The sequence below is a fragment of the Orcinus orca genome, chromosome 5 (genome assembly GCF_937001465.1).
Source record: "Orcinus orca chromosome 5, mOrcOrc1.1, whole genome shotgun sequence".
NCBI classification, from domain to species: domain Eukaryota; kingdom Metazoa; phylum Chordata; class Mammalia; order Artiodactyla; family Delphinidae; genus Orcinus; species Orcinus orca.
This window is the reverse complement of record NC_064563.1, coordinates 114107215-114179303: the sequence shown is the minus strand read 5'-3', so window position 1 is coordinate 114179303 and position 72089 is coordinate 114107215.

Genomic DNA, 72089 nt, shown 5'->3' with positions numbered 1-72089 from the left:
TAGAGTAGTTGGAGGAAGAAATCTACATACGTGGAATGGAAATTTTACAAAGATATCTCTAAAATATTTGGGTGAAATAGGATTATTTTTATAGGGCTGAGATAGTATAGCTTCTCAGGAGAATATTAAATTACTTCCACCTTTAACATGATAAAGATTCTCTCATTAACCAAAGTCTCCTCAGGCTCCTCTGAGCTCTTTTTCTACTAGGCCTGAACACTCCCATGTTTGTCTCTGCATTGTCCAATTTCAGTAAGAACCCTGCTAAGTTGGTTTCACCAGAATCCCCTATCCTCCATATCTGATCACGCTCCGTATCTAATCAGGTTCCTTATCCTCCACCATCTGCCAGGTGATGTCTTTTCTTAGGTTGGTTTAGCCAGAATCCCCCTTCTGCTGATGTTTCCTCTTAGTACTTTTTCACCCACTGATTTGCATCCTGCTTCTTGGTTATAAATTTCCATTTGCCCATGCTGTATTTGAAGTTGAGTCCAATCTCTCACTGTAGGATTCCACTGTTGGAGAGCGGGAGTCCTTACACCTTTCTCCATGGCTCCTCGAATACAGCCTTCCTTACTGTGCTTTAAGAAGTGTCATTGAATAATTTTTTCTTTAAACTTTTTGTTGTTATTGCTGGTGTGTTTCTCTCTTTCATGTCTCTTCATGAATAACAACAGTGTGGTGCTATTACATCAGTGAGTGAGAAAATTACAGAGCTGAAGAGACAGAAGTAATTCTAAAACCATAAGTACTTTCTAAAAATTACTAATGATTAATTAGCATATTTTGGGGACTTCACTACTTTACAGTGTAAAGTAGTTTTGTAATTACTTCATGCAAACTCAATGGAAGGTAGTAAAAGCAAATGTCCAGTCCATACTATTGTTTGTATAAAATGAATCCTTTAAACCAAAAGTTAATACTTTTACTTAAGAGGCCAATTTAATTTCTCAATATCATATTATCTGGTAAAATTTACAGGGATAGGCAAATGTTAATAGTGGATAATCCCTAATATCTATTAAGCATTGCAAAAGTGGTTTTTATAAAGGCAGATCAGGCATCAGTGTGAATATGGGAGATACTTTACAGAATTTTTTTAACTCTCTATCCTCATAGAGGATAAAGTATATCTTCTATGTTTTGTTTTGTTTTGTTTTGTTTTGTTTGTTTGTTTTTTTAAGAATGAAAGAATCAGAGGCCCCATACAGTATTATCAAGATGACTGTGGGCTTTTTTTTTTTTTTAAGAAGATGTTAGGGGTAGGAGTTTATTAATTGATTAATTTATTTTTGCTGTGTTGGGTCTTCGTTTCTGTGCGAGGGCTTTCTCTAGTTGCGGCAAGCGGGGGCCACTCTTCATTGTGGTGCGCGGGCCTCTCACTATCGCGGCCTCTCTTGTTGCAGAGCACAGACTCCAGACGTGCAGGCTCAGTAGTTGTGGCTCACGGGCCTAGTTGCTCCATGGCATGTGGGATCTTCCCAGACCAGGGCTCAAACCCGTGTCCCCTGCATTAGCAGGCAGATTCTCAACCACTGCGCCACCAGGGAAGCCCAATCCTCTATGTTTTGATTTAGCATTTTGAGATAATTTATTTTTCCTGCTTGAACAGAACTGGTCATGTTTTAATTCCATACATGCTCATAAGAAATAATAAAAAATAGTTAAAAAAAACCAATAATGACTCCCCTTCCCCATCTTCACCCTCATCTCTTTCCATCTCTGACTGGGTCTTAGATAGAAATATATAATAAGATGTCAGAAAGAACTTCTGTTCAACAACCTTGGGAGCTGTGGACTAGTAGCTTGCTCTGCTCCAAATGGACAGGCATCTCTTCTTTCATTATCTAATAAAATGCTTGGAGTTGCTGAGGGAACAATTTGACTGGGTCAGATGGGTGGCTGGGGGATGATTTTTAATAAACATTTCTCCTGCCCTAATCCAAGAAGCTTTCAAGAATCAGTGCATTATGTGCACAAGGCTCTGGACTACCAGTTTTATATAAATATTTTATCTAATTCCCATAATAATTCTATGAGAAAGGTACATATAACTCATTTTACAAACGTGGAAATTAAGGTTTATAACTAAGCAGCTTATCAAGGACACAGAGTAAGTGGTGGAAGAGAGATTTAAATCCAGATCTTACTTTTTAATTCCAAATCCAATGGTCCTAACTATTATATTAAAGTAGGCATATTTTTATTGTTTATATCCTGGCAACATTATTTGTGTTCAGGGGAAAACATCATTAAAGATAGATCCCAGGAGTTGGATGAGTTTTTAATTCACGTATGTAATTCTACGTAAGTCTAAACTACTGCCACAGACAATGAACTCATTGCTGGCATTCTCATTAATGTGGTTCGATTCTTATACGTCTACATTTCTTAACTGGGTTTCAGCAAAATCTGTATTTAGTTGAGCCTGAAAGAAATCTAATACTTTGCCTGTGACTTCCAGGGAAGGATGTGTGCACGCAGTGTAAAAAACCTCCTAAATTAAATTTGCAAAATAAACTCATCATTTCTAGTTGTCTCTGTTGTGCATAAAGCACAAGGAGTGCTTATGCTATTGCTCGCAGAGGCCTTTTTATACACTGTGACAGGTTGAAGAACTGCTGTAGGAAAGAGTCTGGAACAGCAGAGGCTGGCCATACAAGTCACCTCTTGTCTTGCCTTGTTAATATCAGTAGAGTTTAAGAAGGTCCGACACCTGTATGTGATTCAGGGAATTAGGATCAAAGAGATTCTTCCATGATCAGACTTTGGTTTGCACTCCCAAGTGTGCCTTGCTTTTGCAAATCTATTTTTCATTTTCATCATCTGAAAAAAGAAGTTTTTCTGCTTTAGCTAGAGGCAATAAAACATGGATATAGAATCGATGAGTCATAAATTAGCTATTCAAAGATTCATTAAGTATAAGCTAGATAGCATACCTATTTAGGGCATGGTGTTATTAGAAGTGGTCCATGGTTGTGTTCATAGATATAGGTGTCTCCACTATTATGTTATGAGAAATAAACATGTCTGTTAAGAGAGTTACACTGGGAAGCCTTGCAAAACCACTTCATTTAACACAGAGATGACAATTCTCTTTAAGATACAGAACTTAAGTAAAATTACTACTCTTTGTTACAGGTAGTTTATGGCTGCCTGCCAAATGGTTCTAACTCACTGAATGACATCTAAGGGAGACTAGGAAGAGCTAAATACACTAGTGATACAGGAAAGAAATCGAATGACTGAGGTGGAATTCTACGAGAGGAAAGCCATTAACAGAAATATTATTGGGCTTCCCTGGTGGCGCAGTGGTTGAGAATCTGCCTGCCAATGCAGGGGACGTGGGTTCGAGCCCTGGTCTGGGAAGATCCCACATGCGGCGGAGCAACTAGGCCCGTGAGCCACAACTACTGACCCTGTGCGCCTGGAGCCTGTGCTCCACAACAAGGGAGGCCGTGATAGTGAGAGGCCCGTGCACCGCGATGGAGTGGCCCCCGCTTGCCGCAACTAGAGAAAGCCCTCACACAGAAACGAAGACCCAACACAGCCAAAAATAAATAAATTAAAAACAAACAAAAACAAACACACAAAAAAAGAAATATTATTAAGCATTTAGAGAACACTTTCCTTATAAATGCTTTATAATAATTTTTATTGATTTAGAGGCTTTCAATAGAAGCAGTGTCAATTCTGTGATACTGTTCTCTCAGTATCAGCCTAAATGTCTGAATATTTTTGGTTTAATATATTGGAGGATCTTGCTGACACCAACCTACCTTTAAGACAGAGGCATCAACATACTCAGACAAGCCACACTAAAAAATTTAGCTTGAGAGACCCAAACCAATTTTTTTTAGATTTTTTTCCCTCAGTCACTGAAAGTTGTTGTGCTGGTATATTCTTCCCATTTTACAGATTAGTGAAATGAAGCTGATATCTTTCTCATTTTACAGATTAATACAATTAATAACTTGATAAAATTAATACGCCAGTTGTAAACAGAGACAAGGATTTAGCTTCAAATTAGTTTTGTTTGTGAACTTGCTTTCCAGTTGTTAATAGTAAATTTCCATGCCTAGTTGTATTCACGTGTTTTTGGATCATATGGACAATGTGAAACAAGATTTCCTTATTTTATATTTTAAATACTACATAATTTAAATATTATTGAATATATGAAAATTTGGCCAATTACTTTCTTTAAATGAGTCAGAAATAACTCATAGATTTTCAGAAACTCTATAAATGTGCATTTTGAATGATATGTTCAACAAAATTCCCTTGAGTTTATGTTTTGTGGACCATTCTGTAGTTCAGCCTGCATGTGGAATTTTAAATTGTCTATGTCAAGGGTGAACCGTAGCCCATGGGTTAAATCCTGCCTACCACCTTTTGTAAATAAAGTTTTAGTAGAACAGAGCCATTCTTTATGTATTGTTTGTATTTATGTATTGATTTTGTGCTATAATAGCAGAGTTTATTAGTTGTGACATAGACTGTATGGCCTGTAAACCTAGAATATTTATTATCTGGACTTTAAAAAGAAAAAAGTGCTGACCTCTATTCTACACAATACAAGCAGAAGACTTAGTCCTCATTTATTATAATAAAATATATAAGGGTTCACATACACAAATATACATGAGGTCATGAGAGTAACATTTATTGAACTTATATTAGGTACCAGCCAGAGTGTTTAAAATGTCTGTAATAAAGAGATTAAACTTCAAGATTAAGGAAATATCCTATCAAAAGTTTCTCATCTCCCAACTTTTTACTGATATGTTTTCAGCAACCTAGAAAGTTGCCAACAAGCCAACACAGGAAGTAGAGAAATATTAACTCACAAGACATGGATTCAATTCCATTTCATCCCATTTCACTTACACATAGTCAGCTAACCATTGCATTTGCACTTAAGCCAACATAAGATATTTAAAATGAGACATATATATTATGCTTCTTAGAATTCATTTATCAACCTACTTACAGCAATCAAAGGGGATTAAGGGAGGGAAATTCTCTTACTGTATACAATGTTATACAATGTACCAAATCAAGGGAAAGGAGAGCAATATTATAGTTCCATGGTTCTAAAATTCCACATATCCCAAATAGTTTTTCAAAGAATTGTCATGGACATAATGCTATGTATTTCACAAGTAGTACACTGAGGGTGCCTCTGAACTGCTAAGGAAAATTTAGAAGTTTCAGAGTTCAAAAAGCCAGGAAAACCATTGTAATAGCATGATTATGACCCAAGCTTTTCAATGTAGTTATCCTAATTTGGTAGAAACACAAAGATCAAGTAATTACCTGTACTTTAGTTTTGTTTTTGTTTTAACAATCCTTTTTAGCCAGAAAACTGGACCACTGATCAGGACCATTTTTAAATAAAAAACTTGCAAGAACAACTTAAGACCATAATTCATTAAAGGGTTATTACTGTAATATATGTGCTTATTTTCCCAGCTTGCACATTCAACCATTTTGAATGCTCAATAGATTAATTCATAGCCAAGGGAAAGTTTTTCTAGACTCTAAGACTATTTATTAAGCACTATGGCAAACACAAAATGTAATAAATAAATTTATCTTATATTCAACTCAATGAGCATAACATACCAAATTTTTTAAATGGCAAAACTATTACATGAACTACATAAGCTATGATATAGATTGCATTACAGGAACATTTGTTTTAACAATCTCCTGTAAAATTCTGCCAACCTTTTACTGGCTTTAGCCACAGTTGTTATTATATTAAAAAAGCGAACCTAGATAAACCAAATATAAGGGCATAAATTTATTTTATGTTTTATCAGCATTTGTCTTCTGACTCTATTTTCTCTTAGATTTAGTCTTACAGTCCTAGGAAGAATAGTCTTATGCAATCAGAGTTGAGATGTGAGTGAATTAGGAAGTGGTCATTTTTCTCTATATAACATCAACCGTGGATATACAGTGGTAAGAGTATGTTCAAACAGGTATGACAATGATATCCCTTCCCTCCCCTCCCCTCCCCTTCGCTCCGCTTCCCTTCCTTCCCTTCCCCTCCTCCCCTTCCCCTCCTCTCCCGTCTCCTCTCCTCTTTTCTGTAAAGCTCTTATCATCTTCTGTCGCTCTGTATAATTCACTAATTTGTTAAGTTTACTGTTCATTGTCTGCCTCTCCTGGTACATTACAAAGCTTATGAGGGCAGGAATTTTGTTTGTTTTGTTCCTGCTGTATCTTACCTGCCTGTAACTTACTTGACATACAGGAGAAATTTAGTATATATATGTGGAAGAAAGGCAGGAAGGCCAAAAGGAGGGAAGGAAAGAATGGCTACCATTTGAAAGAATTATTAAGGTGAATCAATAAGAAACATATGATAGCAACACAATGAGGTACATCAACAAAATTAGTAAAATCCTTGAGTAAATTTTTTCTTTCTTCTCTTCCACTGGGGTTACATTTCCTCTAAACAATGAGACCTGGCTGAGAGTACCTGGGAGATGAAATCCAATCCATGCCTCCACTTACCAAATCCTGAACCCTGATGTGACTTGTTCTTACCCAGAGGGAGAGCCTTTTCCTAATGAACACAGAGCCCAGTGTGGGCCAGTATGGCCTTTGTAGCTACTCCTAATTTGCTATAATCTTTATTCTTGACCTGATGTTCTGACAATGCAACACAGATTGCTCTTATTCATACTGATGATTTGCCCTCCATTTAGTATATTTTTTTCTTATTAAAACAACTTTCTGATTCTTTTTTGCTTAGTCTTATTTCTGTCTTCAAGAGAGACACATTCCACCGATAACCTTCATTGTAGAATTCTATCAGATTAAATACTCAATGAATGAGGATTCCCCTTGCATACAGAACACAAGGTTTTTTTGTTTTTTTTTTTCTGAAATAGAGATCAAACTTGCTATGGAATGAAAGATTAGTCACCATTTTTCACCCCTCCTGGCACCCACATTTTCACCTTGGTTTTAACATGGTTAGAGTATTTCCCTGACCTTTGACTTAGGGCTCAGAGTTGTGATGTACTTTGGCCAGTGGTACATTGATCAGAGTGATGCTGTGTTCTAAAAGGCCTCATGCATTTCCACTTGCCCATTTGTACCTCTGCCATTGCCGCAAATAAAACAAGGCTCAGAGAGCCTGCTGGTAAAGAGAGGGTGGAAGACATGCAGAAGAGAGCCATTCTAGCTGACCCAAAGAACTGCCCTCTGAAGCAGATGAGCTCCAGCAGCCACAGGGAGAAGAAGATCCACCAGGAAGCCTACACTCAACCAACCTGTAGATTCATATGAATCATCAGTTTTGTTTCAAGCCCCTGAGTTTTGTGTTGGTTTGTTAGGCAGTATTTTTAGACAATGGCTAACTGAAACAAAAGCTAACTCTATTTCTTTTGTGAACACTCCAAAGCAACATTTATACACAATTCATAAAACATATACAGTGTGTGACACCCAATACCAAGGCAAGATATTTGCCTGAAAGCAATTATCTAGAGATAATTGAGACTTTGGGAAATGATGAAACTTTTGAATGAACTAAACTCTGGATACTCCGTCTTACTCGCTACCTTCTTAAGACAAATAGCTGAGTTTATTGCATTTTATAGGTAAACCTAGACTGAGAAAACCTTTGATTATTATGGTGTTCTTTCAGATGCATAAATATGTAAGAAGGACATCAAAAATATTCTCTTTTCATTATACTACAAACCCAAATTATAGCACTGTTAGCCTCTTCTAATAAATTCTTTTGATATACTCTGGCCCTCAAATTCAAGGTTATAAGTTTGTAGTTATTAACTATTATATTTCAGTTCTGTGATGCTGGGTGCTCTGCAAACTACATTTTTCCTTTACCAGCTACTTTCCTATTAGTTCTGCCAATGGAGGGCACTAAAGTTGCTGAATAGCAGTGAAGAGAGAAGGTACTTACTTCTTCCAGGGGTCTACTTCTGTCAACCTCATCTCAATAATAGCATCTAAACTCTGAAGTAGCTGTTGGTTCCAGTTTCTTGCTTTCTTCCTTGTTTTTAGGACCAACCTCATGGCATTTGTTTGGAGAAACTAGCAACAATCTGGTAACACCCTCTTATCCAGGATAGCAGGACACCTTCTTTGACCTCTTAAGATACCAGTCATAGTCAGAGTTTCTCACTTCTGAGAGCTCTATCTCACAGCTTCTCAAAGCATCTTCTCTAGTGTCCTGAAAACATCAATCTCTTCCTCTGTTCCTCGAATTCTAAGGGTGATAGATGCTTCCTTTTCTTACTATCTCTATGTTAATCCAGTGTGCCCTTTTTGACTGTTCATTCTTCCAATAACTCTAAACAATTCCTATATTAGATTCTTTCTGTTGAACTAACTAGTGTGTTTTCCATTTGCAATTCCTATATTAGATTCTTTCTGTTGAATTAACTAGTGTGTTTTCCGTTTGCTGGCTGTAGTCTGATGATATGGTACCCAATTTAAATGTCAAACTCCTTAAAGACTAGGCCTTTTGACTTGCTTTTTTGCCTTCTCTGCCCAGCTCATAGCTTGCTATAGAAGTGCTTGTTCTATGTCTAGTCACGGAAGATTTCCCAGGCCCCATATTCTGATCACTAGGCATCTGTTTTACATCGTTTGTACCTAATACATTTTGATGTCTATTGGCTTAGTCATGTTAAGTGGTTCATTTGCACTATTCCCCTCATCAGACACTGAGATCTAATTGTCATGCTTTCTGCATCCTTCCAATTGTTTCTCTCTGACATGTTGTCATTATTTGGCTCATTTCTATCCTCAGGGAACAATGTAGCATCCTCATCCTCATCAGCCACTTGATGAGACTGAACAGTGTCAATGACAGCCTGCCTCTCACTTGAGTTTTCATTATCTGCCTCCAATTTGGCAAAACTTCCCTTCGCAAGTGTTGATGTGGGGCTTTCACATTAGGCCTATTAATTTTAAGTAAGGGGTGGCCGTGACCAGTTCTAGTCTAGTTCCCTTGTGCCTCCTTTCCTCATAGCGTTCCACTGGTCATTATTAACTTATAACACACTACTGTGTAATAACATCTGTAATTAGTACTGAGAAAACAGCTAAGAAGCAATGTCTGAGACTTCCTTCAGCATTCACTGCACTGTTTTACAAAATCTCAAAATTTTTTCCCTAGGTCAAGCCAGCCCTGAGGTTAATTGGCTCTTCTTTTCCATTATTTCTTCACACATATATTGTTGGTTCTGCATATTGTCACTGAAGCAGAGTCCTCCACATGCCATAGTAGAATTTGGTATTGACTACGAGGTTCAGAGATGAAGTTTTTTCACTTTTTGTTTTTTTTACTAACAAGATGATTGGTGATTTGTGTATCTCAAGAAAATTTCTCCTAAAACATCAGCTTGAAATGTTATCCATGTCAAATGTCTATGCACTTTTGCCATTTATTTTCCAAGTATAAAACACTTGGTAGCAGCCTCTGAAGAGAACTATTTGTTATTGCATCCTATGTCTAATGCTTACCTATGAGTTCTTTGGAAGACAGGAAAGCAAACAACCAAAGTGAATTGGAATTGAACTGAGTGCAACACTCAGGACATTTTCAAAGTGGATTTCTAAATACAAAAAATATATCAATACCCACAGTTTTTTTCCTTCCTTCTTTCTTTCCTTCCTTCCTTCCTTTCTTCCTTTCTTTCTTCCTTCCTTCCTTCCTTCCTTCCTTCCTTCCTTTCTTTCTTTCTTTCTTTCTTTCTTTCTTTCTTTCTTTCTTTCTCTCTCTCTCTCTCTTTCTTTCCTTCATCAGCTACATTCCATGGAATCTGACTTTTATACCTGCCATCATGTATGGCAACCAAATGGAAGAAAACATTGAAAAGGGGGTGGGGAGTCTTATTTTAGTAACAGAAAACGTAAATTCAGAATTTTGATGTATTTATTTTAGTTGTTTCACCTACGGAAGATGCCTCTCCCTTCCCTTTCTCCAAGGAAATTTAATGGCTACTGGCTGGTAATCAGACATAAGTTTATAAAATACTAGATATTGTTTTAGGGAAAAGTTTGGAAGGGTAGTGATTTAGGGAAGAAAACAGGTAGAAGGTGAAATTCTGAAGACCAGAAGTTTCACTGAATAAAATTTGTAATGAAGAAGACTGGTTGAAAAGCAAGAACTATTTCCCATGGATTTTTTCAAACTGCTAAGAAAGTATGCTATCACCATTTTCCCTGCCATGTCGTTTTTGTTTCCTACTTAGAGGCAGGATGTTAAGGAGTGCAGGATCAATGCAATAATGATGTAAATAACATATAGTATCTTCTTCTGGCTCAAAGAGTGGTGGCATTTCTGGAAGGAAGAAAACTGGGTCACACAGACAGTGCATGAATTTGAGATGACCCACAAAGGACAGTGCTGCACGTTTCCATATCTAGTGGCTTTTTCTGGGTCAAAAGAATGCACTTTGCCTTTGCTTCAGGCAACTTGAGCCAGCTGGACTCCATCCAGGAAGATAATGCTGACAAATCCCAGGGAAGCAGGAAGCAGCAGCTCCTCTCTCACTGTATGCTATGTGATATCGCCATCTCTTGTAAAAGTCTCTCCACTTGACATGTAGTAATAACTAAAACATACATATCTGTGTTTGTCAGAGGCCAAATAGTAGCCTTGAGTATTGAGTCAGAAGTTTCTGCACCTACAGGTGACACAGCATACTCTAAAAGCACTTCTATTTATGAAGGATTAAAATCATCTCTAATTCTTAATGGAGAGTGAAAAAGGATTTATGGAACGCCTACTATGAACTAGCCCTTGTTCTATGTACTTATATATATGCTCACTTAATGCTAAGAATGACAATTATTTGTTTTGTAGATCAACAAACTGAATATTGGAATCATTAAGAAGAACTCTGGAATGAAGCTCTTGTTATCCTTAGTTGAGAGAAGAAGAAAGTGAACTTAATTTGTGTCCTAGGAACTATGAGCATGAATATAGATGATAGTATTATTTTTAATAGAGAAAAACAGCCCTGTAAACTACTCAAGTGGAAGAAGTTTAAGTAAGTTGGTTTTGGTATATATATATCACCAATGGAATACTGTAAAGCAATGGATATAAATAAAATACATCTATACCTATCAATGTGGATAACCCTGAAAAACATGATGTTGAATGAAAATTTCTAAAAACAGAAAAATATGATTCTATTAATATGGAAAATACATAAAATGAAAAAAATATATTATTTAGGAACACAAAGATATGCTGTAAAACTGCAAAGGAAAACAAAAAAATAACAGATAAAAAAATTCCTCTGGAGTAGGGAGAGGGATTTGGGAAAAGATATTCAGGAAGCTGGATAAAATTCTGTTTCTTTAACTGTATTGTGGATACCTAGGAGTAAAATTTTATTATTGTTTTAAACTGTACACATTCATTATAGACGCTCTTTATGCATGAGGCAAAAAAAGGACAAGAAAATAAAGACAAAGTAATCAACTTATAATATGATAAATTCAGAGCCCTGTCCACCATGCTATAACAGCCATGAATGATGTCCAAAATTCTGTTTACTTCCACAAATAAGCAGAAATCTTTGTTAAGACACTAAAGAAGAGATATGGAGGACTGAATATAAGAAACAGTGTGTATAAATGCATACAGGAAAGTTTATCCAAGATATATAAAGAAATCATAAAACTCAGTAGAATAAAGCCAAACAATCCTATTAAAAATTGGGCAGAGGATCCCACTACTGGGCATATATCCTGAGAAAACCATAATTCAAAAAGAGTCATGTACCACAATATTCACTGCAACTCTATTTACAATAGCCAGGACATGGAAGCAACCTAAGTGTCCATCAACAGATGAATGGATAAAGAAGATGTGGCACATATATACAATGGAATATTACTCAGCCATAAAAAGGAACAAAATTGAGTTATTTGTAATGAGGTGGATGGATCTAGAATCTGTCATACATAGTGAAGTAAATCAGAAAGAGAAAAACAAATACCATATGCTAATGCATATATATGGAATCTAAAAAAATGGTACTGATGGACCTAGTGGCAGGGCAGGAATAAAGACACAGACGTAGAGAACAGACTTGAGGACACAGTGGGGGCGGGGAAGCTGGGACGAAGTGAGAGATTAGCACTGACATGTATACACTACCAAATGTAAAATGGATGGCTAGTGGGAAACTGCTGCATAGCACAGGGAGATCAGCTCAATGCTTTGCGAGAGGTGGGATAGACAGGGTGGGAGGGAGGCTCAAGAGGGAGGGGATATGGGGATATATGTATACATATAGCTGATTCACTTTGTTGTACAGCCAAAACTAACACAACATTGTAAAGCAATTATGCTTCAATAAAGATATAAAGAAAATTGGGAAGAGGAACTGAATAGACATTTTTCCAAAGAAGACATACAGATAGCCAACAGGTATATGAAAAGAAGCGCAGCATCACTAATCATCAGGGAAATGCAAATCAAAACCACCCTGAGATATCATCTCACATCTGTTAGAATGGCTGTCATCAAACAGACAAGAGATAACAAGTATTGGCGAGGATGCAGAGAAAAGAGAACCTTTGTGCACTGTTGGTAGGAATGTAAATTCGTGCAGCTACTATGGAAAAGAGTATGAGAGTTTCTCAAAAAATTAAAAATAGAACTACCATATGACCCAGCAATTCTACTTCTGGGTATTTATTCAAAGGAAACAAAAACATTAACTTGAAAAGATATCTGCACTTCCATGTTCATTGTGGCATTATTTACATAGTTGAGATATGGAAACAACCTAAGTGTTCATTGATGGATGAGTGAATAAGTGGAATATTATCCAGCCATAAAAAAGAATAAAGTCTTGTCATTTGAGAAAACATGGATGGACCTTGAGGGCACTATGCTAAGTGAAATAAGTGAGGCAGAGAAAGATAAATATCCTATGATCTCATTTATATATGGAATCTAAAAAAGAAGCCAAAAACCAAAAATTGAACTTATAGACACAGAGAACAGACTGGTGGTTGCCAGAGGTGGGGTGGGTGGATGAAATGGGTGAAGGGGGCCAAAAGCTATAAACTTCCAGTTATAAAATAAATAAGTTGTGGGGCATTTAATGTACAGCATGGTGACTATAGTTAATAATGCTGTAGTGTATATTTGAAAAGTTGCTAAGAAAGTGGATCTTAAAAGTTCTCATCATGAGAAAAAATATTGCAACTGTGTAGCAATGGGTGTTAAGTAGACTTATTTTGTAATCATTTCACAATATATACATATATTGAATTATTATGTTGTACACCTGAAACTAATATAATGTTGTATGTCAATTAAATCTCAATTAAAAAGGAGAAAGTATAGACTTTATTTTCAACCCTGACCCTAGCTTGTTCATTCACTTGACTTCTCATTTAGCCCCTTTGTTAGTTCACATTCTATAGATGCTGTGTATTAGTGTCCTTCAAACACTTATAATCCAAATGAGAATTTAAAAGATTTACCGAGATGTATTGAATAACCCTTGCCCCAAATCTCTAGATATAGGTAAATAAATTATAATAAGGGTTTAAAGACTGGAAATAAATTGGTGGTGAATGAAATTATAGGGTTAAATTTCTGGAGCACATTGCAGTACTATAAGCATAATTATAATCTCTCGTTTTAGATAATAATTCAGAAGGCAGAGACAAAGTCTGTTATAATTCTTTTTGAATTGTTCCCAGTAGTTATAACATTTTGAATGCTAAAATGGAAAGATTGTCTTTATGGCAATCTCTATTTTTCAATGTTTATTTAGGAAAAGCACTTGAGATTATTTTAATGGGAGAGAAAATTAAAGATTATTTTGACAGTTTTGGTACACCTACAAACAAAGCAAGGGTGATAAAATGGGAATTATTTGTCTTGAACCAGCGGTTATAGAAGAGCTTTGGGCTAAGAATCAGCAGATCTATTATTTAGTCCCTGCTTTGTCACAAATTCCCTGTCTGGATCATCACTATGAAAGTTTTGGGGAGAAAATTGCCTCCAAAGTCGTGTTCACTCTTGTTGATCTTTTCTCCAAAGCATGCCATGCTTACCAGATGATTTTTCCTCTCTTTAACCCCAGAATGTGATCTTTTCTGCTTGGTGCTCTGTCCTGGAGGCCGGCTCTGCACTTTCCATTACGGGCACAGGCAGGTGCCCCCAGCCCTCTCCTATCGTGATTGGCTGGGAGCCTGGAACCATAAAATGGCGCCCGTACCTCTGTTTCTACAAAGCTGCTGGGCTGTTTCCGCTTTGCAGCTGCCTGTCTTGAATGCCAAGTTCTAGTTGCGAGTGCTGACTGGCCACCTGGCCAGGGCCATGCAGCCAGCTGCCACTTACAGCTTGAGGCTAATATATAAGTATTCTGATGCCTAACCTAAGCCTCCTCTGAGCTCACTTCTGCTCCCAGTTCTTTTTCTCAGTGAGAGTTAAATCAGGATTGATTCCCTTCTTCTTCCCTCATGTGCTTCCTTCTTCCTTTCCTTTCTGTGTAAAACAAATATTTGCAAATTGCCTATTAAGTGCTCTGCATTGTGTGAGGATAGAGTCTTTTATTTATATCTATGCAAATATGTGAGAATTGAGGTTTCACATGCAGGGAAAAGTGAAGTAAAGTCGCTCAAACATAAAAAAAGAAAAAGAGTTACCAAATTTCATTCCCGTAGCCAACAAAATTTCATTTCCCCATCGTTCTTGGAAGTCACCTGCTCCCAAATGTTGCTTGGTGCATTTAAATGCTATTCAACAATCCCAGCTGACAGTTGTTGGCTGACTGTTTCTGACATAGCTCATATCTCTCTCACGATGTTTTTGTTTTGGTATACAGGCAGAGCCGTGTATCGGACAGTTAACCTAATATATTTGTTATTCTCTTGGGTGCCTTTTTGCAGCTAAAAATGATTCCATGTTGTTTCCTAATGGGAATTTTGGTCCAACACTGAGTGGTAGTAGCTGGTCAATCCTTAGGTTTAATCCCCCAGCATCTCCTCTTTGCTTTTAAGAGCTCATTGGACAAAAACCAAGGTAGCAGTTAGAATCCAGAGGAACCCAGGGGGAGATGTTTATGAATGCATGGTGAGAGCATATCTGATAATTCCTATTTTGGTGTTTCAAATTCTCCCCTGGTGTTTGTGAGTATCTTGACAATTAGAAGAAAATATTACCTCCTAAAAATTGCATCTTCATTTCAAACTAAAGAACTAAAACAATACTTAACTTTATGGAAGTTGGATGAACTTTTATCTTTCTTTTCTTTCTTTCTTTCTTTCTTTCTTTCTTTCTTTCTTTCTTTCTTTCTTTCTTTCTTTCTTTCTTTATCTTTCTGTAATAAAGCTTATTGGTATAAATATAAATAATTAGCTCTGGAATGTTTTGCCATCTGACCTATTTTCTTCATAATCAGATGACACACCTTTCCTATTAGTGTCAAATCCTCTGCCCTGGGCTGATCTTGGCTTTGAGATCTTAAATCATAGACTCATCAAGTGTACATTGGGACTGAAACCAAGACCTTTATAAAATGTGAAATAAATGCAATAGTTTACAGATAAAAGTGCATCCTCAAATGCTTCTCACTACATATCTCTGATCAGAACAAACAAATTTACAAATACATGTAGCAATATTTGTTGCAATATATGTCCTTTAATGAAGTCATACTTTCAGATGAATTTTTTCATACTTTAAATCCTCACAGGGACATTGACCTGAATGTGTGGGCCCATTGGAGAAGAACAAAGGGTTTATACAGTCTCTGCCAACACTGTTTCTTCCTAAAGTGATGCTGGAGAAAGATGCAAACGGATATATTTAGACCCCACAGTCTCATTTCTCTTTATAAAAGAGCATTACCAAAGCCAACCACACTGCTTTGTGACATAATGGGTAGGGGGCTGACATGCTCACACAAACAGGGGCATCAAGGGGCTGCTTCAGGGGTTGATTTCTTGCCAAATAGTGAATAATCGTATAATCAAATGTGCAGCAATAAGAGACCCAGCCGGGAGGATTAAGGACTAAGTATCTATTGGACTGCCTGATCTCTTTGTTCTTCAGGTTTAGAGTAGGATAAATGAAAAGGGGGAGGCCAAGAGGGAGTGGTTTAATATAAAATAAATTGTCTAAAAGGGATCAGTGAAAGCAGGATTTTCGATGGGTCAAAGACTGAGCTAGCTGATTTTTTATTTTAAAACTAAGACAGGATAGAGTATGGGGATAAAGTAGGAAATCAGATAAGAAAAACAAAGGATGCAGGCATATTGGCCTTAAATAGTCTTTTTCTGTTTCTGAGATTTCTTATGTTCTTGTGCTCTGAGCCAAGATCAATTGAGATTAATCAGTTGTATAGAAAGCATTGTGATAGCATTGAAGGTTTTTAAAGTTTAAATTTGTTTATTGAACACAATTTGGTTAGCATCAGGTGCTGAAGTTATAGACACCAACACTAGCATAGAAATTACTTTATTTAGCTCCCAGTTGTAAGTTTCTATAGCAACTGGGTCCTATACCAGAAAGCCGAGATTCTAGAGCTCAAGTGATTCAGTCAGAGATGGCAATATCATATTTGGGGGCACTTACTCCCTCTTTCCATTTTCTACCTCTGTTTTGTGAGAAGTTTCTTCAGTGTGGCTGTCTGCTTAGTCATACTTTTAATTACACCTTTTGCTCTGAACCTTCTCTTGGCAGCAGTAGAAAGTGTCTATTTCGGTTGTATTTTGATTTCCATTGACCAGTTAGTATGTTGAGCAGAGGAGATGGATGTGATCTGCTTTAAATATAGTTGAAAATTCTGAATAGTGAGGAAAGTGTCCATAGTGCCAAGTTTAGTTAGCCACTCCAGGCAGAAATTAAGATGTTAATTCTAAAAGGAAACCTAATCAAATTTCTACATTATGCTTTCATTCTATTCATAAATGCAGTGTAATGATCCTTTTAAATATATAGAATGTCCCTTATGAAGTTTTTTTTTAAATTTTAAATAAACATATACTTGGAAGAAAATTTATTTTATTTTTGTGTTTTACAAATGAACATTTTTATTGTAACAAATAGGCATTTTCTGGAGAGGCTTGTTATGGTTGAAGTAATATTTTATGATGGTAGTTTAGCCAATACTGCAGAAATGCTTAGGGAATAATAATTACATCTGGGTTCCAATTGTGAGAATAATCACTACATTAAAAAAAATAAACATAGTAGCATTCCCTCTGTCCATGTTTTTGAATGGTTCTGATCCAAACATATATAGATAAATAGATAGGTAGATAAAACTTAGATAAAATAAACCCAAACATGAAATGCATATTTTAAATAATGTCATTTTTTGATGAGACTCCCTGTTTTAGAAGAACTGGCTTTTGATATTTGAAATAATCACTAACTGACTGGTTTAAAGACTAGTTAGCAGAAGAGTGCTTGCCATGTAACACATGACATAGAATTTGTTTGGAGAATGACAAGAATACACCATAAAAACAAGAATTCTACATGTGCTCCAATAAAACAAAACAAAACAAAAGATTTCCACTAAATGTTCACATTTATTGCTAACTTGGGCCTATTAACATTTAGAAAATACAGTTTCTAAGAGGCAGCTGCTAGAGATTGGCCAATTATAATTCACAATTCAAAGAGAAAATCTTATTTGACTCTAAAATTCTGTGCTTGTTTTCTCCTTTCATGAATTATCACATAGCCAAAGCACAGTGTGTGTGAGAGGAAGGATAAAACAGACTTGCTTCCTGTCTGTAAAAATGCATCACCTTAGATGACCTTAGTTCTTTTTGCGCTAAATAAGGAGTTTACTTCTAATTTTACAACCGATTTAATTATAATAAAAACAATTGTGTGAATAAAATAGATTGTGATTATCTATCTCTGCTTTCAGTTTCTGTGAGGAATCTTGAAATGTCACCAGCTCTGTAGGAGGGTGTTTGAGTCATTTATCACAGTGTGCCTCCTATATTGTGATATATCCAAAAGTCATATCAGACCAATGCTTAGTCTCTCAGACAAGCAGTCTTCAGAGCTGTGTTAAAATTCTGAGTGATAATTGTTCTTTTTTTCCCCTAAATTTATTTATTTATTTGTGGCTGTGTTGGGTGTTTGTTGCTGCGTGGGCTCTCTCTAGTTGTGGTGAGTGGGGGCTACTCTTCGTTGCGGTGCGGTGTGCGGGCATATTACGGTGGCTTCTCCTGCAGAGCACAGGCTCTAGGTGCGTGGGCTTCAGTAGCTGCGGCACGTGAGCTCAGTAGTTGTGGCGTATGGGCTTACTTGCTCCGCGGCATGTGGGATCTTCCCGGACCGGCCTTGAACCCGTGTCCCCTGCATTGGCAGGTGGATTCTTTGTGTGTGTGATGTAAATTAATATTTAAATAGGACAGTCCTTCCGGATTTTGCTTACATTTGGTTAATTACCTTGTTTCTTTTTTCACACCTGACTGGTCCTAGGATCTTTCCCAAGATACGTGCACAACTTTTTTTTTTTTAATTAATTTTTTAAATATATAAATATGTTTTATGTTTTGAATTTTATTTTATTTTTTTTATACAGCAGGTTCTTATTAGTTATTTATTTTATACATATTAGTGTATATATGTCAACCCCAATCTCCAAATTCATCCCACCACCACCACCACCCCCTGCCCCACTTTCCCCACTTTGGGTCCATATGTTTGTTATCTACATCTGTGTTTCTATTTCTGCCTTGCACACCAGTTTATCTGTACCATTTTTCTAGATTCCACATATATGCGTTAATATATGATATTTGTTTTTCTCTTTCTGACTTACTTCACTCTGTATGATGGTCTCTAGGTCGATCCACGTCTTTACAATGACCCAATTTCATTCTTTTCTATGACTGAGTAATATTCCATTGTATATATGTACCAATTCTTCTTTATCCATTCATCTGTTGATGGGCATTTAGGTTGCTTCCATGGCACAGCTATTGTAATAGTGCTGCAATGAACATTGGAGTGCATATGTCTCTTTTTTTTAACATCTTTATTGGAGTATAATTGCTTTACGATGTTGTGTTAGTTTCTTCTGTATAACAAAGTGAATCAGCTATATGTATACATATATCTCCATATCCCCTCCCTCTTGCATCTCCCTCCCACCCTACCTATCCCACCCCTCTAGGTGGATGAAAAGCACCAAGCTGATCTCCCTGTGTGATACAGCTGCTTCCCACTAGCTATCTATTTTACACTTGGTAGTGTATATATGTCAATGCTACTCCCTCACTTCGTCCCAGCTTACCCTTCCCTCTCCCTGTATCCTCAAGTCCATTCTCTACATCTGCATCTTTATGCCTGTCCTGCCCCTAGGTTCATCAGAACCATTTTTAATATTTTTTAGATTACATATATATGTGTTAGCATATGGTATTTGTTTTTCTCTTTCTGACTTACTTCACTCTGTATGACAGACTCTAGGTCCATCCACCTCACTACTAATAACTCAATTTCGTTTCTTTTTATGACTGAGTAATAGTCCATTGTATATATGTGCCACATCTTCTTTATCCATTCATCTGTCATTGGGCACTTAGGTTGCTTCCATGTCCTGGCTATTGTAAATAGTGCTGCAATGAACATTTTGGTACATGACTATTTTTGAATTATGGTTTTCTCAGGGTATATGCCCAGGAGTGGGATTGCTGGGTCATATGGTAGTTCTAATTTTAGGTTTTTAAGGAACCTCCATACTGGTCTCCATAGTGGCTATATCAATTTACATTCACACCAACAGTGCAAGAGGGTTCCCTTTTCTCCATACCCTCTCCAGCACTTAATGTTTCTAGATTTTTTGAGGATGACCATTCTCACTGGTGTGAGGTGATACCTCATTGTAGTTTTGATTTTTATTTCTCTAATGATTAGTGATGTTGAGCCTCTTTTCTTGTGTTTTTTGGCAATCTGTATATGTTCTTTGGAGAAATGTCTATTTAGGTCTTCTGCCCATTTTTGGATTGGGTTGTTTGTTTTTTTGATATTGAGCTGCATGAGCTTCTTGTATATTTTGTAGTTCATCCTTTGTCAGTTGCTTTGTTTGCAAATATTTTCTCCCATTCTGAGAGTTGTCTTTTGGTCTTGTATATGGTTTCGTTTGCTGTGCAAAAGCTTTAAAGTTTCATTAGGTCCCATTTGTTTATTTTTGTTTTTATTTCCATTTCTCTAGGAAGTGGGTCAAAAAGGATCTTGCTGTGATTTATGACATAGAGTATTCTGCCTATGTTTTCCTCTAAGAGTTTGATAGTGTCTCACCATATATTTAGGTCTTTAATCCATTTTGAGTTTATTTCTCTGCATGGTGTTAGGGAGTGTTCTAATTTCATTCTTTTACCTGTAGCTGTCCAGTTTCCCAGGACTACTTATTGAAGGGGCTGTCTTTTCTCCATTGGATATTCTTGTCTCCTTTATCAAAGATAAGATGACCATATGTGTGTGGGTTTATCTCTGGGCTTTCGATCCTGTTCCACTGATATATATTTCTGTTTTTGTGCCAGGAGCATACTGTCTTGATTACTGTAGCTTTGTAATATAGTCTGAGGTCAGGGAGTCTGATTCCTCCAGTTCCGTTTTTCTTTCTCAGGATTGCTTTGGCTATTCGGGGTCTTTTGTGTTTTCATTCAAATTGTGAAATTTTTTGTTCTAGTTCTGTGAAAAATACCATTGGTAGTTTGATAGGGATTGCATTGAATCTGTAGATTGCTTTGGGTAATAGAGTCATTTTCAGAATGTTGATTCTTCCAATGCAAGAACATGGTATATCTCTCCATCTGTTTGTATCATCTTTAATTTCTTTCATCAGTGTCTTACAGTTTTCTGCATACAGGTCTTTTGCCTCCTTAGGTAGGTTTATTCCTAGGTATTTTATTCTTTTTGTTGCAGTGGTAAATGGGAGTGTTTCCTTAATTTCTCTTTCAGATGTTTCTTCATTAGTGTATAGGAATGCAAGAGATTTCTGTGCATTAATTTTGTATCCTGCTACTTTACCAAATTCATTGAGTAGCTCTAGTAGTTTTCTGGTAACATCTTTAGGATTCTCTTAGTATCATGTCATCTGCAGACAGTGACAGTTTTACTTCTTCTTTTCCAGTTTGTATTCCTTTTCTTTTTCTTTTTCTTCCCTGATTGTTGTGGCTAGGACTTCCAAAACTATGTTGAATAACAGTGGTGAGAGTGGACATCCTTGTCTTGTTCCTGATCTTGGAGGAAATGCTTTCAGTTTTTCACCATTGAGAATGATGTTTTCTGTGGGTTTGTCATATATGGCCTTTATTAAACTGATTTAGGTTCCCTCTATGCCCACTTTCTGGAGAGTTTTTATCATAAATCAGTGTTGAATTTTGTCAAAAGCTTTTTCTGCATCTATTGAGATGATCATATGGTTTTTATTCTTCAGTTTGTTAATATGGTGTATCACATTGATTGTTTTTCATATATTGAAGAATCCTTGCATCCCTGGGTTAAATCCCACTTGATCATGGTGTATGATCCTTTTGATGTGTTGTTGGATTCTGTTTGCTAGTATTTTATTGAGGATTTTTACATCTATGTTCATCAGTAATATTGGTCTGTAATTTTCTTTTTTTGTAGTACCTTTGTCTGGTTTTGTTGTTAGGGTGATGGTGGCCTTGTTTGGGAGTTTGGGAGTGTTCCTTCCTCTGAAATTTTTTGGAAGAGTTTGAGAGGGATGGGTGTTAACTCTTCTTTAAATGTTTGATAGAATTCACCTGTAAAGCCATCTGGTCCTGGACTTTTGTTTGTTGGAAGATTTTTAATCACAATTTCAATGTCATTACCTGTGATTGGTCTGTTCATATTTTCTCTTTCTTCCTGGTGCAGTCTTGGAAGGTTATACCTTTCCAATAATTTGTATGTTTCCTCCAGGTTTTCCATTTTATTGGCGTAGAGAGCCTGTAGTAGTCTCTTATGATGTTTTGTATTTTTGCGGTGTCTGTTGTACTTCTCCTTTTTCATTTCTAATTTTATTGATTTGAATTATGTCCCTCTTTTTCTTGATGAGTCTAGCTAAAGGTTTATCAATTGTGTTGAGCTTCTCAAAGAACCAGCTTGCAACTTGTTTTATCTGTGCTATTGTTTTCTTTGTTTCTATTTCATTTATTTCTGCTCTGATCTTTATGATTTCTTTCCTTCTAATTACTTTGGGTTTTGTTTTTCTTTCTTTCTCTAGTTCCTTTAGGTGCAAGGTTAGATTGTTAATTTGAGATTTTTCTTGTTTCTTGAGGTAGGATTGTATTGATATAAACTTCCCTCTTAGAACTGGTTTTGCTGCATCCCAGAGGCTTTGGAACATCATGTTTTCATTGTCATTTGTCTCTAGGTGTTTTGTGATTTCTTCAGTGATCTCTTGGTTAGTTAGCAGCATACTGTGTAGCCTCCATGTGTTTGTGTTTTTTATGTGTTTTTCCCTGTAATTTATTTCTAATCTCATAGTTTTGTGGTTGGAAAAGATGCTTGATATGATTTCAGTTTTCTTAAATTTACCAAGGCTTGTTTTGTGACCCAAGATGTGATCTATCCTGGAGAATGTTCTGTGTGCACTTGAGAAGAAAGTGTAATCTGCTGTTTCAGATGGAATGTCCTATAAATATCAATTAAATCTATCTGGTCTATTGTGTCACTTAAATGTTGTGTTTCCTTATTAATTTTCTGTCTGGATGATCTGTCCATTGGTGTACGTGAGGTGTTATTATTTTGTTACTGTCAATTTCCCCTTTTATATTATATCTGTTAGCATTTGCCTTATGTATTGAGGTGCTTCTATGTTGGGTGCATATATATTTATAATTGCTATATATTTTCTTGGATTGATCCCTTGATCATTATGTAGTGTCCTTCCTTATCTCTTGTAACATTCTTTATTTTAAAGCCTATTTTATCTGATATGAGTATTGCTACTCCTGCTTTCTTTTGATTTCTATTTACATGGAATATCTTTTTCCATCCCCTCACTTTCAGTCTGTATGTGTCCCTAGGTCTGAAGTGGGTCTCTTGTAGAAAGCATATATGTTGGTCTTGTTTTTTTATCCATTCAGCAAACCTGTGTCTTTTGGTTGGAGCATTTAATCCATTCACATTTAAGGTAATTATCTGTATTTATGTTCCTATTACCATTTTCTTTATTATTTTGGGTTTGTTTTTGTAGATCCTTTTCTTCTCTTGTGTTTCCCACTTATCGAAGTTCCTTTAGCATTTGTTGTAGAGCTGGTGTGGTGGTGATGAATTCTCTTAGCTTTTTCTTGTCTGTAAAGCTTTTGATTTCTCCATCAAATCTGAATGAGATCCTTACCAGGTAGAGTAATCTTGGTTGTAGATTCTTCCCTTTCAACACTTTAAATATATTGTGCCAGTCCTTTCTGGCTCATAGAGTTTCTGCTGGGAAATCAGCTGTTAACCTTATGAGAGTTCCCTTGTATGTTATTTGTCATTTTTCCCTCATTGTTTTCAATAATTTTTCTTTTTCTTTAATTTTTGTCAGTTTGATTACTATGTGTCTTGGCATGTTTCTCCTTGGCTTTATCCTGTGTAGGACTCTCTGCACTTCCTGGACTTGGGTGGCTGTCTCCTTTCCCATGTTAGGGAAGTTTTCAGCTATAATCTCTTCAAATATTTTCTCGGGTCCTTTCTCTATTCTCCTTCTGGGACCCCTATAATGTGAATGTTGTTGTGTTTAATGTTTTCCCAGAGGTCTCTTAGGCTGTATTCATTTCTTTTCATTCTTTTTTCTTTATTCTGTTCCGTGGCAGTGAATTCCACCATTCTGTTCTCTAGGCCACTTATCCATTCTTCTGCCCCAGTTATTCTGCTATTGATTCCTTCCAGTGTATTTTTCATTTCAGTTATTGTATTGTTAATCTCTGTTTGTTTGTTCTTTAATTCTTCTAGGTCTTTGTTAAACATTTCTTGCATCTTCTTGATCTTTGACTCCATTCTTTTTCCGAGGTCCTGGGTCTTGTTCACTATCCTTATTCTGAATTCTTTTTCTGGAAAGTTGCCTATCTTCACTTCATTTAATTGTTTTTCTGGGGTTTTATCCTGTTCCTTCATCAGGGACATAGCCCTCTGCCTTTTAATTTTGTCTATCTTTCTATGAATATGGTTTTCATTCCACAGCCTGCAGGATTGTAGCTCTTCTTGCCTCTGCTGTCTGCCCTCTGGAGGATGGGGCTATCTAAGAGGCCTGTGCAAGCTTCCTGATGGGATGGACTGGTGGTGGGTAGAGCTGGGTGTTGCTCTGGTGGGCAGAGCTCAGTAAAACTTTAATCCGCTTGTCTGCTGATCAGTGTGGCCTAGTTTCCCCCCTGTTCATTGTTTGCCCTGAGGCGATCCAAGACTGGAGCCTACCTGGGCTCTTTGGTGGGGCTAATGGCGGACTCTGGGAGGGCTTACGCCAAGGAGTAATTCCCAGAACTTCTGCTGCCAGTGTCCTTGTCCTCATGGTCAGCCACAGCCACACCCCACCTCTACAGGTGACCCTCCAACACTAGCAGGTAGGTCTGGTTCAGTCTCCTATGGGGTCACTGCTCCTTCCCCCTGGGTCCTGATGCACACAGTAATTTTTTGTGCCCTCCAAGAGTGGAGTGTCTGTTTTCCCCCATCCTGTCTAAGTCCTGCAATCAAATCCTGCTAGCCTTCAAAGTCTGATTCTCAGGGAATTTCTCCTTCCATTCCCTGATCCCCAGGTTGGGAAGCCTGATGTGGGGCTCAGAACCTTCACTCCAGTGGGTGACTTCTGTGGTATAATCGTTCTCTAGTTTGTGAGTCACCCACCCGTGGTTATGGGATTTGATTTTGTTGTGATTGCACCCCTCCTACTGTTTCATTGCAGCTTCATCTTTGTCTTTGGATGTGTGGTATCTCTTTTGGTGGGTTTCAGTGTCTTCCTATCAATGATCATTTAACAGTTAGTTGTGATTCTGGTGTTCTTGCAAGAGGGGTGACAGGCAGGTTCTTAACCACTGCGCCAGTAGGGAAGTCCGATCATTGTTCTTTTAACAAACTATGCATAGAGAAAATATTTGATGAGTAAAGAGCGGTTATCAGCTTATCCTCACATTTGTGAATATCAGGGTTTAGAACTTTTACAATATGGATTCTTTCATAAATTGTTGAATTTCCTTTTCCTTTTCAAATTCATCCATGATATAATTCTTCTTCAGGTAACTAATCATAGTATTAATTTAAAACTTATTGGGTCACCTATGTAGTAACTTGATTAAATAGTTAAATGGCTACTTAGAATAACATTGCATAGAATATAGAACTTGGAAACAGCAAACTGGATTTCTCAGTATTTTACTGCAGAAAGAAAAACAGCAATAAGTGAAAAATAAATGATTCATACAAGTTGGTTTTGTTAGCTAAATCAAAACAGGTTTATTTAAAAATATATATTTTAGTCATAACCAGTTTTTATAATCACTACCCAATCATAATTGATTCTCATTATTTTTTGTAGAAACAACAAAAATGAATCAAAATCCAAAGATTAGAGTATCAGAAGATTTTTGTGTGTTACCTGCAAAAAAGAACAGATCTGGGCTACTCTCTTTACAAGGCTTGTTAGCAAGTTTGGCTGGTTTCTGAGAACTTGGCTTCTGAAACATTGCCTAACTGATATGGTAATTTTGCTGGGGCTAGACTCTTTGTGCAAACAATATAATTTATAGCGACATCTGCTTTCCTTCTGTGAGGCGGTATTTTGATAGTTGTTAGGCAGAGAATGCCTATGTGATCAGTCCCCAATAAAAACCCTAAACTCTGAGTTTAAAATGAGCCTCCTATTGTGGAAATATTACTTACACACATGGTGTTGCCCTTTTTTTTTTTTTTTTTTGGATAAAGGGAGAGTGTACTTTGTGTGACCTCTCACATGAGGGAGAAGATAGAGGGATTCCCATGGATTCCTCCTAGCTTTACCTGATGTCATTTTCTCTTTCTGTGTCTGATCTGACTATGATCTTTACTGTCTTTATAGTAAATATTAGCCATTAGTACATCTATATGCCTGAGTCCTGTGAGTCTTTCTAGCAAATCACCAAATATGTGGGTATTGGGGACCCCTGAAACAGATAACTACTCGGGCTGATTTCTTCATTGTAGAAGTTTAAAAGAAAGCCCAAACTGAGCTGTGACATGGATTAAATATATGGGAATATGTATCTTCAGAGAAAATCAACTTCAACATATGTGCCATGACAAATATGCTGTCTACCACCTTCTCATTAAGATACTCATAAAGACTCATAGTAATACAAAAGCTGATGTCAGCTTTGTAAACAAAATGAAAAAAGGAGATGCGGCAAGTTTTGGCATAATTTACATCAACTACACTATTGCTGGTTTTTGCTGTAACTATATCTATCAACTCCTGGTGGAATTTGAGCTTCTGTTTGGTAGCTACCTAGCCAAAGCAGGAGATGATACTGGAGACCCTAGAATAAAAGTGAGCTAGTAATAAACCTGATATGCATAAATGCTCAAAGAAAATTGGCTTTCTTAACCTCGGTGCTGGATGGCAGAAAAACTAAAATCATCCTTGAATGCTTATAAACACAAGCTCACTCTTATGGTAGAGTGAGGACTAAATTCCCCAAACTGGTGTGATCTGAAATGCTTTAGCAAATAATTTAAAGTGATTCTGGATTAGTAGTGGCCATTGGTGATTGGCAGCAACAAACACAATTTCTTCTGGAAAATTGTATTTCCAAACCAGACCAATAAGATGTCCTATTGCTTGAGTTCCAAAGAACATGAGATCATAATAAAAAAATCACAAAACACACATAAACCAAGAAACCATGAGCAAGGACCAGCAGAAGAAACAAGCATACAATATAAACAGTAAAAACCAGTCAGATGAACCTGACCTGCAATAATTACCCACAAAAATTTCTCTGGACAACAGGGGTTTAATGGGCAAACTCCTTCAAATGATTAAAGGAACAGGCAATTCTCAAACCTCAAACCACATGACCTTATCTAGATCTTGGAGGGAAAAAAAGGGCTTTCCAATTCATTATGTACATATATATAATTATATACACACACACACACTATATATATATATATATGTTATCCAACAATATTGTGAAATGAGTAGTAATATTATCCCCAGTCTGGCAATAAAGTAACTAAGCCACATGAAATTTAAGTACCTTGGCAATTTCACATGGCAATTAAAACATGGAATCAGGATTGGAATGAGGCAGTGATGTTTCAGAGTCTATGCTCATAACTGTATGCTACCTTCTTCAGGAGATCAGATTCAGGATGTTAAATTTGAGTTGACTATTACACATGGAGGTGGTGGTATGCAATTGGATGTATGAGTCCAGAGTTAAGGGAGAAAGCATGAGCTAGAGATGAAATTTGGGAATTATTAGAATATTGATAGAAGTTAAAAACATGAAATATGATGATATCACCAAAAAAGTGAAGAAATCTCTGGAGTTCATTATTCAGATGTGAAGGAGATAAGAAAAAAACAGAAAGTGAGACTGAGAAGAAATTGCTTGAAAGGTAGCAGGAAAATGATCATCATAGAAACCAAGCAAATAAAGTATTTCAAGGAAAAGTAAGAAATCTACTGTAGACAGAAATCTACTGAAGAAATCCAATTTTGCTAATAGGTCAAATCAATGTAGCCTGAGAATCAACTCATGGATTTAGCAACTTGAAGTTCACTGAGGTCTTGAAAAGAACAACTGTATTGAAATAGTGGGGCAAAATCTTAAATGCAGTAGGTTTAAGAGAGAATCAATGGTAGAGAAAGTGTTGGAAGTAATGCATTTTATTGAGTTGTTTTGTTGTAAAGAGGAGGGAAATGAAGCAGTTTCAGGGAGTAAACATGATTAGAATAATTACTGTTTTGTTTTTAAGATGAGATAAAAGCAATATGCATTTTGGCTGATGGGATGATCTAGTGGAGAGGGAAACATTCATGATACAGGAGAAAAGTAGCGTCTGTGGAACAATGTCTTTGGGTTGGCAAGAAGATGCAATCTAGTGCACCAGTGGAGGGGCTGGCCTTAAACAGTGACATTTACTTACTATAATATGAGGGAAGGCAGAGCATATGAATAGGTGAATTGATTTTTTGTCTTATAGAAATTGTCTTCTGCTCACTTAAGTTTTCTCAGTAGGTAGTACTGAAAACAAAGATGGAAAAGAAGATTCTTAGAAGAGTCAAGAATATCTAGCAGAATCAAAAATGAATGAATTACAAATATGTGTTATAATTACAAAGAAGCCATAGGAGACCTCGATACTTCTAGGCATGAATTTAAAGTAAGACCAGCTGGTCTGGTATGGTTGTACATTTTTCTTGACCCACAGTCAGGTCCAAAATGTGGTGCAGAGTGTTGGGGCCTTACCAAATAAATACTACACATTAAGAGAAGAGAGAGGGAAAGATCTGAAGGTATAAGAAAAGAATTGTTTATAATCCCCATTGTTTATTAGGCTTGGCAGTGGAATTATTTGGGTAAAGTGGGAATAAAGGGCTTGGGGTGAATGAAAGACAGTGAAAATGAGATAGGATTAGTAAACTGTAGGTCCTCACAGGATTTAAGTATTGCAGGTATTGGAATACTGGAGATAATGAGTTGGAAATTTAGGGGGTAATATTCAAAGAATGGAATTTTTGAAACAGACGATAGGTTTGCACTGATTGGTAATGACAAAGGCAAAAGAATAATCAGGGGAACTAATGATTAATGTGAGTGGAGATCATTCAAAAGAAGCCAGGAGCCTAGGGTGTTGGAGGCATTACCTACATGGATATTAAAATCATCAAAAATGAAGACAGTAACACAGTTAGAGAAAGTTAACATTGTCCATAAATAAGGGGAGGCAGTAGATAACTCCAACAAGGAGGTAAAACTTCTTATAGCCTAATGATACAATATTTAAAGCTGGGAATATTTAAGGCAAGAGGACAAGGAGTCTGAAAATGACAGTGAGAGTAAGGAAGAAACCTCCTCACCTTCAGGCCCAGTGATAGGAAGGCTGTGGGTGATAAAACGACTATCACTAGAGAGGGCTGCAGAGGAAGCCATCCATTCAGTGGAGCTCCTGGTCCTTGTGGGAGGAAGTAATTAGAGAAATTGAGATTATAGAAGATTTTGCTGCTGATGGATGGTGGGCTCCAGAAGGTACAGTGGGAAGGTTTTATAAATGGGGGAGTGGTAGGAACTGGGAATAGAATAGAGGATGTGCAGAGCTATATGGAGAATAGGAGGAGGTGGCTGGGGGACAGGTATCCTTTGGTAGCAAATAGAAAAAGGGAAAAGGGGCATAATGAGACTCGTGCTGGTGGTCTCAAGGCAAACAATGATGGTAAGGCCTTGAGGGAGGAAGGAGCAGTAGAGGAGGATAATCAAGAACCCTTTTTTACTTCTGTAGAAGGTAGAATGGAAGCCGGGCTAGAGATGTTCTTATTCTGAAGACCTAGAACTCTCTGTGGAACTGGCAGATGGAGGCTGGGAGGTCTGAAGAGGGTGGCAGGTCTTTGAGTGTTTAAAGGTTAAGGACTAACTCTTGACACCTGCTGGAGGTTGGTCATGCTCTTACTTCAAGCATGAGAGGCTTGAAGACTCCTTTATTCCTCTGTAGTCTTAGGATATGATACTGACAAAAGAACAGAATGTAAAACATTAAATTTTTTTTTATTGGAGTATAATTTCTTTACAATGTTGTGTTAGTTTCTGCTTACAATGAAATGAATCAGCTATATGTATACATATATGCCCTCCCTCTTGGACCTCCCTCCCACTGCCCCCCACCCCCATCCCACCATCTAGGTCATCACAGAGCACTGAGCTGAGCTTCCTGTGCATTATAGCATGTTCCCACTAGCTAGCTATTTTATGCATGGTAGTGTATATATGTCAATACTAATTTGTCCCACTCTCCCCTTCCCCCGCCATGTCCAAATGTCCATTCTTTACATCTGCGTCTCTATTCCTGCCCTGGAAATAGGTTCATCTGTACCATTTTTTCTAGATTCCACATATATGCATTAATGTATGATATTTGTTTTTCTCTTTCTGGCTTACTTCACTCTGTATGACAGACTGTAGGCCCATCACACCCATTTTTCTTTCTAAGATTGAAGACATATGCATATAAATGCCTGTGTATATAAAAATGGAATGGAAACATAGACATCAAAATATTAAAACTTATATCACTGGTATGAGATTATAGTGATGTTTACACCCTTATTTACTCTCTTAAATTTCTAAAAGTAAGCATTCACAATCAGAAGAAAGCCTTTTATATCAGAAAAAAAGTTATTTAAAAAGAATACATTTCTGGGGACTTTCCTGGTGGAGCAGTAGTTAAGAGTCCGCTTGCCAATGCAGGGGACACGGGTTCGAGCCCTGGTCCAGGAAGATCCCACATGAAGCAGAGCAACTAAGCCTGTGCGCCACAACTACTGATCCTGTGTTCTAGAGCCTGTGAGCCACAACTACTGAGCCCTTGTGCCATAATTACTGAAGCCCACGCACCCAGAGCCCGTGCTCCACAACAAGAGAAGCCACCGCAGTGAGAAGCCCGCACACCGCAATGAAGAGTATCCCCCGCTCACTGCATCTAGAGAAAGCCTGTGCACAGCAACAAAGACCCAATGGGCCAAAAATAAATAAATAAAATAAATAAACAAACAAACAAAAAGAATACATTTCTGGTTATCGGGTCCTGCATTTAATAAATACTTGATGAAGTGATGACATATGTGAATATTTGTTATGGGTGTTGCTTAATTCTGAGAAGCCAGACTCTATATTTCTCACTAGCAACAACTTTTAAGCAATTAAAAAAAATTAAATGTTACTACTAATAAAGAAAGGGTGTTCTCACAGCTGGTTTTCAGTTAAAATTTTAGAATGTGTAATTTAACCAGAAGAGAATAATTTTAAATTTACTTGAGTGGCTTAAATAATTACATGGAGACAAGGCAGGTATTCCTCTGTTAGATAAACACAGACTGTTAGAAAAAAGTGAGGATGATTTAAGGAAAATCTACAAATATGTGTTAGAGAATTTAAATCAGCATTTCAATAATTGAGGATGATTTAATGTAAAACAGGGAGCCTTTCTGAAAAAGCAATCAAAATAATTCATTAAAGTGGTAATCACTAGTAGGCTTGCTGTTGCTCTTCTTGATATGTAAACAAAATTGGTAAATATTGTTGAAATGACACCTCACCTCAGGTAGTTTAACTTTATTGCTGCGAGAAAAAAGCAGTTTATTATCACTCTGAATTTTTTTTATTTTCCTCTCCCCGCAATGCGAAAGGGAAGATTCAACCAAATAAATAGTCAATAAGATCATAAATGTGGACCAAATTATTTTTCAGTCTATGAAAAGTAATGCTAGGTGTACAATGCAAAACTACTGGGAAATCACTGAGCTAAAAAATAGATATTAAAGTGGATATGACCCCTGGCTAAGGGTAGTGACTGGACCTGAAGGTCAGGTTTGAGTAGAGTACAAGGAAGATATTCAGAAGGGTTGGGAAATGTGGTATTAAGGGAGTGATCTTAACTAGTTTAACCACTAATTACTAGAAATAAAAGAAATACGAATCATAATTTTGGACAAAGACCTGAGTCAACATAAGGATCACAATATAACTATTTTTAATTTCAGCTTTATGGTCAAATGACTCTTAGAGCATTGCTTCCCCTAGTTCTGATTTACATTGAAGATCTGTCAATATTGCCATCTTCCTTTCAGTAACCAGAGTAGGACTAAGATTATCTCAATAAGCAGACACCTTCAGATACCCATATTGGTGCTACAAGATCTTTCTTGCTCTCTAAGAAGTTGACGCTTCCTTTAAACTTACCCTTCAGGAACTTGAACAATAATGTAGATTAGGAGTAATAAAAAAAACTATCACTTTGCCTCCTATAAAAACTTTGCGATCTCTGGTTAACACTCTTCCTTCATCCTGTTATCATTACTTCCCTATCCCTAATGGGAATGACAAGCCGACACTTTATTTGCACTTATAATGACATCATTCATTCATTCATTCATTTAACAAACAATGCCTCCTCATGAAAGCATCAAACCAGGTGCTTGGATACAAGCATTGATAAGACACGATACTTTCCTTTGATTGCTCACAGACTAATAAGAGAACCATGAGAAATGAAATTATTATGATCCATTGGGGGGGCGGGTAGGTACAAATAGAAAAAGTCATGCAAGTTTTATTGCAGCCCAGATGAAGGGCACAAATCCATCCTGACTGGAACTGGCAGGGTGGGGATGAGGAGAGCTTCTGAGATGAATGTTAAATAATGAGGGGCTGATAATTAAATGGAAGGACAACAGCAAGATCACTGCACTGAGGTGTATGCAGAGAAGTGTAAGCAGGTTGTTGTTGTGGAAAATGAGGCTGTGAGACTGAGCGGAATTGGGGAGCCAGATCATGCAGATTCTTATATCCCCTGGAAAGGATTTGAGCTTTATCCTGAAGTGATAAAAATGAAAAAGAAGTTAAAAAAATAGGGAGTGTTTCAAGAGCAAGCTCTGGATGATGGATTTTACATTTGACAGGAAGAGTTCTGGAGATGGAGCCATCAATTAGGATCCTGATAAAGTTATCTAGTCTTTAGATCTTTAGGCACGAAATCACAGTGGATTGTAACCCTGGCTGCACATTACAATCATCTGAGAGCTTTAAAAGCTACTGATGCCTGGGTCCCCCAGCAATTCTGTTATAATTGAACTGGGGTGATGTCTAAGAATAAGGAGCTTTAAAAGTTTCTGCAGATGATTCTAGTATGTACCCAAGGCAACCATTTTTTGGAGAGAGTGAGAGGAGAAGATGGATTAAGCTAAATTTAAAAAACAAAATGATATCAGCATTAAAGAGAATTCTCTACTTTCCTTCTTGGTTTCTGAGTTGATGATAGCACTATAAACTCTGCTACATAAAGCAGGTGAGAGAAAGAGTTTGAACAAAATAATGTGTAGATTTGTTTTGATTATGTTTAGTCTGGAGTAACAAGGAAGTTCATAACAAAAAACTTCAAGTTGGAGAAGACTAGGGTAGACTTATTTGAAGTATTTTCACATTCATCAGACCCTTTGGTTCACACAACAGACCTGTGAGGTATATTAAAAAGTAAATTTACATAATAATACTTTCTAAATTAATAAAATTTATGTTTTAGGACAGTTTTAGGTTCACAGCAAAATTGAGCAAAATGTCCAAAGGGTTCCCAAATAACCCTGGGGTTCCCAAATAACCCTGTCCCCACACACACAACCTTCCCCATTCTTGACATCCCCCATCAGAGTGGTACATTTGTTACAGTCGGTGAATCTCCAATGACACATTGTTATTCCAAGTTCATAGTTTACATTGGGGTTCATGCTTGGTGTGGTGCATTCTATGCATTTGAAGGAATTTATAGTGACATATATCCACCATTCTGGTAGTAGTACAGAATAGTTTCACTGCCCTAAAAATCCCTGTGCTTTCTTATTTTTCACTCCCCCTGCAACCTCTGTCAACCACTTACATTTTTACTCTCTCCATCGTTTTTCCCTTTCCAAGAATGTTATAGTTGGAGTTATAAAGTATGTAGCCTTTTCAGGTTGGCTTCTTTTACTTAGTGGTATGTATTTAAATTTCTTCCATCTTTATTCATGGCTTGATAGGTCATTTGTTTTTAGTGCTGAATAATATTCCATTGTCTGGATGTATCGCAATATATTTTTCCACTTGCCTATTGAAGGACAACTTGGTTGCTTCAAAGTTTTGACAATTATGAATATATCTATGTGAAGGTTTTTATATGGACATAAGTTTCAACCTATTTGGGTAAATACCAAGTACAGTTGACCCTTGAACAATGCAGAGTTAGGGGCACTGACCCTACACACAGCTGAGAATTCATGTATAAGTTTTGACTCCCCCAAAACTTAACTACTAATAGTCTACTCTTGACCTGAGCCTTACTGCTAACGTAGTCAATTAACACAAATTTTGTATTATAAGTATTATATACTGTATTCTTACAATAAAGTAAGCTTGAGAAAATAAAATGTTGTTAAAAAATCATAAGGAAGAGAAAATACATTTACAGTGGTGTACTGTATTTATTGAAACCATAAGTTTACATTGTTTATAAGACAAATCTGTCAGCACCTACATCAATATTGTATTTTATGATACAAAACACTGTAAATGTTACATAAATTAGTAACATTAAACATAAAAAATGAAAAGATAATGTATGCAAAAAACATATTTATATACAGGCATAATGATTCATACATTGATAATGAAGAAGCAGCGATATGATTGTTTTATGATAGCTTAGCCTATACACCAATGAATAAATAGTTATAAAATTTTTATGGCATATAATATTACTGTCATCTTCATAATAAAGTATTGGAAACATTATTACATTTTTTAAAAAACCACTTATCTGTGATGATAGGATGATAAGTAGTTTCTCCAATTACCAGAGAGAGAGGCGTCCTGTAAGATAATGTAGTTCTTTGAAAGCAAAGTTATAAAACAGTAAGAAAACTAACACATTATTAATTTTATATTAAATATTACTCACCTTATGCCTATGTAAGGATAGGCTAATATCTACATATATTTTATGCATTCATGCCTACCTATTTCTTACTATTTTCAATATTTTTAGGCTACACAGTTCACCTGTGAGTTTTTTCAAATTTTCACAAATCTCCAAAAATTATTTCAATATATTTATTGAAAATAGTCTGTGTATAAGTGGACTCACGCAGTTCAAACCCGTGTTGTTTAAGGGTCAACTGTAGAGTGATTAATGGATTATGGTAAAAGTATGTTTAGTTTTGTAAGAAACTGCCAAACTGCCTTCCAAAGTAAATGGCTGTACTATTTTGCATTCCTATCAGCAATGAATGAGAATTCATTTTGCTCAACATCCTAGCCAGGATTGGGTGTTGTCAGTGTGTTGATTTTGGCCATTGTAATAGGTGTATAGTGGTATCTCACTGTTGTTTTAATTTGCATTTCCCTGATGACATATGATGTTGAGCATCTTTTCATATGTTTATTTTCCATCTCTATATCTTCTTTGGTGAGATGTCTGTTAAAGTCTTTGGTCCTTTTAAAAATTGCTGTTTATTACTTTACTGTCAAAATTCAAGTATATTTGTACATTTTGGACTACAGTCCTTTATCAAATGTATCTTTTTTTTTTTTTGGTACGCGGTCCTCTCACTGTTGCGGCCTCTCCCGTTGCGGAGCACAGGCTCCGGACGCGCAGGCTCAGCGGCCATGGCTCACGGGCCCAGCCGCTCCGCGGCATGTGGGATCTTCCCGGACCGGGGCACGAACCCTCATCCCCTGCATCCGCAGGTGGACCCTCAACCACTGCGCCACCAGGGAAGCCCTAATGCATTTTTTAAAGAAATAAAATAGGCTGTAAACAACACTCTCTACTCCTCCTCCTTCTTTTTCCTCTTCTAGCATGTATACCTTTTCCTGCACAGTTCTGGAGAATATTCAGTTAAATTTCATACATTATCAATGATAGTCAGTAAATAAACATGATCATTGTAAGTAGATGTGGGAGGATTATTTATGAGTATTTTTAATAGGAATTTAGGTAAGTCAGTAAGTACAATAAATGTGGCATTACCATCTTGTTTGCTGACATTATTTTTCAAACAAAGAACATGAAAGATAGAACACAGCATTGCTATAATGCTAAAGATACTGTCATAATATTGTGGCCCCAAATACTGTATCATGTGGATATAGTAAACTGAATTAATCAATAGTGATGTTTTTCAGAACGTCCTGAAAAGATGAAAAATTTTTCCAGGAAAAAGAAACTGTTAACAGGCACATCGGTAAGTCACCTTTATCTTCCTCAACCTGTATAAACAGTCTGTTCAGTTACAAGTGAACAAAAAGAAGTTCTAGCCTAGATCTGGTTGTTCATGATGGTGAAAAGTATATGAAAAGACAACACTTACCAGATAGCTATAAACCATCTCATGGGAGGAAACTAAATTATCACAAATCAAGGAGCAGTTTAGAAAAAATATACTTCAGAAAGTAGGATGCAACTCGTGTAAAATACTGTAAATGTTGGCATTGATGTGTTTGGAATTTGTTGTGGAAAATCATGGAAGCTGTAAGAAGAAACAATTTCAACAGTGGTTTGTAAACTGTGTTCCACAGGGCTTTAGAGTTTTAAGAAGGTAACTGAAAGCTTGCATGGAGAGAGAAGGGTTCAATAGTGTGGGCTTATGCTTTTCATCCTTCATATTAGTCAGAACATACTCTGATTATATTAGTTTTACATATTGTGTTTGACCTATACTTTAAACAGAAAAAAAGTTTCTGCAATTAAAGGACAATTGAAAACCACTAATGTAAAGCATTCTGAAGTTCCCTGATTGGACTTTTTCACCTGATGACCTTTTAAATCCCTTGTTTATAATCATCATTAACCATGCTAAAGTCAAATCTCAACATTAGTGAAGAGAATAAATTGGAACTACCATTTCAATCACAACTAACGTCTTTCTTTTTCAGCTGCTCAAAAGTAGATTCCATATAATGTGTGGGCACTTGTACAGTTGCAAAGTAATTGTTTTTTCAAAAGCAATTTATTAACATTTCAAGTAGGTGTGGTGCAATTTTGAGTTAGTCATTTTTAATCCCATAGAGCTTTCATTATAACACAAACTTGGTACCTTATTTGTATGAATGTCTTTGCTACAAGAATTTTCACTTAGATATCTTGTCAATAAATATTAGACTTAGTCACCTGTTGAAATATAATACCTTAAATGATCTGGGGTTGTTTGAGAGTTTGTCATTATAAGTGAGTAATTTTTCCAACTTCAGTAAGTGTTAAGTCATTATGTTTGGTCTGGATCAGCTAGATAAGAGACATTTCTTAAGAATGTGTGTTTTTCTGTGATTGAATATTTACTTTTACTTGAAATGAGCAATGTTTTAGGAATTGGTTGATTCAAAGGTGATCATTTTTTAAAACACTGGGTCATGATAAACAATATTTTACTCATTTGTAAATTAGATGGAGATTTGTTTACTATTGGGACAATACTTTGCTAGTGATGAGAAACCTTGTGTCTATGATCCAGGTCAATATTTTTGTTATATAAAGCTACCAGGGAAATTGAACTTGTAAGTTATATGACTGTGAGGTGTTCATGAAAGTAAAGACAGCTGGGTGGTCTTAAGAAATATTTCATTCAGGATGGGGTAAATTCTCATTATCCACATTAAACTACAGAAGATACCTGTTTAGTTACTTGAATATTCATGATGGCCATTCTCTCTTAGACAAAGCTGCTTAGCATGGTCTCATCTTTAATGTATAAATTATTCTTTTTTTAAGCTTCATGCAGGCCACAGCTTTTCTGTTTTGAAATAGGGAGACTGCCTCAGACACATTGAAAAAAAATTGAGTGGTTTATAGTTTTCCAGGAAACTTAGCAGTGTTCGACCTCTTTAATTGGATTGGGTAGAATGTCTTGGCTCTTTGGATAGGTTACAACTGTAGATGGATTAATATAGTTTAATATAGTTTGGGTTATCTTTCAAATTCATAATAGTATTGCCTGTATTTAACACAAGTAATTCATGGTAACCATATAATTGCATTAATGTTGCCTCTGAGGCATCGATGATTAGATTGGATTGAACACATGACACAGTTGATGTCAACTAGATTCTCTTTTTTTCTTTTGGATTTTGGAACTGGTAATGAGATAGCAAGTGGCTCTTGCTTATAGACAACATTTAACATGTAAAATTAGGAGCTGGGATGTGGTCATAATATCCTATATGGATAAAGAATAAGAAGAATAATGAAACTATGCAAAGAGAAACATCATTGATAGATAGAAAAATGATTAATAGTTTACATTTCCCAGTTTTAGTCAATATCTGAGGTCCATCTGCAATCCTGTTTGGCTTTAATTAAGACTGTCACCCTACCTCATTTTTTCACAATATAGTTCTCTTTTTTTGCTTAAGTAAGCTTAGGTTTTTCTGTCACTTGCAACGAAGATATCTCACTAAATAATAAGAGAATCCATTAATGAGAGCAATCAATATGAGGACACGTAAGTCACATGGCATGTGCTTAATACATCTAATTCTATATGATATTAAAATGTTATGATCTTTATAACTTTCAGTTTCCTAGGATAACCTTTATCTGACTTTGTCTTCAGACTCTGGGAATCCTTTACGAGAGCCACTAAATCACTTTCTACAATGATGTTTAAGATACACTTCAAATCTAAGATTGCATGAAATCAATCACTTTATTTCATAGGTCAAACATTGAGGCATTACCTTCAAAGAAACAAAGTAATATGTCATAGTTACACCTAATGAGTTGTTATTGAATTTGTCCAGGTAAATCAAAGGCTTCCTCTCATGCAGCTAGTGAATGCTGATCTTAACCATTATGTTAACTTGCCATTGATATCTTGATCTTACTGACAAAACTGAAAGTGCAAAGCATTATGTCAGTTCTGTGTTGAACTACTGCATGTGTAAAATATGAAAGTAGTAGACACTGTTGACTAGAAGTAACGTTTATTTTATTCTTACAAATGGCTACTTAAACGTTTGTCATTGGTATAAAACCTTGTTTATCTTTTGATTTGTATCTTAATGAACTCTTCCTGTTAGGAAGTGTCAGGTTTGTGTGTGTGTGTGCATGTGCAACATATTTACTCTGCTATTTTATTGTTTTGAATTTATAGAAAGTGGAGAAAATAGGTTTGCATCTGTCTGATCAATTCCTTCCGGTGCTAGTCCCCTTTAATTGCAGTACTGATTGCAGTAGGTATAACGGGACCTGTGATTTCATACAACATACCATGTCAACCTTCAGAGGAAACAAAAGCTTTGGAAGCAAGTGGTTCAGGTTACTATTTATCTTATGACCCTGTGAACTGTGGGTCAATGTGTCATGTGGGTCACATGTGTCATCAATAGTGACATGCCAAAGATTCAGATTTCTTTGTCATGGCTTCTGAAAGTTAAGACAATTCTTTGAATCTTTATAGTCTTGAAATCTCTCCATGCACGTTTCCCTTGAGAGTGTGTTTCTTGTGTTAAGCAAGGTCAGATAAAAAACACTCTTTTCCCCTATCTCTGGTTCCTGATTGGCCTTATGTTTTAGATAACAACAAGTAGAAGAATTGTGGAATACTAGGAGCTCATAATTTAGTAAGGGAAGTAAGTCATGGATAGGATCAGCGGCAACCCAAGATGGTCTGTTAGTGGCATATCTGAGACTGAGACATTAGAGAAGAGTGATTCTGGAAAGTGGTAGGTGGTTGGACCTGTCTCAGCCACTTTTTATCTACTTCCTTGCTGGTGACTTTGTGCACTAAATATAACCTATATAACCCTAAATTTCTTCATCTGAAAAATGGTAATAATAATAATATTCAACTTCATTAGGCTGTTTGTTAGGAGAAAATGAGACAGTGCTTATTTCTAGATAATTGTGAGCGCTCAAAAAATGTAAATGAAACATCATGCCTGCAGTAGAGGACGGAGAAGTTACTTTTACCTCATATAATTAGGGAAGAAGTCAAGAAAGAAAGAGAACCTAAATGTAGAACATGTAGGGTTTCAAAGATTGAGATGGTGGGAAATGCTTCTTAAGCGATGGATATCAGCGGTGTGAAAATGTAACATATGACCACAGGAAAGTGAATAAAGTATTTGGAGAGGTATCTAATGTTTATGTGTATCAGCACTTAAACTTTTCACCAAAAGACCCGTAAGGGCACAGGGGAATCTCTGACTCTAGAGAAGGAAACACCACCACAATCACATCTACCATTGCTACAATAATAATGAGCATAGGGGTGGGACAGGGAGGGTGGGAGGGAGACACAAGAGGGAGGAGATATGGGGATATATGTATATGTATAGCTGATTCACTTTGTTATAAAGCAGAAACTAACACACCATTGTAAAGCAATTATACTCCAATAAAGATGTTAAACAAACAAAACAAAACAAAAACAAAACCAAACAAAACAAAAAGAATTGACTGGGCTCTATGTTTTACATTCGCTGTCTCAGCTGACTGCCAAAGTCTCCATGAGTTATTCTGGCATGAGGTACGGAAAGAGAGGCTCACAATCAATGTTAGTGGGTGGTGAAACTGAGACTCTTGGGAGTGTGACTGCCGGGTCCTCCCTCTTAAAACCATTCTATATCCTACTTCTGGAGATTTGGTCCTGGGTGTCCAATTTTTTTGGAAGTCTCTTGTTTTATTATTATTATTTTTTAATCATGAAAATATTGAATTGCACTTCATAGTATATACATTTGTTTTGATATAATAGGTTTTAAAACACTTTCTGTGCAAATGTTTTCATCTATTTAGTAGGTTAATAGAATAACACAGACTGTCAATTTCAGAAGATCTTATATTTTTTCAAGTGTCTCCTTTCAAGGATATTAGAATGTAACCTTGAGAGAGCTTCAAGCAGTTTTTAATTTGCTTGTTTGATGGTGCTTTTCACTATATAATTTCTAGCCAAGACTCTTGATGCTTTGTTTGCAAAAAGAAGTAAAAAAGTCTGATGCTCTTCCTTCAATGTTTGCATAATTAATCCTTAAATTTCATTTTCATGCAGTTATTAATTAAGGTTTTGTGATAACAGAATACCTTTGTATAAGACTTTCTTGAAATTTTGCAGTTTTTCATTTTATGATTTACAGTTAAATGCTTGTTATGAGGAATCATAAATTTTCTCTGAAGAAAACTTATAAACAGATTCCTAAACTTCAAGTTTAGAATCACTTGAAATATGTCTTCTATGAAATTAATAGAGGATAATTTTAAGGAAGTGGTTGTAAATATCTATATAACACAGGATTACATTCTAATTAATGTTATTTGCCACCTTAGAGAACAGTATTGTATTTTAGTTGTAAATAATTATATTAATCTGTGTAATGTGTGCTTACTACTCACAAATTATTTTGTTTATACTTTAACTGCAAAAACAAATGCTAGCTTGAATCAATTATGTTTAATATCTTGATTAACAGTGTGTCTCTGAGAATTAACAAAGTTTGCAAGATTTATGAAACTCAGGAATACTTTAAAACTGCAAAAAGCTTTCATTTATTGATAGTCAATAATGGGTGGAAGTTAAGCTTAATCTAGTAACTAAAAACAGGCAAAATATGTGTCTAAATAGTACTGATTCTGGTTCTAATTTAATAAGAACTTGAATTTATAGAAATGTACCCCTTAATTTTGTGGGACTGGATGTCCCTAGGCAAGTGAATTATAATTACATTTACATGTAACATTTTATAGTATAGGTGTAGCCAGAATAGAGAGAGAAAAAAAAAAAAGGAACCATCATGCCTATGATACTGATTTTTTTCTCTGGCATGCAGCCAAAAATTTCCCTTTGTCTAAGAGGAAAATAAGGTTGCCATTTTGGTTGTGATTACTTAGTCTGGAGAATTGCTTAAAGATAATACACTCAAATATAATTTATTTAAAAATTAAACGTAGCACTTTAACTTTTAAAAATATGTTCTTTATGTGAAAAGAGTAAACAATGTGATGGATCAATAATTTCTGATAAGGTAGTTTCAATTCCATTAAACCTGAAGTGATATTTTTAAATAGTCTCTACTTGTGAGGAGTTTAAGTTTAGCAACATGTAAAAAATAATGTAAATAATTTAAGTATATTACCTTGTTTATTACATTCTACATATATACTACAAGGGAATGTGTAGTAAAGTTGATTGAGATCAGGAAGTCTTCACAGAGGAAGAGTCAATACATGAACAAATAGAACATGAGGAATATTAATTTAATGAATACAGCATATGTGAAAGCATGGAGAAATAAAATAATATGACATGTTCAGAGGAATGTGAATTTGGCATTTTCAGAAATTAAAGGGGGGAAGGACTCGGTGGATAGACATGAGACTACAGGGCAATCATGTTAAAAGATGAGTAGTAAGGTATTTAGAGTTGAAGTTAACAAGAAAAATACTTGTAAAGATAATTGAAGCTTTGTTATTTTGGTGATAGAGTACCTTAGAAAAGTTTTTGGGTCAGCTTTGCAAGATAGGATAGTTCACACTACTAGAGTGGAAGACAGATTTTACTAGTAGTGAGCCAGGTAAGCGGCAAGCTAGTTAAAAAAGTTTAGTTTCACAGTTTAAATGGGAAATGCTATAATGCCTAACCTAGGAGAGAGGTGGTAAAGATGGAAAGTAGGACAGATTGAGGGCCACTTCAGTAAGATCTAGTGATTAAATTAATATGACTTGTGAGAATGAGTCAACTGGCTTCCAGGAGTGTGACTTTGGGGAGGGAGAGGATAATAGATTCAGTTTTGGACACACTGAATTTGAAGTTCCTATGGAGTACACAGCCTATATAAGTCTAGGAGAAAATCGTGTGTATGTGTTGTGATCTTGGAAAAAAGGACAGAACCATGATAGTATATTGGTGAACATATCATTCAGAGTCCCAACAGGAAACCAAAGGCACACTCAATAATAATTAGAATAATTCCGGGAGGATGCATTACAAAGAGATGGATTACGAAAGTGTAGGGAGGATCAAAGAAAACCAAAAGGATATTGCAGGAATATGTGACTAACAGCAATAAAACCAGCACAACTTCTAGATCTAAATGGATGAGAGAAGTTAAAGGTCACGTAAAGCTAGATGTAAAGATATATAAGGAATGCAGGTCACCATGAGAGAAACAGTGACCATCTGTCGAGGGACAGAGCCAGCTTGAGGAGACCTCACAGGAAGGGAATAAATAGCCTGACCTGATTCTCTTCTCTCTCCATGAACCCTTGCTGGTGATCCGCATTAACCAAACCTGGTCAGAAGAAGCCAGAGGACATGAGAGCTCATTGATATAGTCCCTATAGGTCAGCTTCTCAGGGCATGGAACAAGATAGAGAGAATTGGGAGTCAGTCTGGAAGAAAGAAGGGAAGATATCTGTCACAGAACCACCAAGGGGTGCCTGCCACAGGCAGAGTACTCCAAACAAGACAAGAGAGAGTCTCTGAGAGAAGAAAACTGGGCAACATCAGCACTGAAACGAAAATGAGAAGGAATTAATACAGTCGTTATTACAGAAGAGCTTGATGTTGGGTCGCTCATGGAAAGTCAGACTGGTCACAATATAAAATATCATGGGGAGGCCAAGAAACATGAAGATAAGGCCAGTAGAGTGTATGTTGGATATTGTAAGTGGTGATCTTAATAACAACAGTTTTTGTGGGGTAATGTGAAAAGAAGTTATATTGCAATGGGTCAAGAAGTGAAAGGAAGTAAGGAAGGGAAAGCAATGAGCCTAGTCTCCTTTTTAAAGACATTTTGTGAATTAAGTTATAAAAGAGTGGTGACTAAAGGGGTTGACAGGATGTGAATTCCTTGAGGAAGTTTTCAAAGGATACACATTTTATCTAACATTTTAATGCTATAATTTTAGACTTGGGAATTTAAGGATCATACTTTAGGAAGGCAGCAACATCCAGACTAAACAAGGCTGTTATAATCCTCAATGGGGCATAAACAATTACAATGTATATCTCTTTCTTTTGAGTCACAAAGCATATGTGCCAGTACCTGGGCAAGATAGCATGTGAAGTATTAACTGATGATGCCCTTAGCCTGGTTTTCTGGGCCATGTGTTGTCCCTTACTGATCTTGAAGTTAAATGGAAGTGTATATCTGTGAACACAGTCCACTGCTGAGAAAAGAGAATCGCCAGATCTTTTTAAGCACTAGGTTTCAAATGATACCACTGAGTGATGAGACAGTCCAGTGTGTAGAGATTTTAATAGACAGAGCAGTTCCCATCTTCCCTCCTCAATCCATATTACACATATACAAAAGGCCTGTGTACTAGTGGAAGTCAGTGTTGAGCAGTGGTTCTCAGTGGAGGGTGGTTTCGCCTCTCCCAGAGGACATTTGGCAATATCTGGAGACATTTGGTTGTCAAACTGGGGATGTACTACTATCATCTGGGGGGCAAAAGCCAAGAATGCTGCTAAGCATCCTATAATGCACAGGTCTTCCATACACACAGCAAAGAGTTATCCAGCCAAAGTGTTGATAGTGGGGCTCTTGAGAAATTCTGGTGTAGAGTTCTGAGGAAGGAGAAGAAAGTGCAAGAGACATGTGTACTGCCCCCTCTCAATGATTCATCTAAAGGAGGGGGAGATATTCCAGATATTCCTCATGTAGTTATGGGGTTTCAGAACTAGAAGAAACTAGGGTTCTATTTGACAGGTGAGTGTGTGAATGGCAACCCATAAAGATGTCCTACCACATTGAAACATGGATAAGGGAGCAAGAAAGATGGCAGCATGATCAGGGGGTCTGGACATAAGAGGGATTTCAGATCACCCCCTGAATTTCTAGAAATTCGTGTAGACACAGGGAGGCTAAGAGTAAGGGTAATGTGCTTGCTAGTAACTAAAGACAACATGGACAGAGAATCTCACTGAAATCTCTATAAGGTAAGGGATACAGAGCCACCAGCTAAGCATGTGGGAAGCCGGGGGGCCTGTGCTCTCACAAGGAGCAGCAAACCCAGGGGTTCTCCTCTGCTATAAATTATCATCCCAGATCTAAACCAAAGACTCTTCTGCCAGGAACAGTTCAGGGCAGAGAGGTGGAGTTGTATCCAGTTCTAGCTGTAGGTCCCAAGGCAGCTGAATGAGCTCCTAGGAGTGTGCAGTCAGGGCCCAAGTGAGGCAATTCAGAGAGCTTGCAAACACCTTGGGATGGACTTTAAACAGATGGTGACTGCTTTAAACAAACCAGGGCCAGAGAGAGTGAAAACCTCAAGTGGACTCAGTGAAGATGTCTGTATGAAGTAGGGAGGTCAGGGGCTTGGATTAAGTTGAAAGAAGTTCAGTTTCAGAACATCTGAATTTTATTGACTTATATTCCTGCTATTTTAAATCCACTACACATTTAAAAATCAATACTGGATATTCAATTGTTACATTCCCCTTATTGAAGGATTGACTGACTTCCCTCTTCCCTTTTTACTAGGAATTAAAGCTATATATGAAAGCATTTTACATTTTGTGTTCATACCAATTTTAGAGATACTTTTCTTGTACATATTATAATTTTCTATCACAATAAATTTAGTGATTACACTATTCTGGGATTATCTTTTGACAATTGGCTACAATAGAATTTGTCTATGAGTGTTTTCATAATACTATAAAATCAGTACTCAGTTTAAAGAAAAACATCAGAAAATGAGGAATCTGTAAAAGACAGTATCACTGGGACACCTAAATTTTAGAAGAATATCATTAGGGGCACAGTTTTATTAAAGAACAAAATGCAGCTTGATTTTATGGAGAATTGGTAAATAAATGAAAAGATTATTTTTGTAAACCTTTTTGTCTACAGTAGCCATTTTAAAAGCTTATAAGAAGCTTATAGGAATACTGTGGTATATTTAGATAAATTCAGGGAGAAAACCAAATGGTGAGAAAATGTTTATCCTTCCCTTCTCCAGTTTTTCTTATTCCCTTTAGGACATTCCTTACTCATATATAACAATTTCCTGAATGCATACAAGTGGCCCTATTTGCAGTCATCCTTGGCAATAGAGATTTCCAACTTTCTTTTTGGTCCCGCCCTCATCCACATTCACCTCAGTAACCTGAGATTCCCCTCCGTACTTTACACACTGCACATAAAGCCATTCCCCATTGCTCTTTTTCAGTGATGCACCTTATTGTCAGATTTCTACTGTAGAGAGAGAGAAGAGGCTGGGAAGAAGAAAGGTAAACAGTTTAGAAAATGTGGGATAGGCAACAATTAAATGATGATTTCGAAAGGACATATTAGTTTCAATCTCAAATGTGCATTTCCCTCCCTAGCTCAGCTCTGCCACTGCAAAAGATTAAAAAAAAAAATAGGCTTTAGCTTAACTGTGGAAATTTCCTGGATTTCAGTCTATTACTTGAGCCAAAAATCTGAGGATTTGGTCTGCAGCTCACTGTTTTCCTGTAAATATCCAGTGCCCTTAGAAACATCTGCTCACCCTGCAGTCCTTGAATGCCTCCTTGCTGGCATACTGTTCTGTGGCAGTAGCTCAGCTTCTCAAAGCCTTCAATGAGCACTTTGTTCCAGATTACTATAGGTGAAATGTGAATTGTAGATGTGCTATGTCTTGCTGGGTGTTGAGATTCTCCTCTTAGAATACTAGATGAACTTTTGGTTTGTTTTCAGCCCCAATTAGCAAGATGCTTAATTTCAGATTTCTTCTTATTTAGCAAGATTGCTAAAGGTTAGACCACTTGGAATACAACCCTGGACTCCCCATGTAGCATGGTAGCCACTCCAATGTTCCCTTCACAACCTCTTCATGGTATCATTTCTCCTCCCACTAATCAGAATTCTTTATTTCAGAAAGCACAGATGGTCTCTGGTGAATTTAATTTGCCAAGCCAGTTATTTGGAAAAAAATAATAAGCAGATATAATGGGAAATCTAGAGAACTAGGCTCAGAAAAACTCAAAAACCTAACTGCCTAGAAGCACAGGCAAGGTAATCTAAGGAAACATTCATGGGTAGAGGGCCAAGGCTGCCACTACTGGACCTTGGATTCTGTCACTGGCTCTGAGAGGCTGCCTCTGGCACCCCTTGACTACTTCCCTTAGACAGCCAGAATCAATTCTAAAATTGTTCTGCTTCCCTGGCACGAGCACCTGATGGAAGAAGCATAGCTTCCAGGAATCTAAGAGAAAAAGAAGTGTCTGAGTTTTTAGCTTCCTTATTGGAAGGTGGTCCCAACATTTACCCAAATTAATACCTTGGTGGATTCCCTCAGATATAAATAAGGGCAGTGGGCTGGAAATAGTCCAGCGCTTTTTCAGATCCACTCACCCCCTTTTTACACCTGCTCTATGCCTGGAGATGTAGAAACTCCATCAACCCACCTCTTATTATCTGGCTTCAGCTGGGGTCAGCCAACAGAAATCCCAGGTGGGAGATCAGTAGGAAAGGAGAGAGAGATCAGGGTTTTTATTCCCTTGTCTTCCTCCCAACAGGGTCTCCATGGACTGGTTGCATCCTTGAGTGAAGTGTTAGCTTCTGCAGGGGGTCTTTCCAGCTTTCTCCAGCCTTCTGGATCACTGGGATCCTACAATTGCTCCTTCCCTTTGCTCCTTCAAATCTGTCGGTGGTGATGGCATGAGGTACTGCACTACTCCTAGTGGTTTCCTGGTACACTACTCTCTTTTTTGTAAATTGCTCCTTAATGAAATCCTCCCCAAATTATCCTAATTTGAATCTGCCATCTGTTTCTGGCTGGGTCCCCAAATGATACAGGCACCCTCAAAAATGGCAAATGTCCTCTCTAAAGGATATGGTCTAGAGCAGGGCTGTCCTGTGAGTAACACCCCATGCCTCCTCTCTCTTTTCTCCACCATGGTTCTTTTCTGCCTTCTGAAAATGGACACCCCTCAAGAAAAAGAGGTAATCCCAGGACTATTTTACTGTAATAGATGCATGAAATGACTTAGAAAAAAGACATCCCAGGGTTTCCCAGGTGGCGCAGTGGTTGAGAGTCCGCCTGCCAGTGCAGGGGACACGGGTTCGTGCCCTGGTCCGGGAAGATCCCACATGCTGCAGAGCGGCTGGGCCTGTGCGCCATGGCCGCTGAGCCTGCGCGTCCGGAGCCTGTGCTCCGCAATGGGAGAGGCCACAACAGTGAGGGGCCCACCTACTGCAAAAAAAAAAAAAAAGACATCCCAAAGCAAAACAATGTGAAATAGAGAAAATTGGGAAAAAAATATTATGGAAGAGAGGAGAGTTTTCACTCTGGAACTTCTTAAGAAAGACACAAACTGGTCATACCAAAACATTACATTATGTTCTTTACTCATAGCGTAGCACCTTACTTGGGTGTGGATCTGGGCACTGGAAGGTAGGGTGAGAACAGAGTATTGGCCATCATCTATTGTTCAGTGTTAAATGAAATAGTGCTTTGTACACTGCTTATGTGTACAGGCTATTATGTTGGAAAGAGTCATGTAGCCAGTTAGTGAGCTTAACAGACTGATTGGCATCTATATATAAAATCAACATATTTTAAAATTTATAGACTTAGGAAGATGTCCAGATGTTTAGCTTTCAAAGAGATACTGTGATTTTTGTGTCTCAGTGCCAGAATCTACCAATCTACCTTCAGTTTGGTAGCTAAATGACACTATCATTTTTCCATGTTATATATTATGTTGTTATAATGGTATAATGCATGATTTTTTTCCGGGTGTAATTTACTCTTGAACAAAGGATATCAAGAATCTAGGGGAGAGATTTAAAAAATGGGGAACTTTCAGACACCAGAGCAAGTGGATAGTTGATACAATATATTTAGAGAAAGCAGTTTGGGGGAACTTTTCATCACACTGTATGTATACAATTCCCTATTTTGCCTAGGCATGTGGCTAGCGGTAGATTTCTCTACCTGGCATCATCGTACCCTTCCCAGCCTTACGAGAAAGAAAAGATGTTCCTTGTTGGAGCAGATGTAGCCAGTGCCCCTCCCACATCCCCTCTGTACACACATCTACACCCCGAAGGTTGCTTAATGTGAATGCCCGTGAACTCTCTGCTTGAGGACTTCAGTGTGGCTATGAGGGCTTGTTCTATACACAAGGCAAGCTGAAAGGGCCAGAGAAATAATGCTCCAGACAATGACAGAGGGAGACTTAGTGGGTAAATACCTCAGCTTTTTCACCCCTTGATTGAGCCCACTTCCCCAAGTTGGTAACTAGACTGATAACCCACCTTTTACTGGTTTCCTGCCCCTTCTTGTCATACTGTTCCACTCCCCTACTGGTACTTCCTAGGATAACCTCATAAATTACCTACACTTGAATCCTTGTCTTAGAGGCTGCTTCTAGGGGAATCCAAACAGACACTTGGTGCCAAAAATGGTAACGGTAAATTATGGGGTAATGGTAGTTATAAGGATATGGTATTGATTGGTATATGATAACTGTAATAGAAGCCTTATAGGATAAAAGTGACAGACCTGAGGCAGTCAGCTATCAACTCCAGGCTTGGTATGACATGAAGACCCTATCTTCCAAGTATGGGAGGGCAAAAGGCAGAGTTTATTGATATGAGACACTCTCCTGAGATTCAAGATTAAGGTCCTGGAAGAGACCCAGCAAACTAGTTCTAGTATTCTGTTGCAATGGTTCCCTAGCATTTGGAAGAAATGACAGCCCATGGTAAATGAGGTGGATTTGCCAGAACTTCCTTGGAAAATATTAATGAAGGGATTAATGGTTTCAGTAAGGTGGGTGTGTTAGAATGGCTTTCCTATGTAATACTAGAGAATCAGTCAATTGACTATGTTCTCTGGTGGGGTTCAGAGGTACTCCTTTATCTAAAGTAACAGGGAATGTGATAGTAAAGTGCACATTAATATTGTTGAGAAGTAGGAGCTCTCTTCTGTAGACAAATTTATGGTAGGGAATGAGAATGATGGTAATTTGTAATTGTAGAGGCCATGTAACACTGCTTAACTATCAGATATATGGGTATAATTCTTGTAGTAGGCAGTAAGGTCAGAGTAACAACCAGAAGGCGTTGATCTTTAGTAAATACAGGATATCTAATTCACTGGAGCCTAAAGTAACAGGAAAGGGGAAGCACCAATTCCTATGTATATAAGTGAAAGTAATAGAGAGTCCTCAATACAATACCATCCATTAGAGACCAATCAGTCACTTGATGGCAAGTTGATTGCATTGGACCCCTTATATGCTAGGGGAAGAGACAATTCATCTTTGCTAGCATTGGAAAGTATCTCCAATCTAGTTTTACTTTTCTGCCTGCGGTGACTCAACTAGCACCAATGTCCAAGGATTTGAGATTGCACATAACATTGCCTTCACTTTATGACAATGGACATTTGACCATGGAATTTACTAATCCCACCATAAACTATTCTTCAGAAACTTCCAGCCTGATAGAACTTAAACTGGGCCTCTAAGAAGCTATTTCAAAGTTCTATCCATATCTCTCATAATGGATAATGTCCTTTTACTGACTTCTTTCCCTTCTCTGTCTTATTCCTTCACTCCCCATTGGTGTTTCCTTGGATCACATCAGAAATAAAATACTTGCACTTGAATCTGTGTCCCAGAGTCTGCCTCTGTGGAATTCCAAACCAAGAAACATAGCTGACTTAAAAAAGATATATAACTAGATGATGTGTGACCTCTATCAGTTAGGTACAGATTCAGCTGCAAGTAATAGAAAATCATACAATTAAAAGCTTAAATATACAAAGAGTTGTCTAACATAACAGCAGATTTGAAGGTCTTCAATCCAAGGCTGGTACAGTCTCTCAAGTATGCCAACAGGGACCCAAGATCTTTCTTAGGCCTTCACATACACATACTATCGCCTCATGTCACAAGAAGGCTGCTATACCTCTAGGCCTTGCATCATTCTCCAGTCAAAAGACAGTAAGAAACATTGAATGGAAAAGACAGAATCAGCAGGCATCTACCTACCTTTGTCAGTAGGATGATTGAGAACATGGAAACCCTTAGCAGCAAGGAAATTTGGAAAGCTGGAGCTTGAGTAGTTGAGTTTTTAACTTTTACAGACTTTAAAATAAAGCCATGGGAGAAAGAGGCTGACAAGGGAGGTTCAGACAGTCAAGCCACAGTGTTACCATATGAACAGGAAAACTCAGAATTTTTTTTTAGAACAGAATTAGACTAGTTCTAGTCTAATTTTTTCATTTAAATAAATAAATATAGTTTCAATGTTAGACTACAATAACTCCCTAGAATTTTTAAAGTGAAAGCACTGAAAATAATCCACTATATTCAGTTGTAAAATTTTCATATTAATGTGAAAAGTATACATCAAGTACTTACTAATTGCCTTCCATGAACACAGCAGACAAGGTTTATGTTCTTCTTGAGTTTCTGCTCTATGTATGAACTATTCAGACTGCCTGGTTGAAACAGAGTAAATGATATAAACTTTTTCTTCTTTTGGTCCATAAAAATATGTCATAAAAATTTGCAATATATTTTATTCTAACTGTAAGAATATTTTTGCCCTCTTAACTGAAAAAAAATCAAAACTTATTTTTTTGATTCTTAAGATTTGTCAAGCATTTCCAAATAATTTTTGATGCTTATGTCTCTCCAAATACAAAGACAACCAGAACCTTTAACTTCAAAAACTGTAAATTGTTAAAATTTTAAAAAGCATAAAATCTAAAAAAGAAGTGAAGCAGAATATACCTGGTTCTGCCCATAGCCTTGAGTTATTGGCTACATCTCCACAGGCAACTGTTTCCTACAACTTGCTTCTCTGCTTTGTAGACTCATGCTTTCTGTTAAATAGCCTCAGATGAGAACTGACACTAAAATCTGGAGCATTCAATTATTTTTATTTTTTTGTGGCAGCAAATGATTTTTTCTGTGCCAATTTTGTCTGTTTGGCTAACTGTCCTACATATTTTTTAATTGCTGTTTTTATTTGCACTCATATATTTTCACACCTTCTAGAAGTAATGTAACAGCAAGATTTTTATCACCACAACTGGTGGACACCTGGGTAATTCCATTAACCATTTAGAGAAATATCCCCAAGCTGTAACAAGGCTGATTCTATGTACTCACTTCACTCTGCAGCTTCTCTGAGAACTGTGTTTCTGTAGTTAAAAAATCACTATGGAGATTTTTCATTTTTAAATGCATAAAATTTTAAAACCAAAATAGTATAAAATTATAAATAATATATAAATTTTACAGTGGTCTTTAATTTAGCAAGAATAGTCTTTAATTGTATCAATAGAATATTTTATTTAAAATATGTATTACAAACACATATAAATATTTCTGGAAGTTTAACATTTCTTAAATTACGGCATTTTATTGAGATATAATTGATATATAAAATTGTAAGATATTTAAAGTGTACATAGTGGTGATTTAATATAATATACTACATTGTGAAAAGATTCCCCCCATCTAGTTAATTAACATACTCATCACCTCACATATTTATCTATCTTTGTTGCTGTAGTTGAGGACTTTTAAGTTCTACTCTCAGCAAATTTCAATTATATATTAACTATAGTTACCTTGTTTTACATTAGATCCTCAGATTTTATTCATTTTATAGCTGAAAATTTGTACTTTTTATCAATCTCTCCCTATCTCCCCCCATACTTTTCCCCCGTGCCCTGGCAACCAACAACTTGTCTAATCTATATTTCTATGAGTCTGACTCCTTTCTTCTTCTTCCTCTCCTTTTTTTTTTAATCAACTTTATTGAAGATTAATTTACATCACACATTTTGATGAGGTGTGACAAATTTACACACCTCAGGAACTGTCACCACAGTCAATATTTAGAATATTTCCATCATCCCCAAAGCTCCTTCCCTTTTGCTGCCCACCCTTCTACCTTTTTAAAAATATGGATAAGAGCTAGATTAAGATATAAGTCACATACGTTACAATTCACCCATTTAAAGTAAAGAAGTTAATGGTTTTTAGTTTATTCAGAGTTGTGCCACCATCACCACAACCAATTTTAGGACATTTTCTCTACCCCAAAAAGTCACCCTGGACCCACTAGCAGTACCTCTCCCCCCACCTGTTCTTTTACCCTCAAGCACTAGGTTCTTCCTCTCCTTCATCGTCGTCTTCTTCTTCTTTTTATGATTCCACAGATATGTGTTACCATGTAGTATTAGTCTTTCTCTTTTCTGGCTTATTTTAATTAGCATAATGACCTCAAGGTCCATCCATGTTGCAAATGACAAGATTTCCTTTTTTCTTATGGCTGATTAATATTGCCTTTTATATACATAAACAACATTTTCTTTATCCATGCATCTGTTGTTGGATTCTTAGGTTGTTTCCGTACCTTGGCTATTGGGAATAATGCTGAAGTGAACATGGGAGTGCATATAATCTCTTTGATATCATGTTTTCATTTTTTGGATATGAAAATCTCAGAAGTGAGATTGCTGGATCACATGGTAATCTTATTTTTAGTTTTGGGAGGAATCTCCATGTTTTTCATAATGGCTGAACCAATTTATATTCCCACCAACAGTGCGTAAAGTTCCCCTTTCTGTGCATCTTCACCAACATTGGTTATCTTCTGTCTTTTTGATGATAACCATGCTAACAGGTATGAGGTGATATTTCATTGTGGTTTTGATTTGCATTCTCCTCATGATTAGTGATGTTGAGCACATTTTCATTTAACTGTTGATCCTTTGTATATCTTCTTTGGAAAATATCTATTCTGTTCCCTTGCCCATTTTTTTTTTCCTTTTTGCGGTACACGGGCCTCTCACTGTTGCAGCCCCTCCCGTCGCGGAGCACAGGCTCCTGACGCGCAGGCTCAGCGGCCATGGCTCACGGGCCCAGCCGCTCCGCGGCACGTGGAATCCTCCCAGACCGGGGCACGAACCCGTGTCCCCTGCATCGGCAGGCTGACTCTCAACCACTGCGCCACCAGGGAAGCCCCTTTGCCCGTTTTTTAAACTGATTATGTCTTTGCTATTGTGTTGTATGAGTTCTTTATATATTTTGGATATAAAGCCCTTATCAAAAATGTGATTTGCCAATATTTTCTCCCACTTAGTAGGTTGGCTTCTCATTCTGTTGATGGTTTCCTTTGCTGTGCAGAAGTTTGTTTGTTTGTTTGTTTTAGTTTGCTCTAGTCCCACTTGTTTATTTTTACTTTTGTTGCCACTGCTTTTGGTGTCACATCCAAAAATCATTTCCAAGAGTGATATCTAGGAGTTTACCCCCTATGTTTTCTTCTAGGAGTTTTATAATTTCAGGTCTTATATTCAAGACTTTAATCCATTTGGAGGCAATTTTTGTGTGTGGTGTAAGATATTGGTCCAATTTAATTATTTTGCATGTGGATGTCTAGTTTTACTGACACTGATTATTGAAGAGACTGTCTTTTCTCCATTGTGTATTCTTGGCTCTTACATTGTAAATTAATTCACCAAATATGCATGGGTTTATTTCTGGGCTCTCTTTTCTGTTCCATTGTTCTATGTGTCTGCTTTTATGCCAATACCACACTGTTTTGATTACTATAACTTCGTAATACAGTTTGAAATGAGCATTGTGATGTCTCCAGCTTTGTTCTTTCTCAAGATTGCTTTGACTATTTGTGGTCTTTTGTAGTTCCAAACAAATTTTAGAATTTTTTTTTTTCCTTTGGAAAACGGCATTGGAATTTTGATAGGAATTGCACTGAATCTGTAGATCACTTCAGTAGTATGGACATTTTATCAATATTAATTCTTTTAATCCATGAATACAGGGTAATTTTCCATTTATTTGTACTTTCTTCAGTTTCACCCATGTCATATAGTTTTTAGTGTGGAGAGATTTCACCTCCTTGGTTAATTTTATTCCTAAGTATTTTATTGTTTTTGATGCAATTATAAATACCTATTTTATCTTTTCAAAAACCAACTCTTTGTTTCATTAATCTTTTTATTGTTTTTTTGTCTCTATTTCATTTATTTCAACTCTAATCTTTGTTATTTCCTTCCTTCTACCACTTTGGACTTATTCATTATTATGTTTCTAGATCTTTGAGGTATAACGTTAGGTTGTTATTTGAGACCTTTATCTTTTCTTAAAGTAGGTATTTATTGCTATAAATTTCCCTCTTAGAACTGCTTTTCCTTCATCCTGTACATTTTGGCGTGTTGTATTTCCATTTTCATCTATCTCAAGATATTTTTAAAAAATTATTTTATTCAAGTATAGTGGATTTACAATGTTGTGTTAATTTCTGCTGTACAGCAAAGTGATTCTGTTTTATATATATATATATATACACACATTCTTTTTCATATTCTTTTCCAATATGTTTTATCACAGGATCTACTGTGCTATGCAGTAGAACCTTGCTGTTTATTCATTCCATATATAATAGTTTGCATCTGCTAATCCCAAATTCCCAATCCATCCCTCTCTTACTCCCCGCTGCCTAGGCAACCACGAGTCTGTTCTCTATGTTTGTTAGTCTGTTTCATAGATAAATTCATTTGTGTCATAGTTTAGATTCCACATATAAGTGATATCTTATGTTATTTGTCTTTCTCTTTCTGACTCCCTTCACTTAGTGTGATAATCTCTAGGTCCATCCATGTTGCTGGAAATGGCATTATTATATTCTTTTATATAGCTGAGTAGTATTCCATTGTATGTATGTACCACATGTTCTTATTCCAGTCATCTGCTGATAGACATTTAAGTTGTTTCCATGTCTTGGCTATTGTGAATAGTGCTGCTATGAACATAGGGGTGCGTGTATCTTTTCGAATTATAGTTTTGTCAGGGTATATGCCTAGGAGTGGGATTGCTGGATGATATAGCAGCTCTATTTTTAGTTTTTTGAAGAACCTCCATACAGTTTTCCATAGTGGCTGCATGAGTTTACATTACCACCACCAGTGTAGGAGGGGTCCCTTTTCTCCACACCCTCTCCAGCATTTGTTATTTGTAGATTTTTTTATTGATGGCCATTCTGAGTAGCTGAGGTGGTGTTTTGGTTTGCATTTCTCTAAAACTTCTCAATGTTGAACATCTTTTCATGTGCCATCTGTATGTCATCTTTGGAGAACTGTGTATTTAGGTTTTCTGCCCATTTTTTGATTGAGTTGTTTGTTTTTGTTCTTGAGTTGTATGAGCTCTTTGTATGTTTTGGAAATTAAGCCCTTGTCAGTTACGTCATTTGCAAATATTTTCTCCCAGTCTGTAAACTGTCTTTTTGTTTTGTTTATGGTTTCCTTTGCTGTACAAAAGCTTGTATATTTGATTAGGTCCATCTGTTTATTTATTTTTATTTATTTATTTTTTTTGTGGTACATGGGCCTCTCACTGCTGTGGCCTCTCCTGTTGCAGAGCACAGGCTCCGGACATGCAGGCTCAGTGGCCATGGCTCACGGGCCCAGCCGCTCCGCGGCATGTGGGATCTTCCCGGACTGGGGCATGAACCCATGTCCCCTGCAACGGCAGGCAGACTCTCAACCGCTGCACCACCAGGGAAGTCCCATTTGTTTATTTTTGCTTTTATTTCTTTTGCCTTGGGAGACTGACCTAAGAAAACATTGGTAGGACTTTAAGTTTTTAACAACTTAACTTTGAATGCATTCTAAAGCTCTGCATTTTTACTCCTCCTTCCTCCCCACATTTATTGTTTTTATGTCACAATTTATGTGTTTTGTGTATCCATTAAATATTTTGTATTTGTTGTATCCATTAAAAAATTGTGTATCCATTAAAAAAATATTATAGTTATTTTTAATACTTTTGTCTTTTACCCTTCATGCTGGAGTCTCAACTATAGTCAGATCTTTCATTTTCTTGACTTTTATGTATGAAATGGCTCCTGATCTTACTTATCTTAAATACAATCATGTTAAGTAGGTACAAGCATTAGTCAACTTCATGAAATCTTCTGATGTAGTCATACCTATCATTTATTAGTAATTTTTCTCTTTATTTTGTAGTGAGATTGTTATATGCATATACATATATAAAAGAATGTGCACAGGATAGTTATATTATCTAAAAATTTCATTTCAAGTTGTGCTACAGGACAAAATTTAGTTATAAAAAGCAGTTGCTAGGTCTGGTAAGGTTTAGAGCCACTGGTCTCCAGGAGTCTGCTTCTCAACTGCTTTTTTAAAAAACATATAATAACAAATAAAAATGTATATATTTAAAGTCTCCAATGTAATTATTTGATATACATATACATTGTGAAATGATTACCACAATCCATTTAATATATCTATCACCTCACATAATTATCAGTTTTTTTGTGTGTGTGGTAAGAATGCTTAATATCTTCCTTCTTAGGAAAGTTCAAGTATCCAATACAGTAGTAGTTAACTATAGTCACCATGCTGTACATTATATCCCCAGAACTTATTCATTCGCTTGTTAAGTACTGATCTAGCACACTAGACATAAGGATCAACCTTATTAAGGAATCTTCTCTATGAACACTGTAAATAGGACACTGACAGCATTTCCTTTTTAAAAATTTTTCTTTTTTAGTCTTTGGAAACCAATCAAAAGAAAGCAAAAGTGAACACATTCTTATTTAGATATTAAAATGTTACCCATCTGGTTATAATGATGTCTAGGAACTCTTTATCCTTTAAAAATTTAAGTTAAAAAAATTAAGTTGATAATGCGTATCTCTCATTTATAAAGTAAAACTATTAGTGAGCAACTTATCTATATTATTTCCATGTTTAAGAGAAACATCTTACAGTCACCTTCACTTAAAACCTACAAAAACATTTCATTAATTTCTCATGTACTTTGCTTGCCTTTGTTTTAAAAGATTAAGGATGAGGGCTGGTAGGCAAGCAAGGCATGGTGATATACATGGAACTAATTATATACAGGAAAATATACTATTACCTTTGCATTCAAGGGCAATATGATCATAAGGATCTCTAACTTCTTTAGTTTGATATGTTTGAATCTCCTTATTCCACAATTTTTATTATATTTTTGCAAATGACCCTTAGGACTTCTTTGAGGTATAAACTTCTATAATTTCATGATATGTATGGACTATCTACATAATTTAGTAAATAAATTGGCTTCTGGTAGGCTGTAACATTTTTTACACAGATAATCTAAAGTCCATCTACATAACATGTCTTAATTGAATCATAAGAATTCTTCCTTTTAATAGTGTAAATAAGTGGAATATATATGTGTCAATAATACTGCAAGTAAATGAGCAATTGTACAGTAAAAAATACAAAAAAATTATATACATAAAGTACCATTGTAAAAATGTTATGGTCTAAACTGTGAGTGAAACAGTCCATCTATTATAAGTTAAATGATTCCAGAAATTGCAATAGTATTTTTTTAAGGGAAAAACAATACTTTTTAATATTTTCAATTTTTTCAAAGTGGGTTTTGAGGCTGTGGTGTTCTTTCAAACATGAGGAATACACAAAACACACAAATCAGTCAATTTTATTAGCCAAGGAATTTTCTAATGCCTGAACTGCCCTAGAAATTAACCTATTGTCAATATATACTCATCAGCGCCATCTAACTGAAATTTAGTTGATTAGTGTTTGTTAAATTAGTCCATCTATTTCATTTGTGTTGGCAGGAACATCTTCCTGTGTGCCATGTGACTGACAGACTTGGTTAATGGAACAATGAGCAATAATTCCTCTTAGCATCTCTTTAGCCTGAGGCATCCTCATTTTCTGTCTTCACACTTTTTTGGGGGCCACTTATCTTGCTTTCTTAAATGCTCATGATGTTCATTAATAATACCAGGAGAAGCTTGGAACCCTCTGGGTACATTCCCTTCTCTTGTGAAGGCACTGATGATTTATACATCTTGTTTCTGAAGAGACTGAATGAGAGAATGGAATGCTGTATATTCTGAATCACCGTTGATAAGGTAGTTCCAGAATTATAGTCTCTGCAACAGACAGAGTTTGGGAAGGAGAAAGCTTAGTCATAGTATAGTGCCTGACAAATAAGCACTCCACAAATACATTGATAAATCACAGATCCATTAGGTCAATTTAAAAAATATTGGTGTTCTCTTGAGAAATATCTCTTCAATACTAACAATGCTTCACTGCCCAACATGGGATGACTCCAACAAAATGTCCAAGGTCCACAGTAAATAGTCCTTCTGTGTTGGTAAAGAAGATGCTGTAACAAGCAGCAGGCATCCAAATCTCAATTAGGCCTCTGTGCTTGCCTTGCGACTGAGAGTTTGGAAACCTTAGTAGAGAAATAAATGGTTTATGTAATTTCCATTGGCCTTCACTACAGCCACATAGGTTGCCACCTAAATTGACTTATTGTTGGCAGCAGCTGAGACCGGAAGTGGACTACCTATATTCAGACCCATGTATCATGTTATGACAATGAAATTAGGTAACAATATACACCAGTAATCATAATAGTCTTTTGCCTTAAAGCTAAAAACACACAACCCTTGAATTGGAACCGATTATTCTTTTCACAAAATGCAATGAATGCTATTTCATCATGTCTTGTTAGGTTTTACAACCTTCAGAAGAATTAATGTCTAATGATTGATTGGTTTTATGCTTTTGCTGGCCAACTCATATTTTTTAAGTCCAATAATTTTCAGGAGCATTTGCTGAAATTTCATAGCATAAACTATTTTAAGCTAGGAAAAGAAAGATAAAGACCAGAAAAGAACTTTGCCAAGGAACATATATTGTTTATTTGACCAGAGACATCTAGCCAGTGTGACACAAAAGAAAAATGCCCCATATTAGTGTTTTGTTTCAAGACATATACAATCATAATGTCACATCTAACTCCCTTTTCCCTGATCTTGACGTGTTAGCAGTGTTCCAGTCAATAAGTTATTGAAAGGCTGTTTCATTACCTGACATTAGCCTCAGAGATACAGACCATCATCCTATATTTTGAGAGGAACGTAAGATAGATTGGAGGACATTAATTTGATGGAGAAACACTCACCCAAGTTCTTCTAACAAAATGGGCAATACACCATGTTATTACCTGTTGCTGAAAAAGAGATAAAAAATCTCCAAAATGACACTTCTTCCACTTCAACAATCTAACTCCCAACAAATTACACTGCTATAAAAAGAATGACTAATTATGTTTCCACTAGGTACTATAAAGTGTCCAATTATGGGTCTAATTAGAAGGGAAGGACTGTAAAGTAATGGGTCTTTATTTAGAAATGTTGTTATTCTCAGGACACCTTCTAAAGTGGCTTCTGTGTTTTGTTTTATGTATTACATTTATTCTACCTTTCTGCAACTTGCTCAGATTTATCTCAATAGGACAAACATCTGTCACATCTTGCATATTGCTTTAATCTGATTGTCCCTGACCCCTTAGGCAAATACAGACAGGTGGAAAACATACTGGCTATTTCACACAACATCTGTAGTCACTTTAGCCAGTCTTTTTTTTTTATGGTTTATCACAGCATGGGAGGGATGCAGAAACCAAACTGCTTCTCTCTCACTGGAGCAGAGAGGGAGAACCAGGTGGAATTCCAGCCTCTGCTTGAGCAACTCTGCACCACTTAGCCTGTACAAATGCTGGCTAAGGAAAAGACCCCCCTGGTTACAGGACTGATCCTTAAGAGTTAGGAGAAAAGAGAGAAAAGGTAAAAAATAAAAAAGGACAGTGTACTATGCCTTTCAATTAAGTCATTATCTTTATTCTGTAACTCCAAAGAGGTTTAATAAATGACCACACACACAAACACGCACACACTCATGCACACACACACACATTCATACACAAAATGTCTTTAGCAGCAATTTGACGTGATTAATGAAGCTGCTCTGGCACAGCTTGAGGACAGCATATTAGTCACAGTTAATGACTCTTGCATAGCCTCCTCAAAGAGCAATATATCCTATTAAATATATTTTTAGCATAGAACCAGGAAAGACCTTAAAATATCCTATGGTCAATGACCCTATTTCCAATATTGGTGAGGGGACACACCCGAAAATAACCAGAACTGATAGATGAGGAGGAAAAGGAGGAGGGGGGAGAGTAGGACTTTTTTTTTTTTTTTTTTTTTTTTTTGCGGTACACGGGCCTGTCACTGCTGTGGCCTCTCCCGTTGCGGAGCACAGACTTCGGACGCGCAGGCTCAGCGGCCATGGCTCACGGGCCCAGCCACTCCGCGGCATGTGGGATCTTCCCGGACCAGGGCATGAACCTGTGTCCCCTGCCTCGGCAGGCGGACTCAACCACTGCGCCACCAGGGAAGCCCAAGAGAAAGATTTTTTAAGCAAGACAAAACAGGAATATAGATTCTCCAAATATCCGTCATGACAGTTCTAGCCTATAATCACTATTTAGGTCAAGAAATGTTTCTTTGTAAATGAGTTTTTACTTTAATCCAAGTAAACTTCCTCTTGTGTAGACAACAATGGAAACGGAGAAAAATTGCTCAGCTATTCTCTTATGTATGTACTTAATATACTTGGAGATGGTTATTAAATCATCCTCTTGTCTTCTGTGCTATAAACGAAACTTCTTTAATCTTTCTCACTGAAATTAATTTCCATTTTTTAAAATGTTATTATATAAAATTTTTGAACCCTCTAATATTTTCAAAGAGTGGGAAGGAGACTCCTCTATCACCTGGGAGTTAATTACCTATGTTGCCTTTAAAAATAAAGATTCTTGGGCACCACCAGCTACACGTGGGCACAGGAGATCTGTGGTTGGGACCCCAAATCTGTGTTTTTAACAAGAATCTTGGGAGATCCTCATATGCATTGATGTCTGAGCACCAGTACTCTAATTTCTCTTCAATTAACTCATCCAGATAACTTTTTCAGCAAGGCACAGAAGATACATGATCTCTAGTAAACTTTTCTATATCATAATTTCACCATATCTGTTTTTTTCAGTTTAATCAAAGGATAAATGTAGGCCCCTCCAATCTATTTATACCCTTCCAGCTTTTCATCAATTGTCCCTCATTATTCCTTCTGAAAGTATTTCATCTCTTTCTAGCATGTCCTCCTAATATGATTGCAAGGCGATTCCTGTTATTCCTTCCTTTCCGGTCTAACCAACACATATAACATCCCCTCCAGCCTCCAAACACCTGTATTTCTCATTTCTCTGCCTTTACTCAGTTTCCTGTAACTTAAAAAAAAAAGTTATTGCATTTTATGTGTATTTATTTTTAATTCATTCTTAAGTTTATGTCTCCACATCATTATGTTTTGATTTCCCACCTATTTTGCAAGTATTTAGGACCAGTGTCCTATAAAACTTTATTTCACAGATCCTGACATAATTATTTGCATACACTTCTCATGTATATGTATTACCATCATCTGTGAGACCTTTTAGAGGATACACAAGAATACCCTCTGAGGAAACACCAACCAAATCAGCTCTGCTTATTTATAAGCTAAGATATAAATTTTATACTAACATTCCACTCTTCCTTTTATACTACAGCCATTCCTCCTTGTTTCTCGCTAGTTATTTTCTGCTTAATCCACTGCTTCCCGGCTTAAATTCTTACCATTGTCCCAGATCTACTTTCCCAAAGAACACCATCATTTTGCTAAAACCCATTCTTGGTCTTTCTTGTTCTTGATCACTTTTTAATATTTGCTATTGGTGACCATTTCCTGTTTCAAACTCCTCTTACTTTGTTTATGCACTATTCTTATCTCTCTATACTTGCAAACTGCTTTTCTTCCTCTTTTATTATTACACACCATCTTTAGGTTTACCTGAAGTTGAGTAAAGGCCGCCATTGTGTTTGCCTTTTGCTCCATTTCTTTGGAGAACAGGATACATTTCTATAATTCCCGTGAACATTTCTTAACCAAAAAACCCCAGGTGTTTTTCTTTGTTTATAGCCTTTCTCCAGCATTTCAGTCCTCCATCTCTACTGCCATGATATCTCTACCTATAATTCTATTTTTTCTTCATATTCTGTTGGATATTTATACTTGAATGTACACAGAACCTAAAATGGATAAAGCAGAGTTCATCATACTTTTCTGGAAGTCAGTTCTTTCTCTCTGTTTCCTTTTTTTTTTTTTTTTTTACTAAAAATTCAGCTCTCAATCACCATGTTGCAGATTCAAATTTGAAGTCATGGTGATTTTCTCTCCTCACTTCAATTATTATCAGAAGCTATTGCTTCCTTACACCAAAGCTTGACTGGGTCATGCGCACTCTTGGAGTTGACTGGAAATTTGACACTTCTTTCAACAAATGCTCTTTAAATATACTATCAACATCTATATTGGGATGCAACTCATTTTCTATTATTGAAAAAAGTATAGGTAGAGGGAGATTCGCCTACTAGTTATCTTTCATTGCCCAAAGCAGCATCAATATTCTGTAAAAAGCTGTGGTAATATGCTGTTACTCCAATTTTCTCATGTGATTTTTAAACTAGAAATTTTTTTGAAAATCCTACTTAAAGATTTAAAGTTTAGATAATAATTTCTTCATTGCTGGTATATCCCACGTTATTTGTTTAGCAAATGGTGATCAAGGAATTTAAGCAGCTATATCACAAAATTTCAAAACATACATGTCACAACATTCTATCCCATCCTTGTACTTTCCCCCAAATTTGGGAGTATTTTTTAATTTCCATATTAAAAGTGTGCTGTATATTTGATGAGACTGAATCAATTTACTTTCTTTTTTTTATTCAGTGCTGATTTTATGGGTTGGCATCTTCAGAGGAAATAGTGTCTTAACTGACTTACCAACTAATACACCTTTGCTTCTTCCTACTCTACCTTCCTAAAAACCATTTTACACCTAATCCTAAAAACCATTTTACACCTAATCATAGGGTCTCAATTATCTTCTTCAAATTTGCTTCTTAATCTGGTCTTTATGTACAAAAAAACTCCATTTTCATTTTATTACTAAAAGTTAAATCTCTTCTCATTTTTCCTCAAACACAGTTGTGTTAATTTCAACACGTGGTCTTTATTTGTGTTGCTGTCTCTGTTGGAATGTCAACAAATATTTATTGAGCAAAATCATTAAGAATACGGCCTTTTGAAGTCAGAAACAACTGGGATGAGCTCTCATTCTATCACTTCAGAGCGATGTGACTTTGCATTAGTAATTCAACCACTCTAAAATTCACTTTTCTCAGCTATAGCTTAGAAATAATAGTGCTTATTATGTAATCACTATTAGATGAGAATATTAAATGATGTGACTTTTTTTATTATTTGCACAGTTCTTGGTACAAGTAAGTGCTCAACATTGTTAGCTCTTTATTATTACTAGTAGTAATAGTAGTGGTAATTGTGATCTGATAGTAACAGTAAGGTAATCATAGTCATGTGCAAAGCATTATACTAGATACAGGAAATACACAGGAAAGATGTTGCTCTTACTTTAAGGGAATCTACAGTTTACAGAGGAAAAAAGAAAATTAATCCAATACTTAGAATAGACTGTACTCCACACAGCAGGTAAGCCTAAATTAATTTCAACATCTTGAGAAGCCTCCTCAATGGAATGAGGCTGTGAGATAAGAAAATATCAAAATTAGTCATGTTAATTGGAGGAGAGGAGTGGGGAGAAAGGGGATGCTGAGGCCGAGGGAGCAGCGTGCATGAGGGCCTGAAAGTTGATGCATATTGGAGGAAAGTAAACCAGTTCTGCATCTTTGAAGCGTGGCAAACCTGGAAGGTGAAATTGTCAAGAGAGTAATCCAGAGAGTCAGTACGATCCAGATCGTGGGCTTCTTTAGGATTTATGAAAGAATTTGTATTCTATTGGAAGAAGATAAAGAAGGGTGTTGAGCAATGGAGTGACTTGATTGAATTTTGTTTTTATATATTGTATTTGTTTCCTAGGACTGCTGTAACAGATAACTATAAACTGGGTGACTTAAGGCAACAAAAATGTATTCTTACAGTTCTGGAGGCTAAAAGTCTGAAATCAAGGTGTCAGCAGGCAGGGCCATGTTCTCTGTGAAGGCTCCAGGGAAGGATCCTTCCTTGCCTCTTCATATCTCCTCCTGGTTCCTGGCAATGCTTGGTGTCATTTGGCTTGCAGATGCATCCAATTTGTCTCTATCATCTCTCCACTGTCTTGTCATATTCCCCTTATTCTTTTTTTTTTCTCTGTGTCTAAATTGTCCACTTCTTATAAGATACTAGTCGTTGAATTAGGGCCCTTCTTTACCTGGCATAGCCTCATATTAATTTATTTCCAAATAAGGTAACATTCAAAGGTTTAAAGGTTAGCAATTAAACATATCTTTTGGGGGAACATAATACAACCCACAACACTTATTAGTATGGTGGTAATTTGGACAGTTGATTCTAGCAGAACAATTAGAAGCAGAAGAATGGTTAGAAGGAATTAGCAGGAGAAAAAATTCACTGAAAATTCACTAAAATCCACAGATTCACTAAATTGCAACATGAGTTGCAACATGAGTTGCTTATTGATACGTATGTTGGGAGAGTGGGTAAGGTAGAGGAAGTTTATGATGATTCATGGCTTCTCGTGTGGGCAAGTGGATGAAGGGCAACACTGAGAAGGGAAAGAGTGAAGAGAAGTTGAGATACCATGAGAGTGAAAGACCCATGATTTCATTATCCAAGTACCTGGTCTATGTCTACAAGGTGCTAGGTGGCAGATACAGCAGTGAGTCACACAGTTATAGGCCTGCCCTCCAGGAGCTTACGGCCTTGGCTAGTCACATAAGAGTTGATTTCTGCTTTAGTAGAAATCCCATAAAAGTTTAGGGTCTAAATCCTACACCTATTATAATCATCAATGTTTTATAAAATTGCAGCTGCATCTGCTTTTCTATCTGTTGATTCTCTGGCTCTTCATTCTCTGACCTTAATACTTTCTCCAGCAAAGATTGTATAATCTTTTGATGTGGCAATTTTCTAGTTATAATTCATCTGCCTATGAAATTGCCTTTTGCAACACCTGATCTTTACTGTCTGCATTTCCCTTCTTTCTTGCTATACACATGGATTCTGACCCTATGATGATTCATTCTTCTCAATTAACTTTCTCATCTTTCCTCCCAGCTAGTGAGATTAAATAAAAACCTGCTTCAGCCTATGCAATTTATCCAATCCTTTACTCCCAGCCAATGATCTTCTCCCTGCCTTTACGTACCTGGTTGGGAGGTACAACTCAGTTTGTACCATTATTCATTGATTCCAGAGCTTCAGAACCACACACAGCTAAATAAGAAAGACCTATTTAGGGTCTTTCCATTGGCCTGGCATTTTTCTCTGCTTGTTCTTCATCATACGCTCCCAGGCTTTTCTAGATATCAGATTTCATTCATTCATCAAACACATATTGAGTTACTGTTTCATTTCAGTCATTGTGTGTGCTCTGGACAGTCCAAAGACTAATGTGAAGTTCCTATTTTTAAGGAGTTTAGAATGGAGATACAGACAAGCTAACTGACTAGTATTACAAAAGTGTGCAATGAATGCTAAAGATTAAGGAGAGCATGCAGGTTGAGTACATATTCTGAACTGGCCAGGGGATGGGAGACAAATCAGAGAAAGCTTATCAGGGCAAGAGATAAAGAAGTTGAATCATATAGTTCAGGTAGGAACTATCCATGAAAGTGATGTGATGGGAGGATGGATGTGTGGGAGTGAGGATGATGTTAGGGAGAAAAAGGGCACAGGATGGGTAAACAGCAAATATAAATGTCAGGATGTAAGATAGAATATGATCATTCTAAAACTGCAGAAGTGTGTGCTGTGCGTGCCGTCAAAAAGTAATAGTAGGAAGAGATAAGAATAGACAGGTAAGTAGGGCCAAGTCAAGATTTGTATGCTTGTATGTCTTATCCTGATCTGATGTCTCATATGAAGGACTCATTCATTGTCAGCTGTTTTTCCTGCACTGAGCCTAAGTCCTGACATTTCTACATTCCCTCATCGTTCTCTAACATCACTCATGCAATTTCCTTTCTTTTAATGTCTGTAGATGTATGTGTCTAGAGATGTGTTTTAAAATGTAGGTTTATGCGAGGTTATGGGGTCCTTATGAATGCCATGGGCCATGCTGAAGAGTCTGGCAGCCTTCTTGTAGACAATGGTAAAACAAGGAGTATATTGAGTATTTGAATAAAGTGACATTGGCTATGTTTTAGGAGGTTGACAAAGTGAGACATTAATTGGTGAGGATGAAGTCAGAGGGGATAGACTAGTTGAAGGCCATTTCATGTAGTGATTGAGAACATGGATGCTGTGGGTTGACTTTGTGCATCTGAATTGACTCTCTCATATAATAGGGATACAGTCTAGGAGGTACTTCACTTCTCTGTCCCTCAAAATAGAGATTATACTGGTAATACCTGTTTCAAAGTATACTTGTTGATGATTAAATGAATTAATAAAATAAAGCACTTATAATCCTACTAGACACATAGAAGTGTCCAAAAAATATTCCTTTATTATGTTACCAAAATAGTCAGTGATGGTAAAGATCCATGGTGGTAAGGAAATGATTCATTTTTAAAACAAATCCTTCAAAGCTGTATTTATGTAGTAATAGTCCAGGTAGTTTATATCTGGTGAATTCAAGTAGCTATTAGTTTTACATTTGTATTTGTTTGCTAGGGCTGCCGAAAATTGGATGGCTTAGAACAACAGAAATGAATTCTCTCACTGTTCTGGAAGCTGAAAGTCTGAATCAATGTGTTGGCAGGGCCATGTTCCTTCTGAAAACTGCAGAAGTATCCTTTTTTACCTCTTTCAGCTTCTGAGCTAGATGTCCCTTGACTTGTGGAAGCATAACTCCAGTCTTCACATGGCATTCTCCCTATGTCTTCTTGCATTGATTTCCCTCTGTATGTGTCCAAATTCCTGCCCTCCTCCTTTTTCATGAGGACACATGTCATATTGGATTAGGGTCCACCGTCATGAACTCATCTTAACTTGATTACATCTGCAAGGACCCTTTTTCCAAATAAGGTCACATTCTGAGTTATTGGCGGTTAGGACTTCAATGTATCTTTTTTGGTGAGAACACAATTCAATCCATAATATCCCTTCTGTAATTACTGTAAAATACAAATATTTCTAAAACTTTGCCATTGAGCTTGAGTTTTAGTAAATAAACAGCACTATCACTAACCAACATTGTGCATGGTTTTACTAACATGGGCTTTATTAGGTTATTGGCCTAGAATTAGTAAACAGTGCAAGATGCTTTAAATAAGGAAGTAGTAAAGAAAATTAATGAAACTATTTTATTTTTTTCTATCAAAAAACCCATAAATTTAATTTGTGATCCATTATTTAAATATTAGGGAAACCAGAAGACTGCTACTGGATTTTCGAATGTTAATTGATAGAGACTAAAAAAAAAAGAAAAATTAAGATAGGGAAAATATTAGATGTGAAATTAGTATGGGAATTTTCAAAAACAACTTGCACTTTCAAAGAATTAACCTTATGCGCTGCTTTACCACAAGAAACACGTTTATATCTAATATAACATGTTAAGAAAGAATGGATGGGTCATACATTCAACACATTCTCTCATAGAAAATAATGTAGTGGTATATCTAAATTCATGTCCACATTACTCACATTAAAATTGTATTGATGAGGGGCTTCCCTAGTGGCGCAGTGGTTGAGAGTCCGCCTGCCGATGCAGGGGACACGGGTTCGTGCCCCGGTCTGGGAAGATCCCACATGCCGCGGAGCGGCTGGGCCAATGAGCCATGGCCACTGAGCCTGCGCGTCCAGAGCCTGTGCTCCGCAACGGGAGAGGCCACAACAGCGAGAGGCCCGCATACCGAAAAAAAAAAAAAAAATTGCATTGATGAAACTGGAGGAGGAAAACAGTAACTGGCAATTGGAAAAATACATTTATAGTGATACTTAACACCTATGTGCCTAACAATATATCAGAAAAAAAAGTCTCACTTTTGAATTTGGAAGGTTTATAGAACAAGGAGGGAAGTAATTATGTTTTAGATATTTATTAAGACATGCAAATAATGAATAATACAATCATTGAAAAATAGTTTCAGAAATGGGAGTAGTGAGTGCAAAGACATTAAAAAACCTAAATGAACAGAATTTTTTCTTCATGTACTACATTACACTCACACTCTATTGATTTTTGTTTTTTTTTTACTTGAGAGAGAAGTGTAAAGAAATTGAAAATGAAATTAATGACAGTTTTATCACATAAGATTCTAATATTACTTCATGTAAAATAAACAAACAACCCCAGAGATGGTCAATACATAATTAACAGGACAAAATTTTTTTGACAAATTATTAAAACTTATATTAAGGATTATCTGAAGAATGATGATGAAAAAAATTTTTTGAATATTTCATGAAAAGGATTAGACGTAAGAGAGATGAGGAAGTATTGGTGGCCTTGCTTTTTCAAATACAAAGCAAGGTTATGAGCAAAATATGCAATCCTCAAGATGTGTACTTTAGGAAAACCTTTCACTAAAGGATTAAATATTGGCTGCCAGAAAATTGATTTGATATTATCAGAAAATAGTGTTCATATTGAGAACAAATAAAAAGCAAAAGAAAGAACAAAAATTTAATAGGTATCTACCATATGAGACACTTTATATCTGTTATCATAATGAATCTTTGTAAGAATTCTGTGAGGTAGGTATTATTCCCATTTGATGTATGAGGCAAAGAAAGCATAAGTAGCCAGCCCATAGTTATATAACTCGCGAGTAGGGAAAAAACCAAATACTTTCTCAGAGTCTGAGCCTTTCCTACTGTAACATAAACAATCCCCAAGAACCAAACTTATTTTTCTAAAACTTATAAAAAATGATGTCACATTTTTCATCCAATTAAATTTCTGAAGGCCTAGTGACTTCTGACAACTATTCCCCAAGACAACACTTAGTTGTTTTAGAAGATGGTGGTCCATGTCTTTGGAATAAAGTATGGTACATCAGCATAGCAAATGACAAGGAATAATATACTTTATTTGATGATGTTCATGAGAAAGTACAATTATGTCATAGTAGCATCTTCATTTCAACATGTTATTGAAATGGCAAGTTCACAAATATGACCATTACTCTCAGAGACTGGGCTCAAGACACTGCATTTGGGCCTGCTGAGGCCAACTGAGGATAAGTCAGAAGCTCTTCAGAGAAAGCTCTCCCACATCAAAGTGCTAAAACCACACTAGTTCCTCCCATAGATTCCAGCTTTCCTTATGCTGTTTCATTAACCTCACACTCCCACAATTTATAATTTTCCTCAGTGTCCCATTTCCATATTCCTTCCCTCTCCCTTATGTTGGGTTTGCCTTCTCTTACTATGAAATTAATCTATGAGCTTAGTCTGCCCCTGCTCCGTTCAAAATGTTAAGTGGAAACAATTTGGGTAATGTACTTTATAGAGAAGTGACCTTATTCATACTCAAATGATTTCAATGAAAAATTCTATGGTTTTATTATTTTGTATATGTCAAATATAAATTTATTGGAATTGAATCAATGAGAGAAGAGATGAAAATAAAGAAACTGCAAATAATGCATTAACTATGATTAAATTGCTATTCTAATACTATGAAATTAAAAGTTCATGGCAAACCTTCTGAGACTAACTTAAAGCCAAAAGTGTCAAGGTATGTGGGAATGTAGATGAAAAAACTTTCATTAGAATTAATGGCAAATGATTTTTTATCATAGCTCAAACAATTTAAATGCTTACCTGGTTTTATATTTTTACATATGCAATTGGAATGGTGGCCAGTCTCCAAGATGTTTCCTAAATAAACTTGTCTCTGAGTATTCATGCTTATCGATTCATACCAGTTGAATCAAGGATGATTTGAGTGGCCAGTGGAATACTGCAGAAGTGACAACATATGCTTTCAAGGCTAGTTTATAAGAGGCATTGTAGTTTCCTCCTTGGTCTCCTGCTTTGCTCACTCTGGGGCAAGCCAGCTGCCATGTCATGAAGACACCAGAGTAGCCCACACGGAGAGGAACCAACTTGGCAGTCTTGAGAGTAAAACACCTTGGAAGTGGCTCTGCCAGCACCAGACAAGCCTTCAGATGACTGCAGCCCCAATTAATGTCAGACTGCAACCAGAGAGACTCTAATACCTTTCTGAATTCCTGACTTGCATAAACTGTTAGAGACAATAAGTATTATAATTTTAACCCACTAAGTTTGGGATGATTTGTTATGCAGCAATGGATAATTAATACAATTGGATAAAGTGATACTGCAACAACAGAAAAAGAGGAAAACATCTCAATTTTCTGCTTTTCCCAAAAGCCATGTTTTAAATAATCTATAATGATTTCATCTAAGAATAATAATTGAGGATGATTAGTTTATATAGTAGCTAACAATTATCAGAGAACAGAGATACCATGACATTCTCAAAACTCCTTCTCAGAACTTGATAGCTGGAATAGTATTTTAGACTATATTTTTTAAAAGTCATACAACAATAAAACAAAACTCATTTGTTTGTTTATGTAATCAGTAAGTATTAATTGAGCAAATATATGTGCTGGCCAGTATGTTAAGTACTAGAGGTAAAGTAACAAATGATACAGCTTTCTCCATGAAGTTCACTCTATATATCTATGAATTTTAATGTTCAATTAAAATTAGGGTCACATTTATATCTTCTCATGTGACATACAAAAATTATATTTTCTGTAGTTTTCTATTAGTCAGTGAACAGTTTTCTCTCAATTTCACTGGTTCCCATGAGGAGCCAGTTGCTTTCTCAGTATGGAGAGAAGAAAACTTAAAAATTTCAAATTTCTTTGTTTTTCAGAGAAATTATGGAGTTATAACCAGATCTCAGTTCATTCATTCATTCATTCATTCCAGAAGCATTTATCAAATATCACCTAAATATTTCCACACCCTTAAATATATTATTATATTAGAAGATCAGAAATGACTTAACTCTGACAGTTCCTTATCATCAAAAAAGTTTAAAATATTTTATTATACTTTATTTTATAAATCTGACAGAAAATATAATTAAATATTTTTGTTGAAAATATATAATTTTTAATGTTTTAGCATTTAATGAGATCACAGGATGAAACTGTATCAGAGAAATGAGATGCTACTACCTCCTTTTATTTTAAAATGAATATTTATTTAAGGAGAAAATAAGGTGGATTAGAAGTGTTTGGGGGGATCAATATTTTATTTTTTGTAAAAGAATAATTGAATAAGGGATATTGAGGAGCCTGGAATATAGTGGTCAGTCAATAATGAAATTTATTAATTAATTTTGGCTTTATAAATAGGAGTCAATATTTACCTCTTAATTAAAATTATTATATAAATTGCTATTATAGATTTC